At 38.8% G+C, this 71,469-nt stretch overlaps 4 protein-coding genes and 1 non-coding gene across 5 annotated transcripts; 3 read left to right on the top strand and 2 right to left on the bottom strand.

The window, feature by feature from the left end:
- Nucleotides 1-7,565: 7,565 nt before the first annotated feature.
- On the top strand, nucleotides 7,566-22,358 carry REV7 (DNA-binding HORMA family protein). The gene is made up of 5 exons (XM_008812403.5): nucleotides 7,566-7,720; nucleotides 7,831-7,911; nucleotides 8,008-8,120; nucleotides 21,747-21,936; nucleotides 22,026-22,358. The coding sequence occupies exons 1-5, from the start codon at nucleotides 7,693-7,695 to the stop codon at nucleotides 22,229-22,231; spliced, it is 618 nt and encodes a 205-aa protein (XP_008810625.3). The 5' UTR covers nucleotides 7,566-7,692; the 3' UTR covers nucleotides 22,232-22,358.
- An 8,365-nt stretch (nucleotides 22,359-30,723) lies between these two features.
- TRNAS-AGA (transfer RNA serine (anticodon AGA)) lies at nucleotides 30,724-30,805 on the bottom strand. Its single transcript has one exon. It is a non-coding gene; the product is annotated as a tRNA-Ser (tRNA).
- Nucleotides 30,806-33,358: 2,553 nt separating this feature from the next.
- On the top strand, nucleotides 33,359-44,083 carry RBR1 (retinoblastoma-related 1). The gene is made up of 18 exons (XM_008812401.5): nucleotides 33,359-33,836; nucleotides 33,972-34,076; nucleotides 34,171-34,304; nucleotides 34,395-34,491; nucleotides 34,568-34,614; nucleotides 36,752-36,950; nucleotides 37,095-37,161; nucleotides 37,283-37,462; nucleotides 37,581-37,774; nucleotides 37,858-38,734; nucleotides 39,588-39,741; nucleotides 39,840-39,912; nucleotides 39,998-40,174; nucleotides 40,256-40,375; nucleotides 40,454-40,598; nucleotides 40,701-40,813; nucleotides 43,490-43,605; nucleotides 43,699-44,083. Exons 1-18 carry the CDS (start codon nucleotides 33,735-33,737, stop codon nucleotides 43,847-43,849), a joined length of 3,051 nt encoding a protein of 1,016 aa, XP_008810623.1. The 5' UTR covers nucleotides 33,359-33,734; the 3' UTR covers nucleotides 43,850-44,083.
- A 6,664-nt stretch (nucleotides 44,084-50,747) lies between these two features.
- On the bottom strand, nucleotides 50,748-52,021 carry LOC103721996 (small ribosomal subunit protein eS27y). The gene is made up of 4 exons (XM_008812400.6): nucleotides 51,898-52,021; nucleotides 51,488-51,589; nucleotides 51,334-51,362; nucleotides 50,748-51,188 (listed from the first exon to the last, which is right to left on the bottom strand). Exons 1-4 carry the CDS (start codon nucleotides 51,898-51,900, stop codon nucleotides 51,062-51,064), a joined length of 261 nt encoding a protein of 86 aa, XP_008810622.1. The 5' UTR covers nucleotides 51,901-52,021; the 3' UTR covers nucleotides 50,748-51,061.
- Nucleotides 52,022-65,971: 13,950 nt separating this feature from the next.
- LOC149751535 (putative leucine-rich repeat receptor-like serine/threonine-protein kinase At2g19230) lies at nucleotides 65,972-67,601 on the top strand. The gene is made up of 4 exons (XM_089926619.1): nucleotides 65,972-66,640; nucleotides 66,720-66,791; nucleotides 67,265-67,336; nucleotides 67,421-67,601. The coding sequence occupies exons 1-4, from the start codon at nucleotides 66,495-66,497 to the stop codon at nucleotides 67,599-67,601; spliced, it is 471 nt and encodes a 156-aa protein (XP_089782745.1). The 5' UTR covers nucleotides 65,972-66,494.
- The last annotated feature ends 3,868 nt before the right edge of the window (nucleotides 67,602-71,469 follow it).

The raw sequence follows: 71,469 nt of genomic DNA on the forward strand, positions 1-71,469 counted from the left end.
CCACCTGAGGGTCCCCTGAGCCCTCCTTATTCAAGGAGCTGTGATCCTAATGCTCACCACAAATTTTGTAATGGATTAGGAAATACTATTCATAGGTGCTTGCTTGTTAATTATATAATTCAAGATTTTAGTGAAATCTAATAAAGTTGATCTTGCTTAACTAAATCCTCTAACCAATGTTCTGCAAAAACCATTGCCTCCTTATGAGGAAGGATCGAATTCTGTCAACATGATACATAGTGATCCTTTTCAAGATTCCATTTTGATGATCTCAATTGTTAAGCTTGTGCTCATTCTGTTTATCTTAGTTCCAAATGTCTACGAATGCCATTGCAATGCTGCCTCTTGCTCCTTGGGTGACCATTACATTGCTCCAAAAACTATGCCACCCTTCATGTTGCATCTGCAATGCTTTCTAAACTTGTAATCATCTTGGCTTCACTTGCACCTAATCAATTTTCATAGGTTGCACTTCCAACTCTTAATCTCTCTTGATGTACCTTGCCATATTAGATCATGTCTCCTATACTTGTAGCTTCTACACCTCTTTAAGTTTTGTAGCCATTGCTAACCCACTTCCTACACCTACTTCTGCTCCTATACATGCTCCTATTCTTCCACCGCATTAGCTCCACTCCAATGAGTAATGATCTCTTTACCTGACTCACACCTTATACCCCTCAACTATGATCATGTCAATCAAAAACACTTCTCAAGGAAATGCACTGAAGTCATCAACATGACACGGTCTAGCTAGGTCTTCAAGCCACCATTCCTAAAAAGTAGACCAGCCCGCCAAAGAACTTGGAGGGTAGATGCGAGAGCAAGAACAAGGCCTAGTAGAAGACTATCTGTAGCTGCTACCATGGGAGCCATCAATCTACAATACAGTCTACCAATTGAAGAAGATGAAGGTTGAAGCAAGTGTATAGAAAATTATCACGAGATCCTTGGAACGTTGCTTAGTTTTTGAGAAAGCCTTCCAGGTCGCTATGATATCTAAAAAAACAGTGTCGGAAGCCTTGGAGAGAATGATGGGTTTACGTAAGAAGTAAGAAAAGATCGTATTTATCAACAAAGAACTTTCTGGCTGTGGTCCAGGAGTATCACTGTACTTGATTTGGACCATCTTAGCCCTATCCAGAAGTGAGATTCGCCACATTAAAAAGCTGAATCGAATGCTAAACTTTTAAAAGCCACAATTTAATCATATGACACCCGATAGAGATGATCTTTTTTAAAAAAAATTGATAGCTTTTCGAGCTCTAACATGAACCACCCATCAAAGGGTGTGATGTGCCAAGCAATTAAGTCTAAATTTCATCCTTTGAGCCTGAAAACAAACTAATTAAGCCAAAAATTTTCTTTTCGAGAATAATTTTGACTAGACATATCTTCCAATCTACAAATAATTAGGTAGAATGATTAAGGTAATGCCGGTGTAGGCGTTGAGATCTACCACCAATTGGAGTTTAGTTTTCTCATATTTATTTTACTAGTCATATCTATTTTGAGAAAATTGAGTCCTATTTAAATTAGAAGAAGAATCTGACTAGGATTATGTAAGGGTGGACCTTACTAAAATAAATAGAGACTATGTATCTTAGTTTGTTATTCATGAATGAAAAAAATAGACTTAAACTCTACTCTCATCAAATTTTTTACTTTTTTCTAAACTTTTTTAAGAGATTTAAGTTGAGCAGATCGAGAAAATTCTGCCTTCTTCCCAATTTAATCAATTTAATATTAGAGCTTCGATCCTCTATATCTATGAGGACTTTAGTTTATGGTCCAAACATCCAAGTGGTACAAGCAGAAGGGAGAAAGGCTATCAGCATTTGAAGTGAATTGGAGGATAAAGAAGAGTATGACTACAAGTTCTACTTCAATAGATGATGAGATGAAGATGTCTCACACAATCAGAAGAGAAAATTGCCAACTCACTAAGACCGTGTCTCGCTTGGCGATGCCTTCAATGAAAGTAAACTGTGGGCATCCAGAATCTCCCTCTTCAACCTTTGCAAGTCACAGCTCTAATTGATATCGTTGTATAGGATGAAACTGACGATGTAGAGAAGCTGGATAACTAGCTAGACTAGTTAGAGACCTACTTCACTATCTACGGATATACTAGTGTCTAGGAGGTAGCTCTTGCCCACCTCAATCATTCCAACCATATCCTTACCTAGTAGAATTCTTGTATGAAGAACAATGATATCTCTAAAATGTGTGGAGCAAGTTTAAGGGCTCAATCAAAAAATAATTCAATTCAATTGGGCATGACGTAGATTGGTAAATTAAGTAGTATTACCTGCTGCAAAAGTATGATCAATTTATTTAGGGCTGCACCTCCGAGTTTCATAAGCAAGCTTGCTTTCGAAAATCTCCATTGATGATCATGCAGTTTTTATAAAGTACATTAGAGGTCTCTATGAGAGTTTTCATGAAGGAGTTGAAACTCTTCAAAGTTGAAGATTAGTAAAGTTAACATAAAAGCCATGGGAATCGAAAAGAAGGATCATGCCAAGAAGGCAAGAAGGGTGATAAGTTCAAGAAAAGTGGCAGACAATCAGGCTAGGAAGAGGAGCAGAGTAAAAAGCAAGTAAACACAACTTAAAAAAAATATTGCAATGATTATAGAATTAGTATACATAATAAAGGGAAGTGTTGGAAGTTTCATCCTGTATTACAACCTTAGAGAGTCCTAAGAAGAAAGGGAAGGTGGTCCTCAACATAATAGAGGTTGTGAAGCTACTTGAGCTTGATCAAGTAGATTCAAAATTGAGTTTGACAATGAAAAAACTTGAGGCAGCAACTGAGGCAAACTTGAAGGTATGGGATACACTCTTCCACTTAAATAAATAGGTGAAGTAGAGTATCATCGAAGCTATTATAGATCCTAAAAGTGAAAAGAATCTCATATTTCAAAAGCTATGTTGTAGACCAAGCCTCATTTGCATCCTACTTTCTCAGTTAAATTCAAAATAACATTGAGTTGAAGATCATTAAGCAGTATACTTTTAAAATTTGCAATAATTAAGAGGTATATGTGCGAAATGGTTTTCATGGATGTTTTTAGGTCATCCATGGAAACCTGTACTTATGGGATCAAAGTGTAGTCTTCTATAAATAGTAGAGAAAGTATGATCTCATAAAAGATAAAAAGAGATTTATGATCAATATTTTCAGAACACAAGAAAATATAAACTTTGCAACTACTACTCAAACAAAGTGGCCTGTTAATGCCTACAATAAGTTTGTGATGATAATACTAGAAACCTATACCACTTATGAGAGATCAAACTCTCACCTCTTGATTCCGCCAATCAATCAACCATGATTATGATGGCAAGAGAGTCGCTATCGCTGTTGTCAACGAGGAAGGATTGCAAGAAGTAGCCCTACCAAAGAGTCTAGATGCGGAAGTGGAGTGAGTAGTTTGCTGAGATCCAAAAATAAAGAAGACTAAGGTCATAAAAGACTACTGGACTATGTCATCGAAAGAAAGGTCAGGAGGATTGAGTCTTTTTAGATACCCTGAAAGGGTTAGCTTATTAGCAGAGCGAAGTAGTTCTATTGCAAGATGAGGAAGCATGCATTCCCCATCTTCGGTATTGATTAAAAAGGAGCTAAATGCTGTGAACAAGAGGGGCCCTAATCTAGGTGGATCATCAAACTTGATGTGAACCAACTTAGCTACTATAGGTAGGATTATACAGAATCTAGCAGTAAGATCTGCTACATTAAGAAGCAAAATTATGTGCCAAACTTTTAAAGGTCATAACTTGGCCGTATAATACCTGATTGAGATGATATATGCATGTATCTATGTTGTAGGATGATCTACAAAAATGAAACATTGATGTTATGCATCATAACTTCAATAAACATTAGAAAAAATTATAATAAATAGAGTAGAAGAATATATTATCTCATTTGTTAAAGAGATAACTAAAAGTGAGGAAATTAGATAAAAGAGTTTAAGTGCAGACAAAGAGGATGGAAGGAAAGCTATGTGTATCTTTTTTTCTTTTTCTATTTACAATTAGGATTTTCTTATCCTCCTATTTAAATAAGAGGAAATGAGAGCGAGGAACATGGGCTGGGAAATGAACATATAACATATCTCTTTTATTTTTTTCCTTATCTTCTATACCTAAAAATAGTGATTATAATTGAATTGGGTCATGTCGAAAGGAAGAGAAAGTGAAAAAAAGAAAATTATTGCATGAAATTTGTGGAAAAAAATTATTCTTTCGTTATATATGTAGGAATTATATAGTGTTAGACACCTTTTTCTGTTTTGGAAATATATGAGTGAGTATATTTTTGGTCATTTTCTTCATGTTACTTTGAATCCCAACTACCAAAATTTTGTTTTATGAAAATATAATATCAATAAGTACCCTCCCCCTTCATGTGCTCTCCCACCAAAATGTGGCTTTAAGTGGTCATATATGGTACTAGCTATTCAGTTGTGCTTAAGATTGAGAAAATAATCGGGTTCCACTCAAAAAATGGAAATCTTCACTATTGTTTTCTAGACAAGATAGGGTATGCATGGGATTTCTTTATCTTGGACATATTTGGATCTCATTTAAAAATAAAATTTTTATGACTTTTATTTCATTCAAAAAAATAAGAATTCCATATAGGTTTTTTTCCAAATTGAGATGATTTCCATGATGCGATTCAATGCCATCCCTACTCCATCCTTCCCCCTCCTCCCTCTCTCTCTCTCTCTCTCTCTCACACACACACACACACACACACACACACACAAAAAGAAATTCTTAGGCAGACTTAAGTCTACCACATCAGCCGTAGACTAAACCAATAAAATTTAGCCATGCCAGCTTATCTATTTGCCAAGGTTAATCATGGTTAGAAGAATTGAAAAAAAAAATGGGGGAAGCCCTTTTTGTTTGCTAATCTCCTCAACTCCAGCAAACTTCTCCTCTATCCCTAATCTCCCCAACCCTAACAGTGTTGTTGAAGCCCACACTAGCAAAAAACCAATGGGGAGGGCCACGTCAATGTAGATATCAAAGGACCTTCGGCAATTCGAATTATGGAGAGAGGGATTTCCAGTGTTCCTTGTTATATATTCAGTAACCAAAGACCGAAAGGCAAAGCATAAGGAGAGTTTAAGATTTTGGATGGCTATACAAGGAATAAATAGTGTACAAATGTTTCAAGAGAGCGAGGACGACAAAAATTTTTTAGGAATGCAGTTTGAGAAGGCCTTCTTGCATTTCCTTTCCTTTTATATTTTGATTTTGCTTGCATTTTTGGATCTAAGAGCCAGACTATGTGTAAGGTTCTTTTTTTTTTTTTCTGAGCTGGGTGGAGTGACTATTGAGAGCTCTACTTAGCATGTCATTCGAGTCTTGCATTGTTTGTTTTCTTATGTATACATCTATAAAGCATGGATTTTGAAGTGCTGGAGATTTTTTGCGATATGCACTTTTCATCATCAGCATTTTACATTACTGGTTTGATATTTATTTTTGAACTATGAATACGAGAAATTTACTCTTATTAAGGTGGAGTAAAACGAGCTCGCATGTAGTAGCTGGATGTTTGGGAGAGAAGAAAACTAAATAAATTGATGCCTAGTATTGATATCATGCTTGTGGAAGATATGGGTAGCAGCTAGATGCCTAGAACTCTATCCGAACCACACAAGTCATCTCAACTTGCAAGCATCAAGTGTGTTGATAAAACTGGAAATTGATGTCAAGATAGGATCCCCTAGTAAGTCTAGAAATTAGAGGTTCACTGTACTTCCAACTCAAATTAAAAACACATACCGATAAAACAAAACTTGATCCTTTGAACACCATTAACAACCATCTCCTTAATAGCAAATCTCTAATTCATGGTAGATCAACTTGCAAGCCTTGAGGCAACCTGCCGTCCTCAAAGTAAGTTTCTTGACAACGATAAAATTACAAAATCAACATAAAACAAAATGCAATAAATCAAAGCTTTAAGACCCCCCTTCAGGCATCAAGAAACAAATTCAAAAATCTCTCTGCAAAGGATTGTAGAATAGATGCTAAGAAACTACCATATGGTACATCCTTAGAAAATAGCACAAATTCTTAAGGTCCTTAAATATAGAAACCAACGAATCCCATCAAAGAGACAGAATGTTGATGAAGCAGATACAGGAGGAAGAATAACCCATTAAAACCAACTAGTACCAATCCCCTCCAAGCACATGAAAGTAAGGTGTTCTTGCTCATTCTTTCTCCTCTGGTGGCCATGGCATGGACATCAAAGGACTTGCCAAATAGCCCAAGCATATGAAAGCTAAGGTGATCTTCCGCATTATTTCTCCTTCGACTTCAGATCACCAGTGTGAACTTTGGTGGTGATCTGGTGGCAGGGAGGGCTACGCTGCACTCCTCGATCCTTCTGCCCCAACATCACACCTTGCTTTGCTGCTCTCGATAGCCTCAGTGCCCTTGAGCTCACCGGCACAGACTACCTGTGCCTTCTGTTCGAGATCTTCACCGTTGTAGGGTTCGGTAGCACTGGTCGGGGGTGTTAGGGAAGGAGGAGAAGTTCACTTGATTAGGAACAAAAAGGGCTTTCAGTAATTTTTCTTTTTTAGCTTTTCTAACCATGGTTAACCATAATTAATTTTTAAGGCAGCAGTAGCTAGAACGGGCTAACGTGGTTAATATTCATTAGTTTAATCTATAGTTGACATGGTAGACTAAGTCTACCTAATAATTTCTCCACACACATAAATACACATTAGGAAAAAACACTTTATCCACAAATTTTTGAGAAAATCCCGACAAAATATCGTATGATTGAGATATTCTTTTTACATAATTATATTCATCTAAAAGAATTACGGTCAAATTTCATGTAAAAAAAAGTAAAAAAATTCTATGGTCAATTCTACATATGTTTAGTTATGCAGCTTGTATGTAGAAAGAGAAATTTATCATCTCTTTTTTTGGATGAAAATATTTTACAAATAAAGGATTATTTCATCTAAAAGATAAAAGATTGAATGAAAAGAACATATTTCTCAAAAATACAAATAGATTGCTTTTTTTTTTTTGCTGAAAAAATGGGAAGGGGGAGGAAGGGACAAGCCCACCCCTGCGTAGCAGCCCCCACTCCGCCAGGAGAATGTTTAATGCGGGCAAAAATGACCATGTGTTCGGCACTTCGGCCGATTTTACTCATACCTTCCTCATCCGTGGGCCCGGTTCGGTTACCCCTCTTGGCTCGGGAACGAATACTACGTGTGAGTACGTCACATCTGGCACCACCGAGGCTACCAACAGAGCGATACGCTCTTCTAGACTCCGTGTCCGAGCAGAGAGCATTCGGTCTTCATAATTTAATCGACGCCCGTGCGTTTCGAACGCGGAACCACTTGGTTGAAAGTAAGGCCACACTCCTATTAAGCTACCACCTCAGTGATTAGATTGCTGTTTTTTTCTCCGCAAAGAATATATGGATGGATGGCATGGAGTTATGGACCACTTCCACCATGAAACCAAAAAGGTTCAGACGGGTTCCGGATCCATTTCAGAGATTAGACGCAAATCATCCGCAAGATCCGGACTTTCCAAAACGTCCCTCATTTCCCCCCCGCCTTCCACAAATGCCCCTGCGAGCGCTCCATTTCTTCAGCTCCTTCAACCCTCTTCTCCGTGCCCCATGGATCGCAAAAACCCTTCTCCTCAAGGTGGTCTATACCCTAATCTCTCTTATTTCTTTGTTTTGCTCTCGTTCTCCTCTGTGTCCTATAGAAAAGGTCTCACCTTTTTCCTTCTTCTCGTCGTTGTTCTTAAAAAGGAGAGACGGCTCGAGTGGTGGTGGAGTTTTTGGAGGTGGCCATAACCTCCATCGTATTCCTCAAAGGATTTTATCCCCCTGGTACCCAATTTCGTCTCTCTTAGATGTATTTCTCTTTGTTATTGTGCTTGTTCTCTCCTATTTTAATTCTTTTTTGTTTGTTTTAATGGGAAAAAGGGGCATTCGAGAGGAGGAGGTATATGAATGTGGTGGTCCACAAGGCACGGCATCCACAGCTATCGAACTACATCCACTCTGCAACCTCTGATCTCCTCCCATTCATCCAAAAGGTCCTTGCTTTATCGCCTTTTCGTTCATTGGTATTCTTAATTCCTCGCAGTCTTCTTTGAATTCTGAACTTTTAATGGGTTATGGATCCTTCCTGTCTCACTTTATCGTTTTGGTGTTGTTAATTTCTTGCACTACTATCTGAACCTTTCTTGAGTTGTCATTTAAATAGTGTACTATAATAGATGTTATTCAACTGAGATTATATTGTTCCTGTAGTAGTTACTGTTTTAATATTCAAGAAGACCATGTGTTTGGGTTGATGCACATGAGATGCATGTCGGAAATGGAGTTTGGAGCAAGTGATACCTCTCAGATCCAATTAGCATTAACCAATTTTTGAGTATTGAACATCTGTCGGTGTTGAATTCTTGTGAACTCTGTTATCTTTCTTTGCTTCTGCTGTACAAGATGAAATAAAATGATCAAAATAACTGTATAATACTAGCTCAAATGACAATGCTGGCTCCATGATCAGAAGATAAGCCTGTGTCTTAATTGGGAGATCATGTTGTTGATAATTAACTTACTGTTCAGAAAGCAAGTCTCAGACTTGATTAGTAGTTGAGGAAGGATCTATTTTGAGTCTCAGATAATTTCATAATGTGAATAAATCCTATCCACTGTACAAAGTAAGTTCAATGGAGATGATTGGAGTTTTGAGTGCATGGACAGCGGTAGTTCTAAGTGGTATTTGATTAGATTGTAAACAATAAGATTTATGGTGGGTTGGGCTTGCTTCAAACAATGTCTGAATGACAAATGTAGGCTCATTTGGATGGGAGGATCTTGCGTAAATACTTGACACTAGGATCTTGGGGTGAGTTCATGTGTATTTTATATGATAGTGGAGCTTTATGAGAAAAAACACTATAAGAAAATAACAAATGTGTTAAGGAAGAAATTTGTGGCAAAAAGGCTTGAGTTTCATTAGCTATGATAGCATGTATGCTTTTATATATTTCGTATGGGATCAATATCCCTACATCAAAGGGATTAATATCTCTGCATCAGAGGGATTAAGCACAATTGATCAATGATACGATCCACATAAGGAAAATCTTTACAAATATGTACATAGCTAGCCATATCAAGAATGATTTTCATCATATGAGATTGCATAGCTGACAATATTTTCCTAATCCGGTTGCATGGTTGGCCGAAGAAATTAAGGAACAAATTTCCATCACATAGGATTGTATAGCTGCTCATATTTGCCTAATTTGGTGCTGAGAGAATCAAGGAATGATTTCTATCACTATCCGTCAAATTGGCACATGGAGGTTCAGAACGCCTAACTTGCTGACAATGAAATGGAATGCATCTTTGCCCAAGGCTTTAGTGAAAACATCAGTTAACTGATGAGTGGATGAAACAAACTTGGTATGGAGTAGGCCTGATTGAATTTTCTTATGAATGAAATGACAATCCAATTCGATATGCTTCGTACATTCATAAAATATGGGATCGGCGGCAATATACAGAGCAACTTTATTATCGTAATACAATGTCATAGGTGCAGAATGAGTGATACCTAGATCATGGAGCAAGTATTTTAACCATTGCATCTCATAGGCCGTCGTAGCCATGGTGTGATGCTTGGCTTTGGCAATGGAGCTCGAAATAGTGACTTGTTTCTTTGTCTTCCAAGAAATAGGAGAACCAAGAAAAATGCCTCATAATAAGCTGTGAGGTGAAGAGAACTAGAAGAAGAATACCTTGGCTAGGGGTCCCTTTAAGATAGCAAAGAAAGCGGAAGGCGGTATCAAGTTGAGGCTTGTGGGGTTGATGCATAAATTGACTAAGAATATGGAGTAGACAATGTTGGGCCAAGTAAGTGTGAGGTAGATTAGTCGGCCAACGAGGCGGTGGTATGAAGAAGGATCATCAAGCAATTGACCATCAGAGTCTATGAGTTTTAGATGTTGCTCCATAGGAGTCTCAACAGTTCTAACTCCCAAAAGATCCATATCTTTTAGAATTTTTAAAGTATATTTTTGTTGCAAAAGATAGATGCCTTTGGAAGATCGAGCAATAATAATCATTTAGGTAGGTAGGTCAGTTGGTAGGACGGATAGAATGATGCTGAGGGGTTAGTTTAACATTATGAGGTGATGCTAGAAAATGACTTGGAGAAGGTGATGGGTCTGAGGTTGACAAGGATATAGATGGGGGACATAGGTGTGGTGGAGCAAAACTCATGGTTAGGAGATGAAGTCATGTTGTCATGTAGAATAGTGGCTTGGATGGGAGATGTTGCTGCAGAAGAAGTGGAGTTAAGGGCAAGATCATTTGCAGGAAGAGGCAAGATTGGATTAGGAGAAAGAGAACTTGGTGGAATGTGTTGAAAAGAAAAAATATTTTCAAAGAAACGGACATGTCTACTTGTAAATATTTATTTTGTTTGGGTGTCATATACATGATCTGCTTTTTGTCCAAAAGGATAACCCACAAAAATACCAGGAATAGCACAAGCTTCAAATTTATGTTTCTTATGGATGTTAGAGACAAAACATAGGCAATCAAAAACCCTAAGGTGAGCGTAACTAGGTCGAGTACCAAATAAAACTTCATATGGAGAACAATTGGATAAAATTGGAGAGGGAATGTGATTAATCAGGTAATTTGCTGTAAGAATACATTCACCCCAAAAATCAAGAGGAAGGTGAGCCTGCAATTGCAAGGCACAGGCAACTTCAAGTAAATGTCTATGTTTGCATTCTACGACCCCATGTTGTTGGGGTGTCTCAACACAACTATGTTTATGAATGATGCCTTCAAGGTGTAGAAAATATTGAAGTTCGTGATGAAAAAAATTGATACTATTGTTGGTCCTTATTTTTTTAATGTGTGTTGTGCTCGATTTTAACAAGTGAGATTAAAGTTTGGATATAATGCCAGGATTGAGATTTATGTTGCATTAGATAAACCCATGTAGCATAAGAAAAATCATCAACAAAAGTTAAGAAGTAAGATGCACCAGAATGAGATTTAACATGATAAGCACCCCAAATATCAATTGGATAAATTCAAATGGAGCAACAGATGAAAATTGAACTTAAAAGAAAAGACAACCTTGTTTGTTTAGCAATGGGACAAACCTGACACAAATATTTATTTGAAAAGGATACATCAAGAATACTTTTGGATAAACAAAATAGCCAAAATGAAGATGCGCGGCCTAAACGAAAATGCGAAAGATCAAAGGACTGAAGAGAGACCGAAAGAGCAGCAACAAAACCAAAATCAGGTTGAAAAAAATGTAAAGGCCTCCCTGCTCTTTACCCAAACAAATCTCCATCTTCATTGATAAGTCTTGCAAAACACATTTATCAAGATAGAAAATAAGGGCACAATTCATTTGTGAGCTTACTAACAGAGAGAAGATTATGTTGAAAGGATGGAATACAAATAACATAGTTTATGGATAAAGAAGAGTTGAGGTTTGTTGTTCCTATATGTGTAATACTGTAATGCCAGTTTCGTTTCCATTAGGGAGAGCTACCTTTTTAGGTGAATCTAAGATAGTAGAAGAGATTAGAAGGGAGGAATCAGACACCATATGATCAGTGGCTCCATTATCAATCACCCACAGTCTAGAAAGATAGAGAAACAAGCTAGAAGCATACCTACAACATTGGCCATTGGTGTTGTGGTACTTGGAGAAATCAAAGCGAGTAGCTTGGTATGTTGCTCAGGTGTAAAGGCTGGAACAGTGGGAGCAACACGAGATCCATTAGGATCAAGTTGCATAGGAGTGGAAAAACCAAGAATATTGACAGCAAAAGAGGAAGACCGAGATTGATTTTGTGTAGGGGAAGCTGAGGCATCATTTTTTTACTTGCTCTTCAATTTGTAACAATTTTCAATTATGTGATTTTCTTTCTTGCAGTAACGGCATGTTAGGGGCTTGGAAGGATTAGGTGCACTTCTTTTGGGGTTCTTAAAAGCAACCAAGGCTGCAGTTTCCACAAGAGTTTTGGAAGTTGGATAAAGAGAATGGTGTCATTCTTCTTGTAAAAGACTGTACACCTTCTTTATTGAAGGGAGTGGATTCGTAAGCAAGATTTGGCTATGAAGAAATGACTATGATTCATTGAGTCTCATTAATGATTGCATCAATCATTTGTAAAACCCAAATTGAGACATAGATCAGGATGCACCACATATGCAGGAATCAATCTTTGACAAGTCGGCGAGCTTGTCCCATGGAGATTCAAGCTTTCCATAATAAACAGCAATAGAAGAGTTGCCTTGTTCGATTGTTGAGATATCACGCATCAATTCAAAAGTTCTTGGTCTGTTGCTTTGTGAAAATCACTCTTCTAAATCTTTCTAAATTTCATAGGCTAGCGAATAATGAAGAACACTGTTTGATATTTCTATAGAGAGCACATTCAGGGTTAATGAAACAACTGTCATTGACACAGTTCCATAAAGAATAGATGGGCGATGTGGTGAGTGGGCGTGAAAGAGACCCATCTTTGAAGCCCAATTTATTTTTGGCATTCAAAGCCATTTTCATGGCACATGACTAATTGTGATAATTATTACCAATCAAAGGTTTGGAAACAAGGGTAGCACTTGGGTTGTCAAAGAGGTGGATAGTGTAGGGTGAGAACAGACTTGGATCAATGAGAGGAGTGGAGGTTGAGCTATTTGAAGCAATGGTGGAAGAGTTAGTAGAGGATTCAGGATATTCTGCCCCGGTGGTGGGAAATAAAAGTTAACCAAGAGTGAGGTGTATTATTGCAGGAAAAAAATGGAAACAAATTGATGAATGTTGAAAGCGGCAAAAAAAATAGGAAGCCCCCCTTGATGGCGATCAAGGATCATATCTTCGATGTCTCCAAAGAAATTCCCTATTGCTGGGAAGGATGCTAGCCAAGCTTTGGAGAGAAAAAGAAAGTGGTGGCAGAGAAGGCCCTTGCCAAAAAAAGGGATAGCCTCCTGATACACCATCATTAGGATGCTAGTGAGGAAGAAGACCGTGGCTTAGCTTGTATATAAAGCACACTATGTTTTTCTAGCTTCTATTTTCTCTTCTTAGGAACCCAAGTCTTTCTCCTCAACAATGAAACATGCTCAATGGTGTGATGCTATGGCCAATGAAATTAAGGCCTTAGAGCTTAATCACACTTGAACTGTGATGCCACTTCCACCAAGCAAACATGCCATCAAATGTAAATGGGTATATAAAATCAAGTACAAGTCCAATGGTAGTATTGAACGGTATAAAGGCGAGGCTTGTTGCTAAATACTATACTCAAGCTAAAGGCATAGATTACCATAAAGCATTCGCTTCTGTTGTCAAATTGGTCACAACTCATTATCTTATTGCCATTGCAGTTGCCAAAATTGGCCTTTATATTAGCTTGATGTCAATAATACCTTCCTCTATGGCGATTTAAATGAGGAAGTTTACATGCAATTGCCATCAAATTTTTCTCAATAGGGGGAGAAAGGAGAATAATTAGTATGTTTACTCAACAAATCCTTATATAGTCTTAAACAAGCCTTCTGTAACTGGTTTTCCAAATTCTCCACAGTACTACTCTAGGCTAGTTTCACTCAATCAGTTGCTGATTATTTACTTTTTACCCTCAAATCCAAGGACAGCATCACTATTGTGCTTGTTTATGTTGATGATATACTCATTACTGGTAGTGATCCTTCTTTCATTGCTTTCACTAAATTCTTCCTTCAAGATCAATTTCCAATCAAAGATCTTAGCACACTTAAATACTTATTGGGCATTGATAGAAATATACCTTAAATATTCTAGAAGATGCAGCTGTTCTAAGTGCTAAACCAGCATACCCTCCGATGGAGCAAAATTTAAAATTATCACATGATGTTGGAGAACTTTTGTATGATCTTGGACCATATAGACATTTGATAGGTCGTTTGATCTATCTCACAATCATCCATCTAGACATTATCTTTGCTTCCCATCTTCTTAGTCGGTTTATGCAGGCACCATCCAACCCCATGCTGCTATTCAAGTCATATGATATCTCAAATCACGCCGGTTTTGGTATCCTCATGCCTACTTCGAACAACTTTCACTCAATGCCCATTGTGATGCTGATTGGGTGAATTGTTCCACTACTCGCCATTCTGTCACAAGTTATTGCAACTTTATCGGTGATAGTCCTATTTCATGACTTACAAAAAAACAAAGTACTGTCTTTTGCTCCACCACTAAGGCTGAATATCGATCAATAGCCTCTATCACTTATGAATTAATTTGGCGTAAAACTCTACTTTTTGATTTGGCTATTCACCACCCTTAACCTATGTCTCTCTATTGTGATAACCAAGCAGCACTTCATATTGCTGCCAACCCTGTATTCCCTGAGCAGACAAAACACATTGAAATAGATTGTCATGTCACCTACGAAAAACAATAAGTAGGCACAATACAGACCAAGTTCTTTCGAAGTGACAACCAGTGTACCGATATTTTTACCAAGGCTTGGGGTCATGATCATTTTTTTTATCTGTTAGGCAAGCTGGGCATTACGGATACACACCCCAACTTGAGGGGGAGTATTACAGTTGTTGAATCATGCACAATTTTGCCCATTACAGTATGTACAAACTTGGATATCACAACTGCCATATATTGCATGCACAATCTTGGTATATTAGCTCAAAGCAATCTCTAAAAATTTTGGGATCCGGCTGTCATATTCAAATTTAGTATATGTACGAAGTTATGGAATTTTGCTATTGTATTATACTATATTAGGTTCCTAGTATCTTTTCCATAATCATGGGATTTTTTTTGTTGCATTCTACCATATCTCTGGTCCCCATTGTCAAGGGGCTCAACTTATATATCAAGCACACCAGTGCCATAAATATGACAAGCAATTCAAATCTCATTCAATTTCCATCACATGGGATTGTATAGCTACCCATAGCTGCCTAATCTGGTGTTGACAAAATCAAGGAATGATTTCCATCAAGATATAATAAAATGACTTTTCTTGCCTTTCGAAGACTCTATGAAGGTCTGCTCATGATACATCTTAGAAGATTTTTGAAGTAAGAGGTGCGAGGACCAACATGCAGAGAGTGGAAACCATGAGAAAAGTTACAAATTTTGCTTGTACTGGCATCAAAATGTTTTAAATATTAAATGGATGGAAGTTCGACCATAATAGCAAGCATGAACTTGAGGAAGTGCCATATGTCTATACCTACCATTCTCTAATTTCCATGGTGATATTTGTTATGGATAATCTCTTGAGAGATTTGGGCATTACTATAAGTTGCTCACTTTAGTTATGACCCTGACTTTGAAAATGGCTCTAGCAGATTGGTTGTCTCTTTGATGTAGATATCCTACCATTGTGCTCTCTAAATATGTAATCCCTTTCATTGTCTGATTTACCATGCACCTATCCTTAGCAAGCATTTACCACTCACATGGAGGAGCAACCTAAGAGAAGGGAGAAGGATGAAAGATAAGGTTTTAACAAGGGACAAAGATGTGGCTTTTAAGATTAACTAAGAATTCTTGGATTATGTAAAAGATTAAGCACTTTACCTCAAATATCACTTTAGCCGTTGTCCTAAAACCTAGACTTTATTTTTGTAGTTTCCATCAAACTATGTCAAGTTATTCAAACTTGCTTAGAGATAAAATAAATTTCCATATTATATAAGAAGCAAAACCAAAACCTGCTGAGAAGTCTTAATATAATTGAAGTGGGAGCGATGTCCAAGTTAAATCTGCTGTAGAAGCAAAACGATATGAATGAGCTTTTGCCTCTTTCCTTTGTTGTTAGCTCTTTGACTTGTCTTCGGCTATCTACACTTGCTTCATAATGCTATGGCAACTGAAGCCAGGCCTGCTCTTCCCAAGTTAGCTCTAGTCTCTTCACTACCTGGGGCTGTATTATGGGCCAGTGTTTGGGTTGTTTACATATTAAAGTGGTAAGGTCAGAACTTCCATACTACCATAGGTTGTTCTTGGGGAGATTCTGCTCCTAAACCCAAGGGGACAAGGCTGAAAACGCCCACGTATTTTCTCTGTCATCACCACTTCCTTTGGCAGCATGCTACAGGAGCAGTTATCTTAATTACTGTATATGGATAACAGCAATGATGGTTGAAGAGGACTTAAAAATGAAAAAAAATGAAAGGACTAGAAGAAAAGAAGGGCAAGATCTCAATACATTTGCTTATAGAAATTAGATTTATTTTCAGTTTTTAGGCTTTTATTCATATTTTAGTTTTTAATTAGAGATTGAGTTATTGCATCTCAATCGTTAATAATGTAGTACATTGTTCGCTAGTATCATTCGTGCTATTATACTAGAAATAGTAATTGTGCCTTATCTGGGTAGTTTTGGGATTTCAAAACAAAGTTGAGTTAGAAAAAAACCTATCTGATTGAGCATAGTTTGTGGTGCTGACAAACCAGCGAGGTGGCTTACTTTTCACAAAGGCTTCAAGCAAAGCGATCCATTACCCCTCATCCTTTTCTTGCTACTTACTGAAGTTCTTGGAGTATAATCAACCAAGCTGCTAATGATCATTTATTCCCTGATCTAGGCCAGACTTTAAGGAAGAAAGAGCTAAACTCCTCCAATCTGCAAATGATATATTTCTATTTTGTGAAGTCGATCATTCCTAAATTTCATAATTAAACTCTTCCTCTACTCTTTTGAGTTAGCTTCAGGTTTAAATAAATTTGATTAAAGCACTCTCATTACTTTGGCTCGGGAGAGGGAAAAGATTTACTATGGGCCATCATTCATAATTTTCAACTTGATAGCTTTTGCCTCATTGGGTTTACATGCCAACAAGCTTAAGAAGGCAGATTGGCCTCCCCCTACTATAGATATGAGGCTTGATGTTTGGAAAGCAAAATGCTTGTCTACTAGAGGTTGTCTAGTCTTTCTTGATTATGTTCTCTTGATTTTACCTCAATACCTAATGTTCACCTTTTCTCCATTGAATTGGGCTATCAAGAGAACAAGTTAAATCTGAAGTTTCTTGAAAATGTGGTTCCAAGTCTGGGTGGGGTTGTGCTATTTGGTCAGTTAGAGGAAATGTTACTTGTCTAATTAGGACATATGTACTAGTCAGCACAGATTAGCATGATCTGGAACTTAAGAACTTGAGCCACTAATAAGCTCGATGGTCTTTTAGAAAAACTTAAATTTTGGCCTGAGGCTTTATAGAAAATTATGGAAAAATAAGATCTTCAACCATCTTAAAAGAAAATTTTGGCAATACTATCATCTCTATAAGGTCCTCTCCGTGCAACTTCAAAGAGGATGATACCTATTTGTTGCAAATTCACTACCCCCCGACTACCATCTTGCACATTTATGTTTGACCTTAGAAGTTGTTGAGCTTACAATTTGGGGCAAGGATGGCGAAACCGGTACTGGTTGTCTGGCGGGACGAGTCGGTACGGGCCTATGCTGTGCCAGGCCGGGCCCATACCGACACCATAGAAGAGACGGGCGAGAGGGAGAACGAGTGAGGAAAAGAGAGAGAGTGGGGGAGGGAGAGAGAGGGAGAGGAAGGAAGAGAGAGGCCGGCCGGGACCGACCGGCGAATGTTGGGAAGCCTCCGTGCAGAGGAGGTGGAGGCCGGGGAGACGCGGAGGTGGGGCCCCTTTTATTTTTGTATTTTTTAAGTTGAAGTCAGCAAACCCATTGTCCTGTCTCCGCGTCTCCCCAGCCTCCACCTCCTCTGCGTGGAAGCTCCCGGGCCTCTGTCGGCCGGCCTCTCTTCCTTCCTCTTCTTGTCCCTCCCTTTCCCGCTCTCTCTCTCTTTCTCTTTTTTGTTCTCTTCCCCCTCTAGTGACGGTGAGAGGCATCTTGGTTTCAATGGCGAACCTATCCCAATCCGCCATCGGTACGACTCAGACGCCTCGAATCGGGTAGTTCGGGACGATTCCGCAGACCTTGATTTGAAGTCTTACTGGACATAAGTGATCATGGTTATAGAGAGGCTAGTTCTATTTTGGGACTTAAATGAGCAAACCTTTTTACCATACTCGCTAAAAGCCATATTAGCATTATTTTTTTCATTGAGAATAAAATGTTCAATCATCATGTACTTAGGTCTTTTAGAGACTTGAACACCTTAACAAGCATCAGAATTATTGGCAACTGTCACTAACCTTTCAAGGAGGTGAACTATTGATTGTTGACATGATAACAAACACACTACATGATAGGATTAAAACAAAAAGAAATCAAGAAATAAACATAGAACACCTAAACTTCAAGGTCTAATAATAACTGAGTACAAGAAAAGGATTGCTATCTCCAACTACATACTATACATGGCCAGGTATTTAGACTAGTGCTATGCAAAATTTGTGACCAAGCATTACTTTTTTTTTCTGAGGAAAAATCAAACGTTACTTTTCATGTGTACTTTTAAAGTTATTAGTGGTTCCCATGGCTTGATAAGTATTAAGGAATTTTTTTAAAATGTTTAAATATTCGATCATTAAATTAATTGATCCAACTAAATGCTCTAACCAAATAAAGGAAATACAGATACAAACTCAAACAGAATCAGTTGAGTAAGTGATCTTAGTGATGATACAGAAAGAAAAAAGAAAAACAATATAACCAAAGACACATACATGCCTGTCTAATGCTAAAATTTCAACCTAGAAAAAGAAACTAATGCAAGATAATCAGGGTTCTATGCCAGTCTTTAGTACTTCTTGGCTTTTGAGGTGGTTGCTATTTGAGTCACTTACACAAGTGGAGGTCCTTTGTGCTACCACAATATTTTATCATCTGTTAAAGATAATAGATGATTTGTTTTATATTCTTGCTTGCTAGGCAGCACTCTCCAACCTTTTGAAATTGTTGGAGTCATATGAAAGATAGAGTTGGAAAAAGTCATTGATGAAAAAAGATAGTGAGATCATGGATATCTTTCACGCTTAGAAATACTTGCATTACTTTGTAATAATGGCTAAACTTGATAGGTCTAGTGTTGCACACTCACACTCCATCCTACATTTTTAATGTTGAAAGGAATGCTTTTATTAGGTTGATATTTGAGGACAAGAGGTGGACAAAAGGTGCTACAAATTTGTTTATGAGCCTAGGCTATCTCACTTGAAGTATGCCAAAAATATTCTCATTTTGTTCAAGGATAATGAAATAAAGAAAAATAATAGGGCGTATTTTCTTAGATGCTATGAAGTTATGCCAACGTGAAGCTTGGTATAGATGATGACTGGCTAGGACATAATTCACAGAGTTAGACTCTGTCTTGACCAAAGGATTTAATTGGGCACCCTTTTCACTTTGTACATTGGGCCCCGATAGGCAGCATTTCCTCATCTGTTTTCAGTGAGACCTGGCAATTGAAATATTTGTGGGGAGTCCTCATCACTTGGAAGATAAGATACTCTTCTATGGAAGGCCTACACCTATTGAACCTATATACTACATGACTCCTTTTTCCTGAATCTGTTGTAGCGGCAAAAGAAATGAAGATCCAATTGTATTTTCTTGCAAATGCAACTAATTTAACTATATTTCAGTTACTGAGTGACATTTTGATGCTTAATCAATAATTTCCAACTCCTTGTAATTTGCTTTGCCACTTTGGTGAAGAAAGAGAACTTATGGAAGGGGACTACCAACTGGTGAAGAGGAGATGGGTGATAGCTAGGAAAATAACATTAAGCCATTTGGAGAGGTATCAATGAGACTGAGTGTGAAATGGAATATCAGTAGATTTAAAGTCACTGGAGTAGGTTTAAAGTTCTGAAATGACCTTTATATTAATGATCAGAGACTCGGGAAGTGTTTCAAAAATGCATAATAAGGCACTCTTTTAAGAGAATCCAAAGTTTTGTTGGTGTTATATAGAATGTCGTATTTAGGACAAAACCCTAATGAAAAAGGTTGAGGATATCCATATTTCTAGTTATGGAGGATGTGAAGGTTGTGGCTCCATCATATGGAGAGTTTACTTCCATAAGGCTTTCTTTAAACAGCATCTTTGTGATCAAATAAAAAGTGACATGTATTTGGCTGGAGATCTTTGCATGGAACTAGTAATCAAAAAGGTAATCCTCAAAAATTCTAGACTCGACTAATCCTTTTGAGTGGGGGAAGGAAGAAGACATGGCTAATCATGCATCCACTGACAGATGGCATTGACACAGTTGTTCCATTTCCTACATCTTATGGCATATTATGAATGTGAATGTATCTAAATTGGTACTAAATGTCCCAATTTGAAATATGTTCTCTAGGGTAGTTTTCTGGGAGCTTCTCAAAATACTGGAATTGGCGGATTTTCAGATACTACCCTTGTTGGATCATCATAGGCATAAACTTTGCATTATAATAGGAATTTATCGGAGCTATTCAGTTTTATGCAATCTGTGGCAACAAAAGGCATCTGTGAAACCTAAAGCTAAATCTTTTCAACAGCTTCTTCTGTAATATAGTATGCAACCTATCTTGGTGGGGTCGTGAAAGATGATTGTGGCCTTATCTTTTCAAACAGCTTTAAAGCAAAGCAGAAGCCCATATATTTGCAGAAATTTTTATGCATCTCTGAGTTATGTTGAAATGAGATAGCACTGGAAGGTCATGTCAAAGCATGTTATTAATTAGACAAAATGAAAGAGTATTACTGTAGGTGAGCCGCTAGGGCTTGATAAAACTGTGGATGTTGCAACAACTATGATGTAGCTCCTCGTTGTATATGTACTGCCGCAATGTAATCTTGCTACAGAGGCTCTGTGGGATATTTCTTAGTTTTGCTTATCATCCCCCACCAATGTACCTTTTCCATTGTAACAAGAACTATCGTGTTACAAGTATCTAATTTTCATGCGTTTCATATTAAAAAACTAATTTAGGCATGATATGAGTATGAATCTTTTTCTAAAAATAAAAATTCCTATAATAGTGGGAAGTGCATTATTAGCTGATTTGCCTCTCAAGAAAGGTTTTTAGTATGAGATTCTGCTTCCATGTCTTATCTCTAATTTCTATCATGTGCCTTGCATCAGACCAATGGATATCTGATCGAATGTTGAAAAGCATAAATCAATTCCCTGAATACAATCTTGTACTTACAAAATAAAGCAATAATGTTCTCTCTTATTGACATTATTGTCATCTATATGATGCTCTCATGACATTGATACTCTTGCATTCATTATTGCATTACCTAGATTGGAATCAGATCAGTCCTATGCGTTGGGTATATGGCATCTATACAATCTAGCAAGCTTACTTTCAGGCACTAGCTGCCATTTATCTGTATATAGGCACCTGTGAAATGTGATTCCTATGCAACCAGGTGTTTCCAGAACCCATCTGGGAGATGAATTGAGGAACATTACGGGAACAAACTTGGGAAGTTCATGGAAACTATTAGGGAAAGCAAAATGAGAAACGGGAAGAATAATGAACTCAGTCACTTATCAGAAGTGATTAGAAAAAATAGGTCTCAAGAAAGCAGTAGTATGAATTCTGCTACTTGGTAGGGAGGAGTTGGACTAGAATCTTTGGTGGTGAAAATAAACTTCTCACTTACTGTCAGATTTAAAAATTCTTACCAATAAGCCTCCTGCCTCACTTTTTTTTTTCTTTTGATGGCAGGGTTTGGTAGAGAGGGTGACAGTAATCTTCTATGACAAAGAACATGTCCCAGTTGAGAGATTTGTGTTCAAACTCAATTTGAACCAGTCATACAGCTCCAAGGTGGAGGAGAACAGTCTTGAATTTGCTCTAAGAGCTTTCCTGATCAAGCTTACGGTTGCCAAGCCTGTCACAAAGCCCCTCCCTCCTGGTATTTATCAAATACTAACCATTTCTACTTGCTTCATCGTGCATGACAGAATGTGTTGAGTTATTGAATGCTTGTGCAATGTAATACAGGTAGCAGCTGGGAGATCACTGCCTACTTCCGTGCCCTCCCTCAGGACACTAGCAAGGAAGCACAGCTCTGGATTCCAACAGATACAAAGCAGTGGCTGCAGCCCCCACACATAACCCCGATCAAGTCGATGAGCAGTGAACCTTTGAAGGTGCAGCTCTACTTGGAACATCCCAGCCCTTCTGAACCAAAGGTTCCGATGGGATAATTTTATGATTAGAATCAATATATGTTCCCTCTGCCTTCGCTTTTCCACAAGTTGTACACAGGAGCAAGTCCCAAAACAGAATTTATTTGTCAGCTACCTTCATTATGAAATTTGCAAATTTATACAAGCTTTTCCTTCTTAAAAAAGGGGAGGTCACGACCGAGCGTTTGCCCGGATGGGATGGGGTTCAGCTTTGGCTGGAGTCAGCTCTCAGCTGGCTGGTGTTGTTACAGAGTTGAAGGTGGGGTCCAGCCACCAAGACAAGCAAACATTGAGTTCCATGACCCAGCCACCCATTTTGCCTATTTTGGCTATCAAGGCCAGGATCAGCTAATGTGTTCGCCTCTCTCGAGACATAATCGCAATGTTTGACAATCTTTAAAAATTTTAGTTTTCTCCTATTGTGACCGGGAGGGCTAAGTAGGAACCTACTCTCTTAGGAACACAATGCCTTCAGAAGCGGCCTAATATATTTAGGGGCCTAACACCGTTTTATCTTTGAGGCTTTCTCTGCAGTGAGCTGGCCTAAGGCGAATTCACAGAGGGGTTTTTTTTTTCCATTCTGTCTTTGAGGCTTTTTCTGCGATGGGTCTTCTTTGGGCTGGAGCGGCCGTTTAAGTTGTCTAAGGATTGGGCCGGCGCCGGATGCCTCTTAATTGGCCCAGACTTCAGCATGTATGGCATCTTTGCTTGATTGTTGTCTTTCAAGGTTGAGGGATCTTTTAGGTGATTTAGATGTGTTTGGATACTAAATGCATGGCCCGACATGGTAAATAAATAGGGTGCTGGTTGGGAGCATAAAAATCTCTGGTGCCCATGCAAGAGGAAATTGTTTGGGAATGCAATCCCCTTTTGCGCTGTCCTCTCTCACAAAGAATCCTTGGACCATTTGGGGAGGGGCAAGTTTTACCCATGGAATCCCCATTAATCTAAAAATGTTACTGAGACATCGCTCTATCCTCTTGTCTACGGATTGACTTCCCTTGTCTCTCCAAAATATCATGCCATACTTCCTCCAGACTTAGACGAAGCTCTGGGACGAGTCTGAAATCATTGGCTCGAGACCTCTCCTCCCAACCTTCGAAGGGGATAGAGAGAAAAAGAGCTCTTTGTGAAGGAAAAAGTATAGCCCGGCAGAATGGGTATGGTGATGGTCATCCCCTTATCCGGGATATTCGCAGGATGGTTCAGATGATGGGTGACTTTCAGGCAGCACACGTATTTAGGAAGGCGAACAGGGTAGCAGACTGGGTCACTTCCTTCGTCGCCCGGCATTCCGGAGATTTTCTCTGTAGCCGCTTCAAAAAATAAAAAAAAAAGGAAAAAAGAATAGCCTACTTTGTCTCTAATCCCATCCCCTTGTCTTTTTGTTGGTTGGAAGCTCGCTTTCTCAGTGAAGATAATGTATTAGACGCTGCATGTTGGTTTGCTTAGAGACTATATGGGATCATTAGATGCCAAATTTGTTGTTAATGTATGGCTTGGACATGAACCGTATATTGAAGAAGATGATGTTGTACTCAATTTATGATTCAGATCTCAAAAAAATAATTTATAAAAAATTGAAAGTGGAAAAAAAAATTGTCAAGCCTAAGATTGGCCGATCAACCCTCCCTCCTTCATGTGCAAACTAGAGAGAACATTAGCTTTTTTTTTTTTTTTTGCTAAAGTGGGTATGTCATACAATACGAGTACAGATATACCCAACAAAATCAGAAAATAACAAATTATGGAGTACCCAAGGAAACTCCCCTCCACAGCCCACAAGGAGAACATTAGCTCTTTGAAAAATTACTAAAAGTTCACAATATTAATTAAAAAATATATGATAAATAAATAAAATAAAAGTCTCAAAAATATGATTGCGGAAACTTAAACATTTGCTATGTATCGCTGCCTAGGAAGAAAGCAGAACTGCTGCCATGGCGTTCCAAAGAGCTTCTACCTATTCGCCCTACAAACAATTCACTGGAAAATTGCAGCTGGCAAGGGGGAGCGAGCGGGTGCGAGCAGGTGCACCAAAAGTCATGCACCTGGTGTGGCATTTCCCCAAACAGCTGGGAGGGGTGGAGTATGGACACTAGGGGGGCAAAAGGAAAGGGGAAGGAGACGGAGGGAGCGAAGACCCCTAAGGGTGCTAGGAAGCGCTAGGGCCCTGGGAAGGCTGGGTCCTCGCGGTCCTGGTCGGAGGTGGCTAGGGGCTCGGCCCGACCATCCATGTGGACCAACCATGAGATCCCAGCTGAGGAGTTAGAGGAGGTCCAGAGGAGGTTCCCGAAGTTGTTGGAGCTGACGCCGGAGTGGGTGGAGAAGGAGAGGGAGGCCTGGAGCTCCACGGTGGTGATTGCAAGGAGCTTGGGGAGGAGAGTCCCAACGGAGTGGGCTGCCCGGAAGATGAAAGCCAAAGGAAAGTTGGACTACGAGGTTGAAGCCTTCCCTATAGTCTCCGGGTACTTCGCTCTACATTTTCGAAATGTGGAGGACAGAGAGGCAATGCTGGTAAGAGGTCCGTGGATAATAGCCGGCCAGTTACTAGCGATGGAGAGGTGGCAGCCTGACTTCGTTCCCGGGAGGAAGAAGGTCAATAGGGTGGTGGTTTGGCTACGCCTTCCAGGGTTGCCACTCGAGTATTGGCGCAAGGAGTCCATCTGAGAGATTGTTACGGAGGTCGGCATCCCAATCGAAGCTGATGGCTTCACGAAGGATCGCTGTCGCATGGGGTATGCGAGGATCAAGGTTGAGGTGGACGCCAGCTTACCTGTGCGGCCGGGGGTGTTCATCAGGGGGAAGGAAGGGAAGCTCTCGCAGACCTTCATGTATGAGTATCTGCCGTCGGTCTGCTACCAATGTGGTCGGCTCGGCCATGGAGGGAACGGGTGCCAGTCTGCTACCCCAGGGTCGGATACCGAGAGTGGGGGGTCCAGGGCCAAAGTGACTGTGGGAGAGAAGCCCGGCCACGATTCCAGTGGCCAGTCGAAACCAGCAGGGGACGGGAAGTGCGGCCGCCGAGTCTCTAGCCCATGGCTAGACACGCACAGAGTGCCGGTGCCGGCGACCAACCAAGGTGGCCAGACGGCGGTTGCCGAAGAAGGGGGTGGCAGGCGACTCGGTGGCAAAGGATACCGAGGCAACTAAACTCGGTGCGGGGGCCGGTTCAAACTCGGAGTCTGCTAGGACTGTGGGTGAGTCGGGCCGGGCGGAGTCGGGGCGGGCCGGGTCGGTTGGGCTCGTGCCAAGCCCAGCGGCCCAAGGTGGTTGGGCCAGGTGAAGTCGGATCAGGCCGTTGCAATCGGGCTATCCTTAGGCCAGGGCCCAAGCCCGATGAAGCGGGCTAGGAGCTCGGCTAAGTCGACTCGGATCTCCGGAGTGGGACGAGTTGCGAGTGGGTCGAATCTCCCCATATCGTCTTCATCTTCCTCCTTCGAAGACCTGACGACTCGCCGGAGGGGGGAAGGGAGGAGACACTTCCGGAGCGCCTCCCTGCCCCCGACGAGAGCCCCTATTCGACTGTTGCCGACGGGTGCTGCTACCAGTGGAGCAGTGGCGGAGAAGGCACCAACTAAGGAAGGTCTCCCCCTGTCGAGCGGGATGCGAGCGGCGGAGAAGGCACCATCACTGCGGACGGCAACGACTAGAGGCGGCGGGAGGGCTCCGGCCAAGGGGCGGGGGCTGGAAGGTGGAGCGACGATGGAGGAAATGGATGAGGTTCTGGTACGGCGCTCCAAGGAGCGTTCGGCTGGGGGTCCTCACAAAGGGATGGTTTCTTCTTCTAAGCTAGCAAGGAAGGGGAGGCCTGAGAAGGGGCACCCTGAGGTGCCAAAATGCTCCATCCCAAGGGTGGTGCGGTTGCCATCGCCATCAGGGGCAATGGTGAGGAGAGGTATGTCATGTGGCTCGGGACAGGGATCATCTTCACCAATTTTGGAGCATGGGAAGGTGGTGGACCTGCTGAGAGCTGCGATCCATGGAGATGATTTGGCATCAAGGGAAGGAGGAGTGACCTTTACACCGGGAGTGATTAGCCCAGGGAGAGAGGGCCAAATTTCTTCTCATAGTTTTTGAATGAAGGTACTCGCTTGAAACTATAGGGGGGCGGCCAAGCCGTCCTTCTTGTCATCATTTAAGAGATTAGTTCAGCTTCATTGCCCGGATATCTGCTTTCTTTGTGAAACTCGGGTGTCGGGAGATGGGTTGTGTCGTGTGCAGCGACGCTTGACAGTTGATTGGGAATCTTTTGCAGTTGAGTCTCGGGGCTTGTCTGGGGGCATCCTGGTGTTATGGAAGCGGGGGATAGCTTTTGTAGATATTATCTGCAATTGTTCTCAGCAGGTTGTGATGATAATTTCGGAACCAAATGACCCTCCGTGGGTTCTGTGTGGGGCTTATGCCAGCACCGACTACCGGACTAGGAGAGTCCTTTGGGATGAACTGACGAGTCTATTGACCCAGGGAGTGCCGACTATAGTGATAGGTGATTTTAATTGCATTTTAAGCCCCAGTGAGAAAAGAAGAGGCATGGCCTACATGGATTCTGTGGATAAAAGAGAGTTTCGGGAGGTTTTGGAGAGGAATGGACTGGTGGACCTCGGCTTCTCTGGACCTCGATTTACCTGGTGCAACAATCAGCTTAGGCAGGCTAGAGTGTGGGAGTGGATTGATAGGGTAATTGCTTCTCCGAACTAGGTTCAGCGTTTTCCATCCTATCAGGTTAGTCATCTAGCCTGGATTGCATCTGATCATTGCCTTCTTTTGATCTCCACAATGTCGGGGTCCACACATTATAGCCCTTTCCACTTTGAGAAGCTATGGTTGTCATACCCCCAGTCTTGGGATGTGGTCAGGGAGGCTTGGCGCATGCGAGTACGGGGTGATGCTATGCAAAAGGTGTCGTGTAGGCTAGACCTCACCAAGCGACGTCTTCGTTGATGGAACCGTGAGGTCGTCGACAATATTTTTCGGAGACTAGAGGAGGTGGAGGCTCTGATAGTGGATTTCCAGGGGCGGGAGGATCGGGGAGAGGAGCTTACGGTGGCGGATATGGCGGATTTATGGCGATCTCTAGCTACCCATCATTCACTGCTTCGCCAGCAGGAGATCTTTTGGAGACAAAAGTCCAGAGTATAGTGGGTTAAGGATGGTGACCGAAACACCAGCTTCTTTCACCGGTCGACAGTCATTAGGAGACAGAGGAACATGATTCGCTCTTTGAGGGTTGGAGCAGGCCAGCGGGTGGAGGAGGATGCTATAGTGAGACAGGTGTTAGTGGAGTTCTTTAGATCTAAGTGGACGGAGGATAATGGAACACATGTTACAGGTTAGCTCCCCAGGCCGGCGGTCGGTATTGAGGAGACAAAAAATACAGTTTTGATTCAGCCAGTGTTAAAGATGGAGATGCAGGAGGCGATATGGAATCTTGCCGAGGATAAGGCCCCAGGACCGAACGGATTCTCACCCTTCTTCTTTCGAAGGTATTGGTGCATTATTCGGAGGGGAGTGGTGAAGGCAGTACAGCTTTACTTCAGTCGGGCGGTGATGGCAGATGATTGGAAGGCCACTTTTATAACATTGATAACGAATGCTTCGGAGCTGAGTCACTATAGACCCATTAGTTTATGCACTACTATGTACAAGGTGGTCGCGAGGATCATGGTAGGGAGGATGAAAGATATGCTGCCGAGGATCATTAGCCAGGAGCAGGGAACTTTTATAGGAGGGAGGAGTATTTCTAATAACATTTTGCTAGCTCAGGAGATGATGGGGGACCTATTGCGCGCCTCGAGGAGGCGATGCTTGATGGCATGAAGCTGGACATGGAACGTGCCTACGATCGGATACGGTGGAATTTTCTTCGGCGAGCGCTAGAGAGCTTCGGGTTTCACCAGATTTGGATTGACTGGATATTGGGATGTGCGCAAAGGCCTAGCTTTTCCATTTGGGTCAATAGCATGCCACACCATTCTTTCGAGCTACTATGGGTCTTCGTCAGGGATGTCCTCTTTCCCCGTATCTATTTAATATTTGTTCTGATGTACTCTCTCGTGCTTTGCATGTTGCTTGTGGGAACCGGGAGTTGGTAGCCTATAGTCTAGCCCCCGGTGCCCGCCCCATTTCTCACTTACTTTTTGCAGACGACTGCCTCTTGCTCACCAAGGCGAGAGAGACTGATGCGAGAGCCCTTCAAGGGGCTTTGATAGAGTACTGTGAGATGTCCGGGCAGAGAGTCAACCTCCAAAAATCTGCCATACACTTCAATTCGAGTACAGAGCGAAGGGTGCGACGGGAGGTCAGGACGATTCTAGGGATGTAGGAGGAGGGGGCCCTGGTTTACCTAGAGGTCCCCCTTATAGGGAGGAGATTACGGGTGGCGGAGTGCTCTACCTTGGTGGAGAGGGTGCGAAGCAGACTAGAGGGTTGGAGAGCATCATCACTCTCTATGATGGGCAGATTGACGCTGATCAGGTCAGTTCTATATTCTATGCCCATTTATCTAATGGCATATAATGTTATGCCGAAGACGGTCCTGGAGGCGATTGAGAGGTTCATGCGGAGTTTCTTATGGGGCTCTGTGGGGGAGGTCATGGAGTACATCTGGTGGCCTGGGAGAGAGTATGCTTGCCTCTACGTGAGGGTGGCTTACGGGTGCAGTCACTCCTGGCGCGATGCAAGGCTTTTCTGGCACGGCGGGCAGTGCAGGTTGTTTTGGAGCCTCATGGATTTTGGAGTCAGATCATGATGGCTAGATACGGTCGAGCCGGATTTACTACACAGGCTGTAGACAGCCGGAGGTGTTCCTTTATGTGGCGAGAGATTGGGAGGTACTTGCCGATGGCCTTGGCGCATTCCAGATGGTTAATCGGCGACGGACGGAGCGTTGATGTGGTAGAGGAGCCATGGGTGGATGCACTCCCATTGAGATTATGGCCGATGATGTTTAGTGGTGAGGGGGCAGAGGGGCTCCGAGTTTCTGACCTTTTCAGGCCGAGGGCGACGAAGTGGGATGGTGACAGACTAGGCCAGTTGTTTGGAGAGCATTTGGCAGAGCAGGTTCGGACGCTCCCCATTTTGGGATATGCAGGTCCAGATGTCAGGGTTTGGAGCATTACTTACATAGCAAGTGTTGGGGTCGGTGATGTTTCCCGAGCTATTCAGCGGGTGTTAGAGCCGGGCTTAGACTGTGGCTGGGTGTGGAGGTTCGGGCTACACCAGAGGGTCGCTCTCTTCCTCTGGAAGGTGGCCTGGGAGCGTTTTGCTGACGTGCTCAGTGTTGAGTAGACAAGGAGTGAGTCTTTCCCCCTATGCCCGGATTGTGAGGTGAACGAGTCTGTGGATCATGTGCTCTTCCAGTGCGATTGGGCGCGGGGTGCTTGGAGTCTGACTGGGATTCCGGAGGACACTTGGAGCCGGAGGGCTTGCTTTTTGGAGGTGATTCATCGATGGGCTGGTATCCCTCAGATACGCAGCATGGCTATTCGGGCATCTTGTATAGCTTATCAGGTATAACTGGCCAGGAACACCCGGGTTTTTGGCGAGGGCAGCCCATCACCGCGGTTCGTGATGGAGCAGGCTCGAGCTCAGGCAGTAGAGATCATACATGTAGATCTAGCCCATAGACCTTTGACAGCTCGGGACATCTGGGGCCCCCATACTGCTTCGGTTGCTCTACATAGGGTATTCTTTATCTGGGAGCCTCCACCCTCGAGTTTCCTCAAGGTCAATTTTGATGGCTCAGTCTTGGATGGAGGTAGGAGAGGTGGGGCTGGATTCGTCATTAGGGGGCCGAGCTTTGGTGTGGTGGCAGCGGAGAGCTGTCAGATTTTTGATACCTCGATTCCTGAGGCAGAGCTGTAGGTGGCTTGGATCGGCATGTGTTACGCGCGGTGAGTGCTTCAGGCGAGTTCAGTCCTACTAGAGGAAGATTCGGCCACTGTGATCTGCTGGGTCTGAAAGAGCTCGAGCAGCTATGGGGGAGTTCACCTCCTGCTCCGCGAGGGAGAGTATCACATTCCAGGCCATGCATGTATATCGTGAGGCCAACGGGGTGGTTGACTGGGTGGTGGCATATGTTGCGAGCCACTCAGGAAGTACCCTATGGTTTGAGGAGAGAGAGATGCCCAGAGCACTTCGAGACCTTTTGTTTTCTGATTCTATTGGGTGTATTTGTATACGTGATGTATGAAATGCCTGTTTTAGCCCAAAAAAAAAAAAGAATAACTTGAAGAACACAATATTATTTAAAAGAAAATGGAATAAAAAAAATAGATAAAGAAAAGTCTCAAAAAGAATGTCTAGAAGTTTTTCTTAAGAAACATCCATAAAAAATTAAACATTTAACTTAAAGGTAAATGAAATAGGAAAAATAAATAATAAATAGATAAAAGAAAAGGCTCAGAAAGAATGCCTAGGATTTGTTTTCTTAAATAATTATCCTATAAACATAAACATTTAATATCACAATATTCGTTGGAAGAAAATGGTGAAAAAGCAGCAAAAATCGTGGACGGCAGGATTTGAACCTGCGCGGGCAAAGCCCACATGATTTCTAGTCATGCCCGATAACCACTCCGGCACGTCCACTTATTTATACGGTCGTCTAATTTGTACAATGTTTCTTTCTTCCCAGCAGCTAGGGTCCCAGGGATCAACATAAAGCCGATGTTTAGAATAAAGCACAAGAAAAATCAAAATTTAATATCCGCGTGCACTAAAGGAAAATAGGTATCGGGTAATTATCTATTTTCTACTATGAAATGTTCATTTTTCTGGAAAAATGATCAAGAAAGCTAGATCTACGTAGTCATAGTCAACCTCTCAAAATTATAAGCAATTCAATACGAAACAAGGACATCCAACCAAGTGTTCATGGGACCCTTTTTGGAGAGAGAATCATTGATTAGCTCCTGTTTGGATGAATAAACTTTATAATAAAGAAGCAGAGAAGCAATTGTGCTGCCTCATCAACAAGTATGATTACATTAATGCATGAGCCAATAAATAACAGCCATAGTCTCCTTATATCAAGAGACTTTTATTAGTAAAACTATGGGTCACAAGGACCGAAAGGGGCTCCTAAAACACTACAATTTAGCGTGTAAAGGTAAAGCGAATGCTCCCGGTACCACTTTACCCTGGAAGGACTCTATTTTGCGCTGCTGCTTCTTCTCTTTTAATTCTTTCCACTTATCGAATCTCTCGTTTTAAAGAAACTAACTTCATGCCTCCAATAAGACAATTACTCACCATCACTTAATCTCTATTCGTAGTTTTTTCTGCTTTATTTCAGTCCTCACTTAAACTATTTAAATTTCTCAACAAGCAAATTAACATGATTTTATAGATGTTGGAATGCGATAAATCACACCATATGGTTTGGCTTTTTTTTTTTTTTAGCAATATGATTTGCTGATGTATGACTTAAAGAAAAATCAAGTAGTTGTGACATTGGTGCCTTAGCTATATGTTCAGGGCAATCATTCCATGGAGTCTAGAAGGATGATATGCATGTAAGTTTGCTCATAATCATCCTTTTAAATTACAAATTTCGCAGTTCACGGATAAAAAAAGCGTATGCTGCAATTGCCTTGCAAAGTTTTCAGTCCTTTCAAATTGTAGACCACAAGGACATGTTGTCATGATCATCATTGTCATTAGCTCGATTGGCAACATGCCTCAGATGCTAAGGTCATTGGACATGTTCAAATAAGAACGTCCAAACCATCCAATAAATGAATTTGTGGTCCAAATAGGATCACTAAGATAATTTTGGATCATTAGTGGTTTTCATTCCAAAATAATCTGATTCTCAATAATTTAAAATTACTATATTTGGTATGTTATATTTCAATAATTAAAGATTCTTACGTATTCATGAGTGACCTATTTGGTATTCATAGAAATATAAAATTACTAATCATATAATATCAAAACCATCCTTGTCATATTTTATAAAAATATATTTATTAGTCTTATAAATTATTAATGCTATTAACATATATTAATTATTATTATAGAATTAATATTTTTATTTATACTTGTAATATTTTTTTTAATACTAATATTTATTTTGATTAGGAAAAAAGGCAGATTAAAGCAATATTTAAATAACTTCATTATATAAATATAAAGTACAATAATATTTATCTTCTATAATGCAATTATATATTATAATATAATATATATCATAAATATAATATATAATATTAATATAATATAACATCCTACATATAATATTAATATAATATATTAATGGTATATTAATATATCAATTCTTCTGTTCAATTGAACTATATTTTTGTCTACAAATTTCAGCTTAAAATTATTGCCCTAGGGTGATATTGGATTTCCAACTTTAAAAATAGTATTCTATTGCTAAGTTGGATGGTGATTTGAAATCACTGTGATTATTATGGTGCAACCAAATATGGTTATCTCATGACCTATGCCCATATCATCCCTGGTATTAAGATGATCGCTCCATACCAAATACTCCCTAAAGAATATATTATTTTGTAATACTAATGTACAAATTTACATACCACATGGAGAATGCTAGCCCATTAGGAAGAAGTGCTAAAAAAATTGCAGTATTTTCTCTTTTTATTTTTGTTTTGTTAGAGGAAAGAGTATTTCTTAACTATGCAGACAAAAGGAGTGAAAAGAATGCAGTACTTTCTCATCACACAAATCACAGAACCCTTACTTTTCCACGTGGACTGGACGGCCCGGATCGCAAACAAAATCCTCCGCACCCCAAAGCATACGAGCAGCAGGCATCGACTCTCGTGGGACCCACGTACAAATACACGAGATCGGAGAACCGTGACTGGCTCTGTACGTATCCCCCAGGAGGAATATATCCAGTCACCCGAACAACGATAAAAGGACACGTGTCCCGATAAGCCAGACGCCGCGGTCGGTCCAGCGTCGGCCCCTCCTCGATGCCGCCCCCGCGCCCAACGGTGGGACCACCGCTTCCCATCTCTAGGAATTTGGCGGCAAAAGTCCTCTCAGTCCACGCGTCGAGTCTTGATTGGAGAAACTATGTATGCATGGTCGGTCATGACATGTATGACGCTATGGCATGCCTCTGTTTTCCCGCGCTAAAACGGAAGGATTTCTCTGCCAAAAAAAGGGAATATAAAACGGGGCAGGAAAAAAAAAAGGGAGGGAAGTGAGAGGGGGAAGAGAGAGAGGGAGGGAAAAAAAGAGGGTTTTGCGAGTACTCCAACGATCTCCCCAAAACCCTAGCCTCGTTTGGATCCGATCCGCCGCCTCCGCCGCCGTATCTGCAGCAGATCGGGTTCTTCGGGCGCTCTCCGGCGGCCTATCGGCCGTGAATCGGGAGGATTGAGGAGGGAAGAGAGGTATTTGGGCGAGATCTGCTGGTATTTAAGCTTTCTTTCCTCTTTGTTGTTGGATCTCTAGGGGGTTCCCTGGTTCTCACCTTGGGGGATTAGGAAAGGGATGATAGATCGGCTAGGGTTTGAGGCAACGGTGGTTTGAATCCATGAGCCAAGCTTCTGTGAATATGGAGGACGTGAAGCCGTCGATTTCTTTTCCTTCGGATGATGGCGGAGCTATGGAAGCCCGATTTGCCGATGTCTGCAAGGTTTTCATATAGTCTCTGGGTCCTTTTGTTTGATCTGGAGCCCTTTCTCCCTTTCTATCTTTCTATACACTTTCTATCTCTGTCCCTTTGTGCTCTTTTCCGTGTGTGATCTGAGACGGCTGACCTGTTGAGCAGAGCAAGCTGGCTCTTGACGAGAGCACGATGAGGCAGGCGATGGTTTTGTTCAGAGAAAGCAAGCACATCCTCTTAGCGAACATGTCAGCAATCGGAAGTGGATCGGTAATTTTTTTTGTTTTGTGGTAATTTTTGAGCTTATTTAGATCATGATCTGATGTCAAAATTGCTTCTTTTTCTGTCCTCTCCACTCTTCAAGCCTGAGGAGATTGAAAGGTTTTGGTCGGCGTTTGTTCTGTACTGTGTAACAAGATTAAGCAAGGGGAGAGGTAAGCAGGAGAAGGAAGAAAACGGTATCACTCTTTGTAGGATATTGAGGGTTCTTAAAATGAAGTAAGCCCATTTCTTTTATTTCTCCATTTAATTCTTTTTGCCTCAGGGTTGGTTTGGATCAATCAGTTTCTTTTTTCTTTGAATCTGTAGTGTTGTGGATTTCTTCAAGGAGATACCGCAGTTTTGTCTCAAGGCTGGTCATATTTTAACTGGTCTATATGGATCAGATTGGGAGAAGAGGCTTGAGGTATTGAAAATAGAAGTCATTTTTATCCATGACCTCTTCTCTTAAATTTTTGTCACTGACTCATTATTGTGATTAGCTGAAGGAACTACAGGCAAACATTGTCCACTTGAGTCTTCTAAGCAGGTAAAAAATTACTGGGATGATTTTCCCTGCTATTGGGGCTAGTTGCTTGTCTTTTAGTAGCTTGCAAACTGAAATTTTAAGACTGCATATATTCTGTAACATGTGCCAGCAGTTTTGTCATTGGCCTATTTTCAATACTGAAAATCATTGTCACATGTTTGATGTTGGCATTAAGTATGGTCAGAGGAAAATATCTGAAACCAAAAAGAAGTACGGAGTTGCCAAAAGTACAGCAAAAAAAATCAAATAACTGAATCCTAGATTTAAATAAATTATTAGTAGAATGGTTCTAGATTTTTTCAATAATTTAAAGAATACTGTTAGTTTGTTACTTCGCTTGAAAACTGAACCAAAGATTGCATTAAGTACGGATGTCTGGAGTTCTTAATTCTTAACTAGGGTCATAATAGACTACTCTGTGCTGGTTTTCATGCTTACTCTATAATCGCTTCACTTTGATTTTAAGTATCTTCCGTAAAGGCTTTACTATAGTCATTTCAAATGTCTAGTTGTTCTCTAGTGGTTGCACTAGGAAAAGAAATTTTCCTTATTGCCTTTGCAGTTATCCCATTTTCTGATGTTTGGTTTTGGGTGTTTCTATAATTCCATGTGTTAAAATCAACCAGCAATCCAAAAGATGCCATCCTAAAAGGTGTAGAACATGTATATTTTATAGTGAATTATATCTTCATGGTTGGTATCTGATGTAGATCTTGATCAGCTAAAACGGAAAGTACAGAGTCGTTTAAACCGACAATTGTAGGGGAAGCTCTTCAAGCCAACGAGAGCCTATATTTGAGAACAAAGATGACAATACATAAGAAAAAATAAGGAATTCAAAATAAACTCAAAATTTTGCTGTTCCTTCGGTTTCCTTGGAAATGGTAATGAGTTGGAGCTTAAATAACTTACATGGAATTTCAACCATTTTTGACAAAACTAATTTTAACCAACTTCGTTCCAAAAACACGAAGAGGAAGCATGTAAGTCTTAAATGCTCTCAAATTGTAATAGAATTATGATTATGAGACTCAAGTATCCAAAAAATTATAATATTTAAATCCTAGATTTTTAAGAAGATCCTTATATTATATTACTGACTATAAAACTTCAATGTCATAGTTGAATTCATCATTCACTACCTTTCTACTTGTCCACCATAAGTAAATGCTATGATAATTTCGATATGCTGAGAACTTGGCCTCTCTGAGAGGCCTATACTATGACATGAATTCTGTCTATCTCTAATTCAGAAGGTGTTTAGCATAGCTTTTTTAAATTCAGTGAGCTGCTGCGGCGGGTGAGCAATTCAGAGAGTGATCAGCATATACCTTTTTTCTCCTCACTCTAATATTTGCTAATCAATGTACCTACCAAGGGCTGTTATGTATATAGCATATATGAAGTTTTTTGTTGCTTGCATTGGTGCATTTTTTTTTAATTAATTGTTCTTTGTGATAAGTAGTTGCAACATGAAGCTGAAGGATGAACTTGCAATTCACCTATAAAAGTGGAACTGCCAAAATTTTGATGATAGCTATGTTGTTCTATGAAAGGCATTTTTTGTTTTGCATGGAAATCTTAATAAAATTATTAATGCTAAAGCTAGAAATTGATCCTTTTGCTGATACCAATTTCTACCTAGTAGTTGCTCCTTGTTATTTTAGAGTTTATAAGCAAATGGCTTAATTGGGTGAGCCTTGGCGTAATGGCAAGGTTGTTCCATTATGACCTAGAGTTCATGGGTTTGAAACACATAAAAATAGCCATATGGGGGTAAGGCTGCGTACATCCTCCCTACACCTTGCGATGGCAGGTGCCTCATGCACTGAGCTGCCATTTTTGAATAGATGGCTGTAAACTTTCATTGCTAATTTGCATTCAAATAATTACTTCTTACATAGCATTGTATCTATGAAATCTCCTAGCATGCTAATGTCTAGTTTAGTTGTTAGGGACCCAGTTTGATGTATTAGATGTGCATTCTGGAATCATCTGTGTTGCAACAATTTGAACTATGCTTGAGAACTCCTCTTTGAGTGCTCTGTATTGTTGAATAACTTACTTTTCATAAGATAACTGTTGATTGATATAAATTATGATAAAATTGTCTTATGAACATCTTGTTTCCCACCAGGTACTACAAACGTGCATATCAGGAGTTATTCTTGCCAAATGATGCAAGCAGTGGTCAGCATTCTGTAGTTTCTAACAGCATGGGATATGTTTCTGACTACCATCGCTTTGGATGGCTACTATTTTTGGCTCTCCGTATCCATGCATTCAGCCGCTTTAAGGATCTAGTGACCTGTACAAATGGATTAGTCTCTATATTGGTTAGTTCTTTTACATACCCTGGAATATCCAGCTCATTTTAATACAAGCATTTTTCAATCCGTTCTCTGTTGTCAGTCATTGGCAAAATTTGGACCAAGTTTTGTTAACCTGTGCGCTGCTCATATTTCTGGATCTTCTTGCAGGCCATACTCATCCTTCACATTCCTGTGCGCTTCAGGAATTTTCATATTCAGGATTCCTTGCTTTTTGGTAATTAACTGTTCATGAGTTGGCAATTTGTATATCTATCTTCTAATTTTGGTACTCGGATGTTATATGTTGTTGCTAATACATTGCAAACTGGTGGATATGGTATACTGCTTTGGCTCAGCTAAAAGAACGGACAAGGGTGTTGACCTTCTAGCTTCTCTTTGTGACAAATATCACACCTCAGAAGATGAGTTGAGGAGAGTGATGGAGAAGGCTAATAATTTGATAGTGGATATCTTAAAGAAGAAACCATGTGCAGCTTCAGAATGTGAAAGGGAAAATCTAGCTTACATCAACACAGGTGGAAGAATTAGCTTGTATTTTTTAAGAGAAATCATATTTGCCCATGAGATTTATATTTCAACTTTAGAACTTCTTTTTCTTGCTTTATACCAAATCCAGTATCATTTTGTCTACAGATGGTTTGATCTATTTTGAGGATCTTCTGGAGGAAAATTCATTGCATTCAAGTATACTTATCTTGGAGAACGATTATGATGATGCAATCAATAGTAAAGGTGAGCTGGATGAACGCATGTTTGTTAATGATGAGGACAGTTTACTTGGTACTGGGAGCTTATCTGGAGGTTCCATTAACATATGTGGCATGAAGGTATTTCACTGTTTCCATGCAAAACTATGACCCTCACAGTTGACTGGATTGCTTTATTCATGGTTCATGTTATATTAATGCAGCGGAAATATGATGCAATGGCCTCGCCAGCAAAATCAATAACAAGTCCAATGTCTCCACCACTTTCTCCAGTGTCACCTGTAAATGGAAATCCTGTCAGTAATTCTAAGATGGCTCCCATTACACCAGTGAGCACTGCTATGACGACTGCAAAGTGGCTTCGGAACATTATCTCTCCTCTTCTTTCGAGACCTTCAACAGAGCTTCTGCGCTTCTTTTCCTCATGTGACAGGGATGTAACAACTGATGTTACACGTAGGGCAAGCATAATATTGGGGGCAATATTTCCAACTACTTCATTCGGCGAGCGGTGTATTTCTGGAAACCTGCAGAGTGTAAACCGGATGGACAGTATATGGGCAGAGCAGAGAAAAGTGGAAGCCATGAAGTTATATTATAGGGTTTTGGAGACAATGTGTAGAGCAGAATCACATATATTGAATGGCAATAATCTCACTTCACTGTTATCAAATGATCGGTTTCATCGTTGCATGCTTGCTTGTTCGGCTGAGCTAGTTTTGGCTACACACAAAACAGTTACCATGATGTTTCCTGCTGTTCTAGAAAAAACAGGGATAACAGCTTTTGATTTGAGCAAGGTGATAGAGAGTTTCGTGAGACATGAAGAAACACTTCCGAGAGAGTTGAAACGACATTTAAATTCCTTGGAAGAGCGTCTCCTAGAAAGCATGGCATGGGAAAAAGGGTCATCAATGTACAATTCTTTGATCATAGCAAGGCCAACTCTTGCTGCAGAAATAAACCGTTTGGGACTATTAGCAGAGCCAATGCCATCTCTTGATGCCATTGCAATGCATCATAATATTTCAACTGGAGGCTTGCCTCCTCTTCCTTTTCAGAAGCATGAACATTCACCAGGTTTGTTTTAACCCATTACTGGAAGTCACATGTCATTGCTAAATAAAGAATTTTGTACATCAGAAATTATTTTATATGGTTTATCCCAAAGGTTGTGGCAACTATTTCTTAAACACTCTTTTGTATTACTGCATGTGTTCAAATATTTACCAGAGCTGAATCATGACCCTTTGACTTACATGTTGAATTATGTGTTTCTAAAACAGAATACAGGACCAGAGATGTAAATCATTCATCTAATGACAGCAACTAAATAAAACATTATCCATTTGATAACAGTGGATTCTACTGTATAATTATCCATTTGCTCGTGTTTGAAGCCATATTATATTTCAATTAACCTTTTTTGGATTGCCTGTGTATGTTATGTATGCATGAATCTTCCATATGATTCACTTAGGGGCTGTAGTGGAAATTCTTTGCATCAACATTGTTAATTTCTAGAATTTGCTGCATGTAACTTGGGCTCGTGATTCATGTTATATTTAGGTAAGAACTGTTATAGATCTTAAAATCACACCGTAGCAGAACACTTGAGGAACAAGAAACTTTATCTTATCTGTTTAATTGATTTAGCAAATTATAGCTATTACTGTTTGATTGTAAATTTGTAATTATGTTTTCATACTCCAAAAAGCTTCTCAAAATAACACTTCATATCTTTTAAATTTATATTGTTTCAAAATAATTTACCAAATATTGAAACCCCATTCTTTACTTGTGCTGCATACTGATTTCATAATTACTAGTACCATTTTATCTTTGTTTTCTTCAGGTTAATCATCTCCAAATCTTTCATTTCTGTCTTTATTAAACCACTGATTCTGTTATTAACTCATTGATTTTGTTGCAGATCAAAATGGAGATGCTGTGTCTCCGAAGAGAGCATGCAGTGAATATAGGAGTGTGTTGGTAGAGCGTAATTCCTTTACATCACCAGTGAAGGAACGTACATTGACTTTGAATCTTAAATCAAACTTACCACCTCTTCAATCTGCTTTTGCAAGGTTGAGATTTCCATTTTATTGCTAGTTTGGTTCATTATCTGGAATTTAAAGAACACTAAAAATATGATGAACTTCTAATCTGATTGTCATGTCTGCAGTCCAACAAGGCCAAACCCTGCAGGAGGAGGGGAAACATGTGCTGAGACAGGGATCAATATCTTTTTTAATAAGGTAAAATTTGTGTTTTAGAACTTATAAAAAAAATTCTAAATTGTTTACCCTTTTAAATCTGGAAATTTATTTTTCTTGTTTGTAGATTGTAAAGTTGGCTGCTATTAGAATCAGAAGCTTATGCGAAAGGCTGCAACTACCTCAGCAAATTTTGGAGCGGGTCTACTGTCTAATCCAACAAATCCTTAGTCAACGGACTGCGCTATTTTTTAATCGACATATTGATCAAATTATCCTATGCAGCTTTTATGGGGTTGCTAAGGTATACTCTGATAATGGTTCCAGATGTCACTGTTATTTGTACTGCCATATTTTCTTTCTAAGCATATGTTTTTGCTGGCAGATTTCTCAAATGACTCTAACCTTTAAGGAGATCATTTACAACTATAGAAAGCAACCACAATGTAAACCTCAGGTTTTCCGCAGCGTCTTTGTTCATTGGCCATCAACAAGCCACAATGGAGTAATAAGCTTTACCTAAGCTTCCTTTTAATGCCAGTTCTTTTTATCATATTTCTAAGCTAATTCAATATTTAAACAGAAAACAGGACAGGAGCATGTTGATATTATCACCTTTTACAATGAGGTATTTATTCCTTCAGTCAAGCCTTTGTTGGTGGAGTTAGGACCTGCTGGAGTTGCTCAAAAAAGTAAAAAGTCTCCGGAGGATAACAATAATGCTGACGGTATGCTGTTTTTGCTTCTAACTATGAATATTTTGTTATAAGTGCAGCTTGGCCTGCAAACTACTGCTTTTTCTTTTTCCTGTTTGTTTCTGTATCATACAGGTCAAATTCCAGGATCACCTCGGTTGTCTCCTTTCCCAAATCTTCCGGATATGTCCCCAAAGAAGGTTTCTGCTGCTCATAATGTATATGTTTCTCCTTTGCGATCATCAAAGGTATGTCTTACTCGATTGCTTTATGATAGAATTACTAAACTTTTATAATCTTATTGTAGGCTGGTTATTTGGTGCATTTCCATTTGACTTGTTTATTATTCTGGAAATAATGGAACAGTTTTATTAAACTAATAGGCAACAGTTATGATAAAGGTTTGGGAAAAGCGTAAAATGTCGTATAGCAGCTGTCTGGTGTTCTCTATTGAGTTAGGATTACAAATTGAGCTATGTTTGAACTGGTGCCAGCATTATATAATCAATACAAAAGCAATAGATTAAGATGGCCATACAAGTACTCATTATATTTGGTACAAAACTATATATCTGTGATGTTTATAAGGTCTGTGCATTTGTGCAATTCATATACTTTTGTAAGTCAGAGAGTTAAAGTGCATTTCCATTGGCTTCTGACTGAGTAAATGAAGAAAATACTTGACCAATAGTAGTGGGGGGAGATTTAGAGTTCCTTTTCTGATGATTTAGAGTGTTGTTTCTTCTTGCTAAGGTATGCTAGCCTCAGCCAAAGGACTATATATGTCCTCTGCAATTGGGGATTAGTGTTAGAACTTCTTGCAGAGATTCTTCTTATGACAGGCAAAATAGTAATCATGATCTTCTAGGGGATCATTTCTGAAACATCAAATTGCTTTCTGATGATTTAAATGGTCATTCTTAAAAATTGTAAGGAAGTACAGACTACAGTGTTGTTTCTTCTTGCTAAGGTATGCTAGCCTTAGCCAAACGACTATATATGCCCTCTGCAATCGCGGATTAGTGTTATGAACTTCTTGCAGAGATTCTTCTTATGACAGGCAAAAATAGTAATCATGATCTGCTAGGGGATCATTTCTGAAACATCAAATTACTTTGTGAGTGAAGAAGGTTTAATAGAAACCTACTCTCCACTTCCTGCAGAAAATTAAGATAAAATGATGGCTACATTCCTCTTTGATCTTTGTGAAGGTTTTAGTGTAGGATGATAAAGTAATTCAAAATAGCCTGTGGCAGAGTGAATTAATTATTTCATCTATGTTGTCTTCAAAAAATGATGAATTTGTGCGTCATTGCTTGTATAAAAGTGAAATTTTCCTGCAAGCATGACCCCAGTAGTTTCAAAGTAATATCCATGCAGATAACCCTCTTGACAATGGATAAGTATCTTCTCCCATTTAGGGGAAGAATTGAGTGGACCAATAAAATTCTAATCATATAATTAAAATAGAAGGAACCAAACAAAGCTATTAGTGGTGTGGAATCATAAAAAAAAAATAGTGATATGGAATTAGAGTTTTAGTCCTGAAGTAAGTGCAGAAATACATAAAGAATTATGAATAATCCTGTTTTTGAAGGTTCAAAGTCTCTAGGCTTATTGCTATAATTCACTTGTATCAATAATTAAGTTGAATCATGTTCAATGTATACAATGGACTGTGTGCATGAGCTTCACTCATGTTAATATATATATATATATATATATATATATATATATATATATATATATATATATATGGGGATTGATAACCTACTCTCTGTTATGGTAGGTTATCAATCTACCCATTTTTCATTGGACAAAAAATACCCTTACTTTTTATAACTCTTAAGGGTATTTATGTCTTTTTACAATCCCACATTAATTCACCCTCTCAACCCCCTAATTAATACTCTCTTCCTCTCTCTCTCTCATACATACATACATACATACATATATATATATATATATATAAACATACATACAAACATACATACATACATACAAATATATATATACATATATATGTATATATGATATATATATATACATGTATATATATAGATGTATGTATATATATAGATAGATATATGTATGTATATATACATACGTATATGCATATATATATACACACACACACATATATGCCCATGTATACATATACATATATGTGTATGTGTGTGTATGCATACATATACATATATGTGTACATATATATATATATACACACATATATGTATATATATATATATATATATATATATGTATACACATATATGTATACACATATATGTATACTGGAGAGAGAGAGGGGGAGAGAGGGAGAGAGTATTAATTAGGAGGTTGAGAGGGTGAGTTAATATGGGAGTGTAAAAAGACATAAAATACCCTTAAGAGTTATAAAAACTAAGGGTATTTTTTGTCTACGGAAAAATGGGTAGATTGATAACCTACCATAACAGAGAGTAGGTTATCAATCCCCTATATATATATATCAGTGCTGGGATTCTCTCAGCAATGATAAATGATGAAGCTCATTTGTTTTGGTACATGATGTCCTGTTACCTCATAGAGCATCAATGCCACTTTTCCTTTGTTCTGGTCCATATCTTTGGTGCATACCCACTAATTCTTATTCCTACATTATAGTGCCTATGTGCAGTGTTATTTCTTCTTTCCCTAATTCATCAGTTTTTTAAAGCTTCTTTAGTAGTGAAATCTATTGATTCAGGAGAGAATAATTTGAGCGGCATGTCATTTTTTTATGCTCAGAAAACTAAGAAGCATAGCTATGTATGTGTATATATATGTGTCTACATACGTACACACAAATACACATGTGCGCACTCACATATATACATATATTACATGAAAGACTCTAGAATTGTCTATGTATATACCACTTGTTCTATTTTTTGCATTGGTAGATGGATGCATTGCTTTCACCAAGCTCTAAGAGCTATTATGCTTGTGTTGGTGAGAGTACTCATGCTTATCAGAGCCCTTCCAAAGATTTGACTGCCATAAACAACCGCTTGAATAGGTATGTTACCCAAAAACTCAAATGCGCGTAACTATCGCTTATATTCCTTTAGAAATAATTCTCATATGCCTGCTGCTCTAAATTCTACTACAGTGGGAGAAAGGTCAGCGGCAGACTAAACTTCGATGTGGTTAGTGACTCTGTTGTTGCTGGGAGTCTTGGAGCTCAGAATGGCAGTTCTGCCCCTGCCCCTGCTTTTCCCATTTTGGAACTGCCTGTGAAACGTGAGCAGCTTGACTCCTAATTGTTTGGAGGATGCCTCTTTGTAACTAACCTATTCTCACCAGCTACTCCCTGTTGCTTCTAATCTTATGATAGATTTGTACATGAGTTTAATGAATGGGGAATTATGTGAGCAGTAATAAGCCCATATACTGCCCGTAAGTCCCCATTTGCCGTATGTTATAGTTCTAAACGTATGTCAAGGAGGAAGTGCGGTTTTAACCAATGTAATTTAATAAATCTTTCCGTTGCTTCCTGGATCTTGGTTGATGCTGATGGAATTATCGGCTCCAGAATCTCATAGGTTCAGATGTTACTGAGAACTGGGATGCTATTATATTGACGCTTATGTAGGAGATTTTGGGGCTTACATTGAGCTAAAATGCAAACTTTTTACATTGGCGCTTCCTCGAAAAACCATGCTTACAACAGCAGTTTTAGGGATGGACACAGAATGTTCTTTTTCTTGTTCCAAGTTTCCCATTCGAAGTCACCACGTAAGCAACCATCAGTATCCTCTGGTCCATCCAACAGCGATAAAGGTGGCTTCACCCATCTCATCGAAGTGCCTCGATGGCAGATTTCTGAATGTCCTTTTTTTTCTCTCCACTCGCTGCTTCATGATCTCTTCTCACGTTCGCTTCCATCACGTGTGTCTATTCAAGCACTTCAATCAGCAGCTTAGCCAAGCACGGGTAAATCAGGCCTAGCTCAAGTTTGGATTATTTTGTAATAGAGTCAAACTTGAGCCAGCTCATTAAATTACAAGTCGAACCTAAGCTGCTCACAAGTAGCCTTCATATGAGATTTGGTGAGAATATGATGTTTTAAGCCTAAACTGTATTCTCCGAGTTAATTTTCATCATTATATCTCAATATTCTAGTGGGAAATTTATTTTCTTATATAGATTATGTTAGGCCTTGATAAATAAATATGATTAATTATGCCAAAAATTTTGAACTATTTGGAGATTTTAATGTCCTGAACTTCAATTTGGTATAATTAAATTATCAAATTTTCAAATTTGTTCAATTCGATCCCTAGCTGTAAATTCTGTTTGCCTGTCGTGGTCACGTGATGTCATGTGTCTTGCTAATGTGGCAGGAGGGGCTGATGTGGACAAGCCTTTGTCCTCCATTTTCATCCCTCTTCAGTTAGGATTTGGACTTCCATTCCCATCCAAATCCTGTCTCTCCTTCCTGGTGATTGGAGACTGGCGATGGCCATAAGAGTGGTGGTGTCTCTCCAGTGATGAGCTGTGGTGACCAGCCCTCTATTTTGACGACGAAGGTAATGTCTTTGTATTATACTTTAATCTATTTTCCCTTAGATTTTTTTCCATGATCCATAATTCTTTCATCCTACATCCCTCACTCCATTGGAAGAACAAGAAAATTTTGCCTTAACTTCAATCATTGCTAGTGATTGTGAGTAGAAAGTGACCCAAAAAGTTTGTTATTATTCTGTCTCTATGTGGTCCCAAAATCTTGCTAAAGTTTTGTTATTTAATAGAATATGGTCCCAAAGTGTTTGCCTTTGTTTAGTCAAACTTGATCCGAGTGGGATTAAATAATTCCATTTGTTATGGTATGTTTAGTGGAACGCATTTGCCGTGTCTCTGCTCTCTTGCTACGACCAACTAGTTAATGGAACGTATTTGTTTGATAGAACCCATTTTCAGCATCATCAAGTAGCTTGTCTCTTTGCCAATGAAGACAGCCAGACTTTGCTTACTGAAGTTAGATAGGGTACCTTACTGAAGCAAAAAAAAGCAAGAAAGGTACCTTGCTGTCAACAACAACCGAACTTTCTCATTAGACTCTTCATAGACTCTCTGTGATAGACTCTATAATAGCAACCAGACAGGAGCTATTAATAGACTCTCTGTTAACAGCTAATTTTTATCTTAGAAGACTCTCTCTGATTGCTTGATATACTTTGCTGTGCAAGACTCTCCGCTTCATAGACTATCAGTAAACAACTAATTTTTTTTTGTGTCATGTAGAATGGACTCTGTAACCATTGTTGTACATCATGGTGGCAATTTTGTCAATAAGAGTGGATGCGTTGAATATGTTGGAGGACATGTGGCTCCATGACATAGAAAGTTTATCTTATGAGTAGTTACAGGATATGGTGGAGAAGCTGTATGAGGATAAAGTTGTAAGGTTATTTTGTAGGGTGTCTGATTTGAATGAAAATCCGGGAATGAAGATATGAAGACAAACAGCTTAAAGAAATAATAAAACTTGCATTGGATGCAAGGGAATAGCTTCATATTTATGTGGAGCATGAAGACATAGGAGAAGCAGTCAGAGAGACCTAATAGTCGAACTCGTGCAAAAAAGAGTGGCGAGAAGCAAAGCCAGGAAGTAGTGAGAAGCAACGGAAGCAGTGAGAAGCCAGTAGGGGGCAGAGGAAGTGATGATAAAGCAAAGTTATTGAGAAAGACTTATCGAGCAAAGTCAACAAAGTAGTTGCCGAGCAAAGTTAGCGAGTCGTGAGAAGCAAAGGAAAAGATAAAATCCTTGATTGACCTAGGGCTCGAAGGGTTGCTGAGGAAGCTTCTAAGAATGAAAAGTACAACTTACTGACAGTGAAGAGGAAGAGAGTGATGAAGGCTATCATACAGATGCTGAGCTACTAATTATGAGTTGATAGCTGTGAGGGACAAACTGAACGAAGCAAGGAATAGGAACAATAATAGGGCTGATGAGGTGCAGAGGGCGCAACCACTACTTGTGAGGGAGAGTATAGAATCAAGTTGTGCTGCTGCTTTGAATGAAGTTGAAAAGCAGACTGACTACTACGGTGAATATCATGATTGTTCTGAGTTTAATTCGCCTAAGTCAAGTCCTGAGGTTGGTGAGCTTAGGAAGAGGAAGAGGTGAGTATATTTCGAGCTCAAAGCTTCATAAAGTTGCATATTATTCTTCCACATTTAGAGTTTTGGATTAATATTTTCTTGGCATCCTGTGAGCATTCTATATACTTCAAATAGATAATTAGTAAACTTTTTTCTTAAACATTTTGTATCATCAGAATCAAACATTTTAGGTTGACACTACTTTAAATCTAATTGGATATTCTATTACTAATTTTGTAGGCTGCAAGTTAGATAAGAAATGATACAAGTGGAACTTGTCAATTTTTAAGTGAAATGCTAATTTCTTAGCATAGTAAGAAGCAAAATTTAGTAGCACTATCTATGGCTGATATTGAGTATATTGCTGCTGAAAGTTGCCATGCTCAAATCTTATGGATAAAACAACATCCAGAAGATTATGGACTTAAATTAGATCATATTATCATAAAATGTGATAACATAAGTGCAACCAATCTACCAAAAAATCCAATTCAATACTCTAGAACAAAATATATTAAATTAGATATTATTTCATAAGAGATCATGTCCAGAAAGATAATATTGTACTTGATTTTGTCAATGCTGAAAATCAATTAGCTAATATCTTCATTAAACCTTTAAATGAAGATAGATTTAGTATTACTAGAACGGAACTAGATTTGTCTGACCTCTCAACATCGAAGATTCTCTGAAATTTAAAGGCTTAAGGGCCCAGGAGCTGACTTCTTGGTGGTTGGAGAAGTCTCCTTATCAGAATCAAAGAGTTTTTATTCTAAGGAGTTTGACTCCTAATAAGGAGGCATCTCCTAAAGACTACTAGAGGAGCTGGAGTGCCATCTCTTAAAGGTTAAGAGACAACTCCTGGTGTAGGTCTCTTGAGCGGAGCCAACTCTCATGTTGTGGGAAACGTATTCGGTCTCTAGGGTATAAATAGCTATGAGTCGACTCCTTGGTGTTTATTTAATACAAACTCTAAAAGTTGTCCTCTGAGCTGACTCTCGTCTCGTCTCCTCCATTTCAAACCTAAGCCTTCCCTCCTCTAGCAGCTTCAGAACTCCATATCCTCTTAATCCTAAGGACTCTCTCTTAAGAGTTCCAACTCCCTTGGAAAGAGAAAGAAAGCCGACATAGAGCTGCAAAAGAAGGGAAAGAAAATTATTTTGAAAGAAGAGCTGAAGAGGACTTCAAGCAAAAAAGGAAAGGAAACAAGTCTTCGATGCTCAATGAAACTTTTACGACTAGCAGAAGCTCGCTAGCTATATATTGAAGATGCCTTGTAAAGGATATAGTTCAGAGAAGCTGGAGAGTAGGAAAGTAGGATGGCAGCAGATCCTAAATAAAGGAGACTTGACTGGTTTGGGGAAGTAAATGCCAGTCATTTGAATATGGAGATGAGGCTACTCCATCACATGGAATCTTCTTTCTGAAGATTAGGTAAATTACATCATGTCTTGGATAGGGATTTGTTTGTCATTTTGAGCATTTATGATGCCTCTATTATTCATTTCTTCAATTCTTGTACTTTATCGTGGTTTTGACAATAATGAATTATTTGGTTTCAACTGCCAACTGTGTATTCAGAGCAACATGATATCTAAGATATCTTCCAAATTCTTGTTGCTGGAAAAGTAGTTAGCTATATGTAAATATTCCTTTAAAATTACATACATACGCATCTTTCTTATGCATCTTTCTTTGACATGGGGACCCAGATCTCAACTCCGATGTTTTGTTAATAAAGGCCTTTGGAAGTCATGTAGAACCTTATGGACTAGCCCCAGAGAGCATACTATTTTACATATGGAATTGGGTGGTTCTATTATAATGTGTAATCTTGTTTGACTAGAGTTTTCGTGTGAATACAAAATTTCTTCTTTGATTCAATGATCATAGGTAGGTTTTTATTCGAGTGGGAAGTTGGGGCGTAAACTCAAATTCCATTTCAAGGGTGATGGGATATACATGATCAACTAAACAAGTGAAGTACAGTGGCAAAAGTTACGAGGGAATAAATATTAGCAAGCTAGTTGCTGCAACAGCAGTCCTTGGAAACCAAGCATTGATTTGCAAGTCCAAATCCAGTAGTTGGTCCACGTTGGAGTTATAGGTCTCCAAATACCATCAGAGCATCCAAGACCTATACTGGCATGGAGCTCATACCAGCTGCGACCGGTTGCATATGGTACTGGTATATACAGCACCGAGCTAGAGTATATCAAACTAGAGAGGGAGAGGAAGGAGGAGAGGGAGGAAGAGAGAGAAAGAGATGGAAAGAGAGGGAGGGAGGGAGGAGGAGTTACCTGAACTCCCACAAACTATATCTGCATTAACACTTATCTACCATTTCCTTGCCCATCCAATGCCTACAATTTCTGGAAGCACAAAACAATTAACATGGATTCGTTCTATATGCTCTTCCTCCCCTTAAATTTTGGCAAAAAGAATGTCATTAATTATGCACCTCAAACTATTTTCTTCTTTCCTGCCATTGAGAGAAGACTGACTATTCCTTTCCACAAAATGTGGCTCAGCACTAAACCTTTCTGACTCGTTTCTTAACTTAAAAGATAGGCTAAAACTGATGATAGCAATTCAGCTCCAGTCAAAAACAGAAATGAAGCCAAAGTTTCAACCAAGAACAAAACTCGGCAACAAACGCCAAGCCCCTAATCTTTTGATCATTCATCAGAATTGTTTGGCAAGAACAAAACATGCACTCCTGCAACTTTTCTCCATTCGCACACTACATGCCCCAGGAATGATAGGAAACATTAATGACTAGAACCCAACTTATTTTAACAATATACTAAAAGAACCAATTATTTTAGTTGTGGATACAATAAGTGGACCGTCCTTTCTACAGATAAATACTTATGCTATATCATGCGATTCACACCTAATTGCTGGGTGCTCCTTGAGCATAAACTCCACAAAAATATAAATAAAATCACAAAACTTTAAAAAGAAATTTGATTTGAAAAACTCCAAAAGTTGATAAATAATCACATTGGCCATCACACATCACCGTACCAAAATATTACATATTTCAGTAGCAGTCTCACCCAAAATATAGAAAGGACTTTAATAAACTTCACAAATAAAAAGGTCATGAGCTTGATCATAAACATGTCAAATTCTTCCACAAAGATGTGCCCATTTCCTCTATAATGTTCACATCAAGACCATGTTTGTCATAGACCACTAGGGTTGACAAATCATGGAGCGTATGGTCAATTGAAGAATTCACCATTACGTTACGGCCTCATGTAACATTTCAAATAAAGTAGAACCAAGAGTAAATTGAGCTCAGACGGATGAAGATGGTGTTATCAAAGAAAGATAACAACCAGTACCCTATGTTGCAGGGATCCTTTTGCATTTCACCATGTCAAAGATTCAATGTGCTTCCTATTCTTCACTCATAAATAGCTTGGAGTAGCTTGGTTAAACAGAAATAAGATAGTGTGGACAGGCATCCTCTGCCATATGGAGGAAGGAAATAAGAACATGGCCACATAACCTCCAAAATGGTGGAGAAAACCTTTTTCCAGCAAACAAATTGTCAATTTGTTGATCATATTGCATCAACTTCTAAATCACGTGAAGCCTCTAATGTTTCCCTTGATCAAATCGAATTTAACACAATGTTTTCATCAGAAAACAATACTTAGGTTTCAACAATATAATGAAAAATCTCTAACTTTATGCCCATGATTTGAGCTGATTTTGAATAAAATGACAAACATCAGGACAACAACAGATATATCTAAAAACTACGCTCCATCAAGTTATGCCTCAGGCAAGGTGGCATGATCAAACTTCATGAAAACGTATATCAAAAAATAAAATAAAATAAAACAACAAGTACACCTATTACTTGTTTCCGCAAGAGGGTCCTCAATTAGAAAATTCAAATGGCAAGTTAAATAAATAAGAGATTGAATTACATCCCTAACAATGATCTTCAATAGTTGCACCCACCATATTCGATTTGGAAAAAGAAAACTAGCAACAAATAACTAACTGTGATTGCATTAAAAAAAGCCAAACAAGTTAACTGCATGCATTTGTGTCATAGAAAACATAATACCACTTACTGACAAGAGTGTCAAGAGATGGAATTCCAATCCAAAAACAGACTCGAACTAAACACCATCAATGTTGTCTCATATGCCAAAAGATTGCTGAGAAATATAAAGTATTCCTGGACTAACAAAATCACCAACCAACTACCGCATAATCTTAATCATCTGCTCAAGAGAAAAAATAATTCGACACTCTAATCACTAAAACCATAAGATCAGATTCCATTTTGACAGCCTCGGGGTATCACAAAGAAAGAGACAGTGAGATAGAGCAGACCACCCTCAATCTCCCTTCCGCCTGAAGGAGCATCCCTCGGTGAGCCTCGCACGCCCACCAGTCGGCTGGCAGAGCACTGTTTGGCAGTTACCACAGACAACAACAGTCTGCGAGTGGCTGAAAACAGTAGTTCTGCAACAACAAACAAAACATATTCAAATTTGGATACAACATCAGAAGCTAGCAAGATCTAATAACTCAAAAACTGATTTCTTTTGAAAGATCACATCTTTTATAGCTAAAGAATCAAACTTTAAAGGGCAAAAATAAGGCTTACATGTTGAAGCAACCTTGGCACTTCACATCCTTCAATTCAGAACAGACACCAAAGAAGAGATGGTTAGAAAAACAATAATTAATCCAAAACACAAACACACACACACACACACATACCCACTCCCAAGTATTTGATTGCTAGGAAGTCAGATTACCATGAAGAAGGAGTTGGGCGACTGCACGAGCCGCTTTAGCTTGTGCCTCCTCTTCTCAAGTTCAGCTGGTGGGTTCAGCAGATCGATATCGTTCGGAAGAACCTAATCACCAATAAATTTAATAAAAAAGTTGAGTCCACGGAGATTAGAAGTAAAGGACTTGATCTTTAAAACCCATAGCCACCAGAAATCATGATAAAACAAAAGCATCTTATTAAAACACGATCAAAACTAAGATTTAAAGCCCTATAAATCGATTTGGTATAAGGCAATAGATCTGGAAGACGAGCAGAAGAATTCAATTGAATAGAAACCGATCCAGAACAGATTCAGCAGATAAAAATCTAAAAGCCTTAGATGCAGAAACAATTGAAAATCCGAAGGCGAGGAGAGAGAAAGAGCAGGCTGACCATCCTGTCGAAAACCTAGAGACGCGTCGAAACCCTGGAAGCGGCCGATGCTTGAGAGAAAGGGAAGGAGAGGATAAACCCTAGCGAGACGGAGATATATACGGAGGACGAGTAACGAACGTCGACCATAGGATCTAAATGGTTATGATCTGAGACGTTCGTTAGAGGCCACATTCGTGGGTCGGGTTCAGCCCAGGTGATCCTGGCATCCGCGCCCAGCCCTTTTCCGAAGAAATAAACCAAGGCGTGGTCCGGCAGGGGGCTGTCAAGATGGACTGGGCCTGGCCTGAGCCAGATCTAGCCCATGAAACCTGAATTTCCAACAATTTGCAATTTTTTTTTTTCACTAAGAGAAACAATGCCAATATGACATTATTCACCTTCTTATCCATACTGCATTAGAAAATAATAAGTAGAATAATATCTGAGCTTTCAAATTGATTGATAAATCGAAGGTGAGAGGTCCTTTGCAAAAATCAAGAACAATTTGCACAGAAGTCTCAGCAATGTGCATAGAGCCGCGGCATTTCTTCGGCCATGGCCTGATATGGCAATTACTTCCAAACCATCCTTTTAGGTGTTATATAGCATCATCTCCAATTTTCTTATATGCAAAAATAAAATAGCAAAAAAAAATATTTTTGTTTCCATCAAAAAAATTTATATTTTGTACAATCAATCATTTTTAAAAGTATAAACATGATGATAGTAGGTAGCAGTGGTGGCAGCAGCGGCAATAACAACAGCATGGGCACCAATATTTTGGTAGAGATTATAATGATGGCGGAGGTGGTGTGGTAGAGACTGTGGCGGTAGTGGTGGTGCAAAGATGGTGATAGTGGTGGTTATCATAGTTACAACATTGTTGTAGGCTGTTGTAATAATAATGGTGGTAGTGGAGACGATGTAGCAATGGTGGAGGTGGGGACGATGATGATAGTTGCAATGGTGGTAATTATAGTGGTGGAGATAAGGTAGGCATGATGGCAATAATAATAAAGAAGGTGGTGGCAAAAAAGACTTAATTTTTTTGTTTTTGAAAATAGAATATCTTACTTACAATTTTTTATAATTGTCGCTGGACCTTGCTGTTCGTCGCTTCAGATATGGACCTCTATTTGCAGAAGTTTCAGATCTCATAAAGGGAGATTACCTCAAGGAAGAGGAGTGCCCTTGTTGCCACGTTCTAGAGGCCATTGCCCAACTGATGGATTGGTAGGGTGTCGTTGTCGCAGTTGCGCCTCCACGCGAAGAGCAAGTTAATATGCCTCCTCCAAACTAAATATTTGAGATATCACCAACTGTCTTCGGATGTCCTCCCTCAGCTCGGATCGATACCAAGCCAAGGCTTGCCGCTTCATCTCCATAACATTGCTGCAGAGCTTCAGTTCATGAAATTGGGCGGTGTAGTCCTCCATTGTTGAACTTTTTTGCTGGTGCTTCAGAAGATCTTCGAAGAGAGTCTCTTCATAATCAAGGGGAAGAAATTTTCTTTCAATCGAAGCTTCATCTCTTTCCAATAGGTGATGGGAGGTCGCCAAAGGCGATGAAGTTTTTTCTCCATGCCGTACCACCAAACGCATGCTTGGTCCTTCAGTTTCATCTTCACGAACCGAACTTTTCACTTGTTGGTCATGTTGTACCACTCAAAGTAATCTTTAAGCGATATCAACCAATCCTAAAAGGTGCTTGGATCCATACTTCCGCTGTAATCAGTAACATCAACACGTACCTGCTTCAATGCATGGTCGAAGTCATCATGTTTCCGCTGTTGTTGCTGCCAATATGGGTTCCTAAAATTAATCCCCATGCGAAGATTAATTGGGTGTGGTGTTTGGGGACCCTTTGGGTGGCGTTGAGGTGGAAGACCCCAAGGAGAATGGATCTCGGCATCGGGATCTCCTCCTTGTGGTGCTTCTAAATTTTCTGGATGTTCATGGGTGCCATGATCATCTTCAAAGTTGTTTTGACTCGGGAAAGATGCGCTCCCAAACGACATCCATATTTTGATTCAAGGCAGCCATCTGATGGAGAAGTTCAGCCATCTTCTTAGCACGTTGCCTTTCATTGTTGTAGGGGCGGCCGCTTCTGGTACTTATGGTGATCAAGGATCTTCGCTCTAATACCACTTGACGCAGATGGGGATGGGTGATTGCTGGTGTTTGGGGATGATGGTGCCTGATTTCTTTTTTTTTCTTTTCTCTATGGAGGCTAGGGTTCCTTGCGGATGGAGAAAGAGGGAAGATGATGAAGATGGCTAATGGGTTTAATTGGGTTCAATGGATGTGTGGACAACTTAGGAGATTGGGCTTGAAAGATTGTGGCGGATGGAATTTGGTTGGGACCCAAAGTTTGATTGGGTTAGGCATGAGGAGTTGGATGGCATGATGAGGGGATTAGGAGTCCTATTAGAACTAGGACTTAGGGGGTTATGTGGCATGTTAAGAGAGAGAAAACTAGGGACTTAGGTGGAAGAGTCTCATCCCCACTCAAAGACACCAAAAGTTGGCGTAAAGAGGGTGAAGGCGTCTCACCTTCACGCCACTTGTTCCTAGTCTTGGTGTCACACAAAGGGGAGAAGATGATTTTCTCACTTCCTCACGAGTAGCACTCAATTTTTTTCAAAACTATATTCTGAATTTATTCTTCAACCTCTCCTTTATATAGAGTAAGGGGTTGGAAAAATAAAGACTCTTACAATATGAAATTTGAGGACTCCTACTTCAACAAGGACTCCTACTAAACATGGACTCTTTTAATTTTAAAACAAACAATTGACTAAATCAACTAATTAGCTAGGACTCATACTTGACTTTGGACTCTTCATGGCATATAGTCTAAGAGTCCAAGTCAGCTAGAATTCTTCCCACATGCCATAAGAACAAAATGAATAGACTCCAAACTCATAAGAACTCTTCAACGCCTTAGACTCAATGTAATTTAGGCGTTGGACACTAACTCAAGGGGTCTTGACATGCCTTAAACAAAAAGGACTCAATCTATGCACGCCCACGATGATTTGGGCTCAATGCTCCGGCATCACTCTTATTTAAGTTTGCAAAAGCGTGTGGTTGGACAAGGGCATGTTTGACCTCAACTTGACCCAACCCATATATTACCTGATACGGTTGGGCCAAGATCAACTATGAGCTGGACCCAATCAAAAATGTTCAGGTTCTAGTTGGAATTGGGTCTGGGTCAGGATCGGGTCTGGTTAGGTTTGTAGTTAGAGTCAAGCATCTAGCTATTCTTTTATAGCTCGAGTACAATAATTAATAATTAAATAAAAATATTAAAAAAATAAATAAAACTAAATAAATCATTTTGAAAGATTATTAGATTCAATTCTCAAGGAGGATATCTTAGGAAGAGGATGTAGGAGCTGGATTTGGCTCTATAAATTGTGTTGGGTGTGTGCTCACTCTTTTGCTATTGCCTCTTTCTCTTAATTTAAATGCTTGACACTTATTTTAATTTCTCTTGTGAATTACCATTTATGCGTTTATTTAAATATTGTCTTCACCATTTCATTGCACAATTTGATTCTGCTGCACATCTTATGAAAGAATTTTAAAAGAACCAATTCACCCCCCTTTTGGGCTACGTATCTAGGAAACAATAGCTCTAGTTGGTCCTTTAACATTCTTTGACCCTCAGAAATGATAGACTAGGAAGAATTGTCTTATTTATCAACATTGTCTTTTAGTTAAATTTGCAGAGTTTAATGAATTAAATTTGTAATTTTTTTACGAATAAACATCTGAGTGGCATATACTTCTACTTACCTGTAGGTCTTCATTATTCACAACACTCTTCATTTCTCTCTACCTTTTTCACATAAACCAGAAATAGAGTGGATAAATCAAGTAGACTACATTTTTGTCCTTGCTTTCTTCTTTAACTATTTGTCTTTTGGAACCTATAGGGTCTGTTGAGTAGGTAGTGACAATGGCTTGTGTTTTTATAGCGGCCCTACTCTCACTACTAGGAGTCTTCTTAGACTCAATAGGTTTGATGGATCAAAACGGGACTCAAATTCAATTTCAGGAGGGTTGCAGGTGAGTCAGTGTATTGTTAAGAGAGAGGAAGTTAGGAGAATTAAATTGGAATCTATGATAAAATACTTCTGAAAGATCATGATCAACATCGAGAAAAGGCTTTTGATTATTAATAGCATTCACGTTGTGACCTTTGGAATGACAACCACAGTAATTACTTCTCCATTATGCTTGAACTTCACCCTCTGATGTAGTTCGAGAGACAGCTTTTGCTTCATGTGACCATGCCCTTACTATTAGAAGATTATATGTTGACTGGGTATCCAAAACATGGAACATCACAACAAACTTGCATGGGCCAATATGAAGCTCCATATCAAAATTAGTAATTACCTCTCTTTCCATGTTATATCCTAGCCTTAAACTCCTTACTTAGAATAAAAGATTCTAGGAATGGGAATAATAGTCGCAACTTTGTGACGAATGTGGTATATTTTATTTATAAACACTTGATTATATAAGGATACAGATGGAAAGTTTGATCTAATAGATTTGGGTTTAAATTACAAATTTGAAATTCAAATTTAAATTACAACAGTTGCAATCATATTTGCATATCCCAAGATTGAGGGAAACGGTTGCATGGCTGATTTTGGAATTCAAATTTAAAATGCAACAAAAATAGTAATCATGTTGGCACATCTCATGGTTGAGGCTAGAATTGGACATAAATCAAATATGCTATTATGCCCTCTCAAGCTAAATAGGCCAGCTTGAATTTTGAGCTTGACTTGCAATAGTGTAGGCAGCTAGGATGTAGACTCTTAGTGAAGATGTCAGCCACTTGATCAGTGGTGGAAATAAATCGAGCATCTAGTTCTTTATGGGCCACTTTTTTATGGACAAAGGTATAGTCTAGCTTAGTGCTTAGTGCAAGCATGAAAAATTGGATTGAACATGATGATGGCAGAAACATTATCATACCAAATGGGAGTAGTCCGAAGTAGAAGGCAAAGTTCATGGAAGAGAGAGCAAACCGTATAATTTTAGCAGCAATGTGAGCCAGAATTCTACATTTGGCCTCCGTAGATGTTGGGTGACGATATGTTGCTTCTTTGCAGACTAACAGACTAGATTAATACCAAGATGAATACAATATCCACTTATTGAGAGACAATCAATGGGTAATTGGCATTACTATATGCTTCAAGTTTAATTGGACCATGCCATAGGAAAGTCCTTTGAGTGAGAGTAGCTTTTAGGTAACACAAGATGCATATGACAACAACCCACTAGTTTTCAGTTGGCGGCTGCATGTGTTGGGAAACTCGGTCTACAATAAAGAATAGGTCTGGCCTAGTGAGGGTAAGATATTGCAAAGCATCGACAACACTATGATGAAGGGTAACTAGTTTACATCCAAGCATTTCAATCCGTTTAAGGAGATCAAGAGCATATTTAGTTTAACATAGGTGAGGGCTATGAGGAAGGTGATGTACCTCAATACCAAAAAAATATGTGAGAGGTGCAAGATCTTTCATTTTGAAATGTATTCATAACTTGGTGATGAGAGTGGAGATGTGAGTGGGCCTATTACTAGTGGTAATAATATCATCAACATAGAGAAGAGACAAACGAAGTGGCAACCCTCAGGGCGAATGAAGAGTGATGGATCACACCGGGACGTGAAAAAACCCAACTTAAGAAGTTTGAAGCAAATTTCTCAAATCATGCTTTAGGGGTCTATTGGAGACCACATATTAACTTATACAAGCGACAAACATGTGCAAATTGCTCTGGATCCACGTAGCTAGGTGGTTATGCTATGTACACCTCTTCTTAAAAATTCAAATGGAGAAAGTCCTTGTCAACATTGAGTTAACAAAGAGGCCAATTGAAGGTGGGAGCCAAAATTAAGATGATGTGAAATGTTATGCTTCACCACAAGGCCAAAAATTTCAATAAAATCTACTCCTAGTTGTTGGTGAAAGCCTTTTGCAACAAGACATGCTTTATACTTATTGATGGAGCCATTAGGATTTTGCTTGAGATGGTACACTCACTTACAACCCACAACATTCATGTTAGACTGAAATAAGATAAGAGACCATTTGTTGGTGCATTGGAGAGTAGTGAATTTAATGCGCATAGCAACATGCCACTCAGAAACTTTAGATACTTGTGTATAGCTCTATGGCTAGCTGAGATCGATAATAGTAAACAATATAGTAGGAACAAGATGTTTGGTGCTGGAAAAGATTTTCTCTTTAACAGTTCCATGTATGAATTGTGCCAACAATGAATGAGTGCAACCTAGGTTTGGATTAGGAAGGGTGGGGGTACTGTTACCATAGCTTAAAGGATTAATATTTGAGTTAAAAAGGGTCTGCAATTGGGAGGTAATAGAGGCTAGTTAAAATGGGCCAGGTGGGGACAAGATAGGTTGTAGGATTGAGTGGATTTGGGACATTCTAGGTGAATTAAATGGAGTGGCTAGGAGAGCTAGTTGGTGGTGATTGGTGGTTGAGCATGGGGATCAATGTGGGTTAATAGTTGAGTGTGCTGCTATTGTAATACTGGCAGGCTTGAAGAGGGGCCTAGTGGGGCATGAGGTAGACTCTTAGTTACTAGTAACATACTTAAAATAGGTAGGAAATTTGGACTGAAAACATAGACATTGGGCAGCATTTTGGTGCGTCAGCAATAGCTAAGGTACTTGAGAACTGAATGTAACCCACCATGTTTGAAAAATCTAAGAATGATGAGGATGCGGTTGAGGGAAGAGAGATGACATTATGATATAGGATGAGAGGCACATCAAAGATGACATCTCTTGATATGAAAACACAACCTGATTTAATGTCAAGGAATCAATACCCTTTTGATTGGCATTGTAGCCAAGAAATATGCAGCAAGAGGATGTTGCCCAAAATGACAACCCATGAGGGTGGAGAGGGCGTGGGGGGGGGGGGGGGTGCTTGTGACTTGGGTTTTTTAAAACTTTTTACACACATAAACAATAATTTTGTAAAACCAATTTAAATATAAGTATGCGCAATAAAATGAATGATAAATAAGTGTAGAAGATAAGAACAAGCACAAACAAATCAAACACCAAAATTTTGTAATGATTTGGTGCCAAACTCAGCTCCTGCATCCACTCCCCAAGGCTTCTTCCTTAAAAATTTTATTATAATATATAAGCAAGATTATAGTTCAGTTATTTTTTGGGCTCACAATCAAATCCAGTTGATTTTTTTGGCAATCAACCAAAACCAAGATGTTTTATTTGTATAGCTAAACCAATCCGGAGTTTCAATCCTTAGGAACTCCTTGCTGATTTCTAAGCTTAGGAAAATTTAGTCGATTTTTCAGAGCAATTGACTGCAACTTAGTTATTTCATGGGTATAGCCAAACCTTACAAAGCAACTGACTTTTCACGGTGTTAGCCGTACCAAAAATCTCACACGAGATTTCGTAATCTCATACACAAAATAAAGCTAGAAAATACATACACAATGACCTTTACAAATGTTGGATTTTTCTCATCGTAGCTCGTGCTTGATTTGCTCTAACTATTGGAATCTTGAAGAATGGAAGTCAACTCTTTTTTTTTTTCCTTTCTTGCTTGCTCTATTTGTTGTGATGAAATTTAGAGCTCTAAGAGTGGTAGTTAACTTGTATTCTTTTTCTTTTACCTTCTCCACTCACTCTCCTTAATCCTCCTTTCTTCTTATTGTCTTTCTTTGGTGTTTTCGTGCATTTATATCTTCAAAGAAGATGTTTCTAATTGTTAGACAGGATGAAAGAGTTGTTGGAGGTGAATATGGTTGTTCTGGTTTTGCAAAAAAATTAGTCATTCATATTGTCAGGTACAGATGGGTCGACTCAACTTCTTAGAGGTTGACTCATGATCTTCAGGAGTCGATTCAAAAATCTACTCATTTTTGTTGTGTTCTATCTTTCGCCTATGGTAACAGTGGGGTTGACTCGACTCGTCTTTGGGGTTGAATCGTCCATGACTGGGGTCGACTCATTATCATCCAGGGTTGACTTGCGAGAATGCTATTTTTGACTGACTTCTATTTTTTGTCTGCAGCTATTCTGGGGTCGACTCGATTTGTGCTGGGGTTGACCCATGCTCGGCAGAAGTCGACTCGTGATTCTTCAAGGTCGACTCATCCACTTCACAAACTTCAAAAACTTCTAGAATTCTTATAAAACTTCTCCAAGTTTGAGAATTGCTCTTCTAGGCTTCTCTAACCTTTCAACCTTATTTAGCTTCCTACAAAACAAATTTAATTTTTTCAAGAACATAAAAATATTATTATTATAATCAAATATTTTGTTCTCATCATAATCGATCCATTGGATCAATAATCTCTTTCTTTTTGATGATGACAAAACTTTGAGTGTACGCAAAATAGAGTATATTGTGTTTTTAATATTTATACTTAATTTATTTATTTATGTAAAATATGAAGTAAACAAATATAATATATGTCTTAAGAACATACTTCATGAATGCTTCATAATCATTTAGAATTTCAAATTAACTCATGTTAATATATATTCAATTATGCATATACTCAACCTACTCTCTCCCTTTTTTTGACAATATCAAACAGCTTCCTTTTCAATTTAGAGAATGTCAAGAAAATTATAGCAACATCAAGTTTATCTCAATCAAGTTTGACGATAAATGTAAGCATAAAAAGATCAAATTTTTGAGCATTTTGGGTTCAAGAGTGAATTTTCTTTATAAATTCTAAACTTTAACAATATTTAACTTTCTCTCTTTTGCTTTTTTATTAAATCAGAAAATCAATTAAGTTGTTAACCAAACCTAAAATAAAAAAAAATCCAGATATTGAATGACTGTCACTTAAGACAACAACTTGGATATGAAATACTTGATTCAAATAAAATCCTTCAAATCACCTCGCATGTCTAAATGGTTTAAACCTCTTGTTCGTTCATTTCGACCCTCTTTTCTCTTCATCATCTTCAAGCAACTAGGGTCTTGAAGATCCTATCCACTTTCTAGTTTTTACCCGGTGATTGCAAACTAGAGACAGTCGTGAGATGTCTTGAAGGCACTATAAATCTTGTCTACTTTGGTGATGAGCAACCTTGAGCGGCATATTCTTTATAAAATTATTAGTTTTTATTATTGATAAATACTTGTCAAAATTATTTTTTTATTGAATTTTTCTTTTATGATCATGTCTTCATTGCTAGTTTTCATCATTGAATTTTTTTTCAAATTTGATTAATATCCAAAAAAGTATTCAATTTATATCCATATTTAGATAAAAAGATATAGATATATTTAATATCCAATTCATACCCATATCCATTTATAATAAATATGGATATGCTTAATAGCCGATTCATATCTGTATCCATTTAAAACAAATATGGATATTAATTTTGATATTTATTTAATATCTATATCTGTATACATATTCGTTGAAAAATATAGATATAAATATGAATACATCAATATCCGATCCATATTTTATATATTTTCAGCCCTATTGTATCTTCGTACAAGATTTTGGGCCTTTGTATCTTTAGCTGGTTGATTCCCTAATTCTTTCTTCTCAAATATCTTTTTTTTGGGAGGATGTATCTTCATTCTCTAAATGAATCCTTTTAGGCTTGGCTCTTTTCCTCTAAAAAATTTAAAACACTTCCATTTTCAGTTTTTGTTAATTAGGAAAGCTTTAATCAATAATCCATAAGTGCATATCAAAATAAATTGATATAATGTTGTAATAAAAAAATAAGACTTATGTAATTGAATTATCCAAAAAGAATCCATTTTATTAGTTCATATTTCACTTAGAATATTCAAGTTTGATAATTTAGTAGTAATATCAAATTTAAATAGTAAGGGTGATGTTGTATAACACTTCTTGAAACAAGACAATTTCTAGTATAGTGAGCATAGATATTTGTACTCATTTGGCATATACAAGAACAATGAATAAAATGTCATTCAACAATTTTAAGATATTTAAAACTATGAAGGATCAAGTTAAGCTTTAGTTTTATCAAATGACATCATTAATCTTAAATCATCTTCCAATTTGTCCAGGGCTATAAATAAAAGGGAATAAGCTTGAGCTATGTTTGAGAGTAGCTCAAATCAAGCTTGTTTAAAAACTAAACAAATCAAATTGGAACCAACAAAACAAACTTGAAATCAATTTCAAGTCAATTAGTTAAAAAGTGAAATAGATCGATTAGGCTAGGCTCGAAAAGGCTCGAATACTTTTATATTATATATTCTATAATATAAGATATGTAATGGACTATTGGAATAAGGCTTTAATCAATGTATTTTATTTGTTCTTTGATCTGAATAAATGTGAATTCTAGTTTGAATCAATCTTGAACTTAGTTTGGCTCAATTTAGGATTATCAAGCATTCAATTAGTCTCAAGTTTGGCTCAATTTTAGACAAAGGTTGAATTGTTCAAAATAGTGGTAAACAAATCAAGATTGATCTTTAGAGTTAAGCTCAAAATTAATGTCAAACTTAGTATGAAGCATGGTGTGTATATCTTAAGAAGCAACTATGTAATTGACGTGCTTGATTAGGTCGTTTTCATTGCACAATGTATATTATATATTTTTTGAATTTTGAAAGATTGCATGGCCTAATATTTATATATTCTTGTTCAATCTAGTGATTACCCATGTGCATTGACTGATAAACAGAAAAGAATGTTTAGAAGTGTCTAGGTGTTAAAAAGATGTTTGTTTGGGTACATTAGGTATTAAAGAGCAGTTTAAGACACTGCTTTATGCAATTTGAGCTCCTTGTGGTGCAATGGATCTCTTCAGTCATCTCATAAGAAGACCACACCATACCTCCTACTAAACAATATTGTGCACATGAATAAAAAATGATAAGACATTGAAGTGATATACTCTTGTCATCAAAAATCTTCCTTTTGGTTTAAGAAAAAAAATTATAGCTCACTAGTGCAAGTTCTTATATTAAAATGAACATCAAAACACAAAGGAGAGAATAAAAGATGATTGTTTCAATCCCTCACTAGAAATATCCAAAATAATGGAGTATGTAGAATTGTGTCTCCCAGATCAAAAAGTACATTGGATCGTAAGAAATAATGGATCAAAACAACTCATCAAAGCACCCGGCCATTGGTATAAAAGCAACTAGAAAAGTCTTAAAATGAAAAAAATGAAAACAACATTAATAAATGACCAAAAAAAATGCAACTCCTATGCCCATGTCTGTAACAGCTCATCAAAGCACCCGTTTGTATAAACGAATCCAAAAAAGTCTTAACAGAAAAAAATAAAAGGAACATTAATAAATGACCCAAAATATGCAACTCCTATGTACATGTCTATGGTTAACAGACACAATATTTCAAAAGCCAGCACTTAGTCTTCTAATGATCGAAGTATTATCTAAAATATTGAATCAAATAATGACTTAACATCTAATCATGTACCTTACAAGTAACACTCTTATAATATATGTGGGGATGCACTATTGGAGGAAGGATGGTTATGACCTTTCCATGTTAAACTTGTTCTCTATTAGTTTTGTGTTTATGCATTTTGTTAATACGCTCTAGTCTTTGGAAGTCGACTTTTGTTGTTCCCTATCTCAAGTGAAATGTATTTATTAATGGTAAGAATGGTTATAAAGGTGGAGAGATTGGTGTGTTTGGTGGGATGCATGGTTGAAACTCTTTTAAATTTTTCTATTATAAGAATAATACATGGGAGAAGGACATGCAAAATTGAACTGAAGGCCTTAAGAATTCCTTGGTACAAAGAGATGGATAATTGCAATGTGTATATCACAAAAGGCTTTAGAGGCTGACCATGCATAGTCAGACTCCAAGGCCTTTGCTTATAGTAGATGCAACAGAGGGTGCATCCATATTGCTATGAAAATAAAAGCTGAGATATTGCTTATGATAGATATGCTATGCATTATTTTTTTCTACACTAGTTACTGGAAAAAAAAAGAAAAAAGAACTAGATACATGCCATCAAGATAAATAGATGGGAAACTAGTATGTGGTTCATAAAAATTCAAGTCGATTTACAATTTACAATTTTACTTATCAAGTTAGACAAAATGATCCATAGATTTCTTTAATTGGTTTAAAATATGTCATGCCATTTACTTGTTTAGCCCATATGTTGGTTCAAGTATGTATGGAGCGGCTCTATCCTAAAAAAAATTGATAATAGTTGGAAAGAAACTACTCAAGAGTCTTCCCTTCAACACCATTCACATATGAAAACCTATAGATATCAAAAAGAAAGATGTGATTTATGTTAGTCCTGGCATCTACATCCTCACTTGGTCACTCATACAAGGGAGAATGCCGGTCAAAAGTGATAGTCTCACGTTGAGCAATAGGTCTATGGTTACATGATCCAAGGTTAGGTGGAAAAACCTTTAGTATTTCAAAGTCAAAGCAGCAATATACATAGCTAACTGGGTTTTACTAACAAAGACTTTCAAAACTGATCATATTTTATTCAAACCAAAAGATCCCTAAATCTAGACCAAGATCTATTTATGTTGGCTTGAAAAAAGTAAAGTAAAAATTTATTTTTGATAGGCATATAATTAATTTGCATGCCAAACTAGAGTTTTATTTGCCAATTTAACATAATGTAATACAAAATCATCATCCAGCAAAGAAAAAGAATAGCTTGCTAGCCATAGAGAAAGACAGGCCATTTGAATTTACTAGGTTAGGCTTTTCAAAGACCATAGCTCTACAGATTCTACAACATCAGCTAAAATACCTTGGAAGTGAAGGTGCTAAATGTTACTATTTCATGAGAGCCCAATATATTTCTTTCTTCTCTTATGCTAAGAAAAAAAGAAATGAAAGGAAGGTGATGATATTAAAAATGCTCTTATACTAACCAAGCAAAGACCTATACCTATTTAAAGCCATAGAAAGCAAAGCTAATATTGGGAGCACAAAACCTTACAGGCAAATAACAGAAATTAGTCTAATAGAACTCTAAGTTAGATGTAGAACACTACAGAAAAAGTAGGTTTTACCGACGCTTGTGAAAAGCGTCGGCAATTTTTGGTCTAGCGTCAAACTTTGCCGACGCTTGTAAAAAGTGTCGGCAAAAGACGACGAGTGTAGTCGCCAGCCTAAGACGACGCTAAAAAGCGTCGTCGGAAGCCAACATTTCCCCCAATCCCAACAAGCCCTTTCTCTCTTTCCGTTTTCCCGGCCACCGCCCTCCACCCTCAACCCATTCCAGAGATCGAAGAGAAAATCTACTTCAGTACTCTGATCGCTTTGTAACCCCCTCCCCATTCCTCGTCCATTCCTCCCTAATCCCCTCCAGATTCAAGAAGCAGAAGGGCTCCGGCGATGATGTTTTCATCATCTGGCCTCCTGCGTGCTGCTGGCCTCTGTTCTTCGTCATCCAAGCCAAGAAACATTAGCAGAGATGACAATGATATTGCCGGCCTCGCCTCGTTTCTTGATCTCAAGGTTCAACTCGTAACCCCATCTTCTCAGTCCTCACATTGTTTCTTGATCTGGGTGTTTTCCTCCCCCATCCTCTGTTCTTTTCTTCGTCGTCTAAGCCAAGAAACAATGCCGGACTGGACAATGGCGCTGCTTCCCGGCTTTGTGTTCCACCCGCTGGACGAGCACCTCCTAGACTTCTACCTGAGGAAGAAGATCCTCGGCGAAACGCTTCTTGGTGGTATCATCGTGGAGGCCGACGTCTACGGTGACGACCCCAAGAACCTAACTGGTAAGCGAGTTCTTGGAAGATACCTATCTTTCTCCTTCTAATTCCTTGGTTTTCTGTTGCCCTGTATTCTTGATTTAGAGCTACCGACTTCTTTGGTTTTTCTTGGGTGGTCGCAGCGCGGTATAACATGGCAAACAGGGATTCCGAGTGGTTCTTTTTCGCATCCAGGACTCGGAGACATCCGGGTGCCGAAGATAGCAAGCGGGTATCCCGGAGTGCGGGCTTGGGACGGTGGAAGGCCACCCAAGGCATCAAGACCGTGCTCGATTCCAAGCGCAAAGTCCTTAATGGGATATCAAAGGAGACTTTATATCCTTAATCTTTACTTTGCTGATGACTGGATCATTTTTGGTGCGAGGTTGTCAACCAACTTCACTGCTATTACGGCACTGCAACTTTTTCTAAATAATGTCTTTTTTTTTGTGATACGTGGAGGGGAAACCTTTAAAAGCAAGCCTTATATGCACTATATGAATCTTACAGATTATGTATCATCTTGTAAATGAATCTTCCTTATTTTAATAAGCAAATTTGTTATGGTACAAATATAAGAGATTGTGTCATCTAATGAATGATGTAAGTTGAATTTGGTGCCCATTTGGGTTGGAAGCATCAAATTGGATGTGGGAGTGCAAATGAAGTGAAGCACCATTGATAGAAGATTTCAGCTATAGATGTTAGCCTCAGAGTGGTTTTCTATATGCTTTATTCTTCTCTTATAAATATTGCGGGCTTTAATTCCCCCATTTACTTGAAATAGTATATTATGCTAATACTGGTGTTTTGTCTGCCTTGTTGAAATGCAAGTTGATGCCATCATGGAAGTTAAGGCGTCATATCAAGTGAAGAAAAATTGGATGGGTGATCCCTGTGTTCCAACAAATTTTACTTGGCATGGATTGAATTGCAGCTCCAGTGGTTCTGAACCCCCAAGAATCATCTCTCTGTGAGTGCTCTGATCAATAACTATTATATGAACCAGGTTTTGTCAAATCAACATGGATTTATATAACAATGTGCTGCAGAAACCTGGCTCATAGTGGATTGACTGGAGAAATAGCTGCTGCTCTTGGAAACCTAGAATCACTCAGAAACTTGTAAGTGCTGCAAACATTAAACAGCAATGCTGTTTTGACCTTGTAGTAATAGATGGTATATATATATGGAGTGGGACAAATGACGGAATGATTAGCCTATGGTTGAACGGCCGCTCATTTTTTTTATCCTCCCGAATTTGCTTACTGGATGTGAGTTGGGTTCTGGATAGCAGACCAAGCTCATATTCCACAGGGTTTTATCTGAAAATCCTTCACTGCTCTGCTTTTTTCGTTCTGGTACCTGTTAGTACTTAGGCCATGAAACAGCTTGATAAGCTTGGTTTATCTTTGATGAATGTCTTTGCTATCCACTGCTATCAAGAGCTAAGTTCTTACTCCACTTAGGTTATTATATGATATTTGCAACCTCAGTCCTTTTTTTTTTTTTTCTTCAAAAAGACCTCCCCTCTCAACAGGTTATAGTTTACAAAGTTCTTATGTATTAATGACACATCAATGACTTTTGATTTCAGGGATTTATCAGGTAATAATTTGTCCGGACCAGTACCTGATGCTCTAGGAGAACTACCTTATTTAGAATTCTTGTGAGTGTGAAATACTAACCTTTCTATGCTGACACTCTACAGAGGAGTCATCTTGAGGTCCAATTTTATTTTGCTTTCTTGCAGAAATTTGTCAAGCAACAAGCTTACAGGATCAATTCCTCGTAGTCTTCAAGAAAGATCTAAAAATGGATCTCTTAAATTAAGGTTCGTTCATTCTCTGATAATACTATCTCTTCCTTATATCAATCTCTTGCTTATATATTCATTCTATGAAGCATACATGAGGATACATGATACAAAATGAAACTCCAAACTCCCTCACAGCCTGCATTTTTTTATGCAAATGCCATGACCGAGTCATATGGATTTGTTGAAGATGCCGGTCCATCTAGAGGTCATATGTATTATGACCTTTAGAATTTACATTCGTATTTTTATTTTTTTTAAAAAATAGCAATCCCGACGCTTTAAAGCGTCGGCCAAAATACATTTGCCGACGCTTTAAAGCGTCGGCGAAAACGCAAAACTGGATTGGTCTTTATCGACGCTTTAAAGCGTCGGGAAACATGTTTTTTTCGATGCTTTAAAGCGTCGGCGAAAACGAAAACTGGATTGGGCTTTATCGACGCTTTAAAGCGTCGGAAAAGCCGTTTTTGCCGACGCTTTCGTTAGCGTCGGCAAATCCCTGTTTTTGCCGACGCTTTCTCTTAGCGTCAGCAAAAACCGGACCCACGCCCACCTGCCCGACGTCTGACCCACGCTTTGGGTCGCGTGGGCTGGGAATTCGCCGACGCTTATAAGCGTCGGTAGAGACAAAAAAAAGCGCCGGGAGTTATTCCTTCTTTTGTAGTGGAAGGTTGCTTCAGTCCTAGAAAATATTTTAATATATTGAAAAGTTTGTGTCAATTATGAACCAATTGCATAGCAACTAAAAAATCGCGGCAATTACAAAAAACATAACCAAATCCATTTATCTTTGGATAACTCTTAAGTTTTTAAAAAGTTGTAGCAAATCAAAGCCAAAGGAGAATATTTGATAATTATGAGTTAAAAATTATATATTACAACCCAGAATAGTTCTAATTGAAAGATGGTTAATGAGATTGAAAATAAAAGTTCACATGATATGATAAAATCCAGATCACTCTCCTTGTGTAGTCATGTTGATCGACATCCACTCACATGCAATCCTGTCATAAGGAAATATTGATGTATAAGAAACAAAAGAAATTATCACAACCACTTGGTGGGAATGAAAAATGTTCTACACTACATCAAATAATATGAATTAACAACAACATTATTTAATCAATACTATTTGAAGAACTATTGGCTAAAATCTGAATTTTACTCTTCGATGGATTTTTGTTTTTTTAACTATCGATGAACTAGAATAGAGAAAAAAATATTTCATATTTCAAATATTCAGTATCCGTTAGGGCTAGTTAAGTATTGATTTCATTTCTTTTTTTTAAAGAAAAATGGAAATTCAAAACTCAAGATAAATATTTGTAAAGGAAACAAAAATTCTAGGCACTGAGAGTTTATAAATCAAAAGTAATGCAGTATTATCTCTTTCTAGTCAAAACTTAAAAGGAAGTGAGAGAGAAGAAAAAGTTTCAAGGAAAAGTTTGAAAAGGGCAAGCACAGTTGATTACTTCAGTTCGAAAGGGAGAGAGATGGAGAAGGGAAGAAAGAGGAAGAGAGAGAGGGAGAGAAGGAAGGGAGGGTGCTGAGTAATTGATTGATCCCCTACTTAGTTTTGATGTGTCAAAACATTTCGAGTGCATTCCTTGTTGGACTAACAGTTTTAAACAAGTATTTTCAGGGTAACAATGCTATAACTTCAAAAGAATATCTTAGAAATGGTTCATGGATCTTAGACTCAAGTTTTGGAATCATTCAAGCATTTTTCAGAACTCGAGTCGACTTTCAGAAAGTACGAGTTGACTCCGGCACAAGCATGGCATTCTGATACACTCTCGAGCCGTCTCCATAAAGCGCAAGTCGACTCTCTAAGACAGACAGAAAAAGGTATTTCGGATCGCAAAGCGTGAGTCGACTCGAGTCAAGCGCGAGCCATTTCCCATCCCTCGGACAAAGCACGAGACGACTCCTAACTGTTACGAGACGACTCTCTCAGAGAGACAGAAAGTGTATTTCAGATCGCAAAGCGCGAGTCGACTCCCAACTATTACGAGTCGACTCTCTCAGATAAGACAGAAAACTTGTTTTCGATGAACCAGGATGCGAGATGACTTCCGAATCGTGCGAGCCGACTCCAACAAAAATCGACCGATAATCTGTCAGAGGGGTCCCGAGCCAGAGCCGACTCCAGAATCGTGCGAGACGTCTCCCACTTTAGTCGAGCTGACTCCTGGATGAGCGAGACGACTCCAGTTTCATCGGATATTTTGTCAGAAGTGCCAGGCGCGACAGAACGGCTATTCTTCTGTGTCTAATGGCTAGTTTTTCAAAATAGAGCTATAAGAAGATCCGTTCTAAGTGGAACAGTGACACACACAAAAAATCCAAAAAGGGGAGATCAAGTAAATCATTTGAAATAAGAGCTCAAAGGACATTCAAAGAAAATATCGAGAGAAAGCATATCTTCATCGAGAACCCATCCTTTCTCCGCACCAGAGCCAAAATAGAAGGATCCTCCACTGCTGATTGATTTAGAAGAGGATCCAAAAGAAAAGAAGCAGCATCTCAATCGGCAAAAATTCTCGGAGAAGCTTCTTTTTTTTGTTCTTGTTAATATTGTTTTATCTGCTTTTTAGAAGCTTGTATTTACACATTCATTTTTACATTTGGGTGCTTGATTCAATCAAGGGATTGAATCAGGAGGTCTGAGGTTGTAGTTGGTGATCCTTTGTGAAAACCAACCGGGTTGTTTGTGAGCCCGAGTAAAACAAACGAGGTGGTTCGTTGTGAACCGTTAAAACAACAAGTTTGGTGGTGAGCTTGTAAAATAACCGCGCTGTAATTCTAGGATTATAGTGAAAATCTCAAATGGAACTTGGGGAGTGGACGTAGAAGCAAGGTTGGCTCCGAACCACTATAAATCTTGTATCTTTGTGCCGTGTTTTCCTTTATCTCACTGTCTTCACTCCTCTAACTTCCAGATTGACACTTTAGATTAATCACGAGTTAAAATTCTACATCTTTAATTAAAACCCAATTCACCCCCCCCCCCCTCTTGGGCTGTTTGCTGGGCAACAAGTGGTATAAGAGCAGGTGCTCTTTAATAGTGACTGTTGTCTAAGTCTCTTCTTGAGTAAAAGATTTAATGGCAACCCAATTTGGATTAACCTCAAATGAAGGACAGTCAACCAATAGGCCACCCTTATTTAATGGAACAAACTATATCTATTGGAAGGCAAGAATGAGAATATTTATTCAAGCCCAAGACTATGATATTTGGAGCATTATTGTCAATGGGCCTCACATTCCCACACACATTGTTGACAACATAGTAACTCCTAAACTTGAAAAGGATTGGGATGAAAATGATAAGAAAAAGGCACAACTAAATGCCAAGGCTATAAATGTGTTTTATTGTACCTTAGATGCAAATGAATTTAATAGAGTATCAATATATAACTCCGCTAAGAAAATTTGGGATAGACTTGAAATTACTCATGAAGGTACAAAACAAGTTAAGGAGTTAAAAATTAATATGCTAGTGCATAAATATGAATTGTTTAAAATGGAGCCATCTGAAAATATTACTTCCATGTTTACTAGATTTACTGATATCATTAATGGACTGAAGAGCCTTGGAAAATTGTTCTCTAATAGTGATCTTGTCAGGAAGATTCTTCGTTCACTACCACGCTCTTGGAAAGCCAAAGTGACGGCAATACAAGAAGCCAAGGACCTCAGAATCCTTCCTCTAGAAGAGCTTCTCGGATCCTTGATGACTCATGAACTCACCATGAACCAACACCTTGAGGATGAGAATCAGAAGAGAAAAGGAATAGCACTGAAGGCTTCTACCCAAAAGGAATGTAATGAGAGTAGTGATGAAGGAGAAGATGAGAATGAAGATGATGATATTGCCCTTCTCGCAAAAAAATTCAGTAAGTTAATGAGGAGAAGAAAGATAAACCTCAAAAGGAATCCCATAATAAAAGTGAGGTAGAAAAGGATAAGGAGAAAGGGAAAGA

The sequence above is a fragment of the Phoenix dactylifera genome, chromosome 12 (assembly GCF_051530095.1).
Source record: "Phoenix dactylifera cultivar Ajwa chromosome 12, Ajwa_hap1_PhDact_Kaust_v1.1, whole genome shotgun sequence".
In the NCBI taxonomy this organism is placed as follows: Eukaryota; Viridiplantae; Streptophyta; class Magnoliopsida; order Arecales; family Arecaceae; genus Phoenix; species Phoenix dactylifera.

What these genes read in the sequence shown, in the direction of transcription:
- REV7 (XM_008812403.5), top strand. Translation starts at nt 7,693, where the DNA reads ATGGATCGCAAAAACCCTTCTCCTCAAG. An exon ending in CAAAGGATTTTATCCCCCTG is followed by an intron (nt 7,912 to 8,007) that starts GTACCCAATTTC and finishes AATGGGAAAAAG; the next exon opens with GGGCATTCGAGAGGAGGAGG. An exon ending in TCCTCCCATTCATCCAAAAG is followed by an intron (nt 8,121 to 21,746) that starts GTCCTTGCTTTA and finishes TTTTGATGGCAG; the next exon opens with GGTTTGGTAGAGAGGGTGAC.
- RBR1 (XM_008812401.5), top strand. Translation starts at nt 33,735, where the DNA reads ATGAGCCAAGCTTCTGTGAATATGGAGGACGTGAAGCCGTCGATTTCT. An exon ending in CACTTGAGTCTTCTAAGCAG is followed by an intron (nt 34,615 to 36,751) that starts GTAAAAAATTAC and finishes GTTTCCCACCAG; the next exon opens with GTACTACAAACGTGCATATC. An exon ending in CTCCTTTGCGATCATCAAAG is followed by an intron (nt 40,814 to 43,489) that starts GTATGTCTTACT and finishes TTGCATTGGTAG; the next exon opens with ATGGATGCATTGCTTTCACC.
- LOC103721996 (XM_008812400.6), bottom strand. An exon ending in CGCCCAACTCCTTCTTCATG is followed by an intron (nt 51,363 to 51,487) that starts GTAATCTGACTT and finishes TCTGAATTGAAG; the next exon opens with GATGTGAAGTGCCAAGGTTG. An exon ending in TGCCAAGGTTGCTTCAACAT is followed by an intron (nt 51,189 to 51,333) that starts GTAAGCCTTATT and finishes TTGTTGTTGCAG; the next exon opens with AACTACTGTTTTCAGCCACT.
- LOC149751535 (XM_089926619.1), top strand. Translation starts at nt 66,495, where the DNA reads ATGCAAGTTGATGCCATCATGGAAGTTAAGGCGTCATATCAAGTGAAG. An exon ending in CTAGAATCACTCAGAAACTT is followed by an intron (nt 66,792 to 67,264) that starts GTAAGTGCTGCA and finishes TTTTGATTTCAG; the next exon opens with GGATTTATCAGGTAATAATT. An exon ending in CTACCTTATTTAGAATTCTT is followed by an intron (nt 67,337 to 67,420) that starts GTGAGTGTGAAA and finishes GCTTTCTTGCAG; the next exon opens with AAATTTGTCAAGCAACAAGC.